Source organism: Sphaerodactylus townsendi, linkage group LG02 (assembly GCF_021028975.2).
Source record: "Sphaerodactylus townsendi isolate TG3544 linkage group LG02, MPM_Stown_v2.3, whole genome shotgun sequence".
Taxonomy (NCBI): domain Eukaryota; kingdom Metazoa; phylum Chordata; class Lepidosauria; order Squamata; family Sphaerodactylidae; genus Sphaerodactylus; species Sphaerodactylus townsendi.
This window is the reverse complement of record NC_059426.1, coordinates 161,984,470-162,056,558: the sequence shown is the minus strand read 5'-3', so window position 1 is coordinate 162,056,558 and position 72,089 is coordinate 161,984,470. Positions and strand designations below refer to the sequence as shown.

General features: G+C 45.8%; 1 protein-coding gene across 3 annotated transcripts; it reads left to right on the top strand.

The window, feature by feature from the left end:
• The first annotated feature begins 30,548 nt into the window (after positions 1-30,548).
• On the top strand, positions 30,549-64,273 carry ANKRD9 (ankyrin repeat domain 9). Of its 3 annotated transcripts, none has more exons than XM_048487133.1 (2): positions 30,549-30,568; positions 63,059-64,273. In XM_048487133.1, the coding sequence occupies exon 2, from the start codon at positions 63,132-63,134 to the stop codon at positions 64,017-64,019; it is 888 nt and encodes a 295-aa protein (XP_048343090.1). In that variant the 5' UTR covers positions 30,549-30,568; positions 63,059-63,131; the 3' UTR covers positions 64,020-64,273. The 3 variants fall into 3 exon arrangements, with proteins under 3 accessions (XP_048343090.1, XP_048343089.1, XP_048343088.1); XM_048487132.1 differs by lacking the exon at positions 30,549-30,568 and adding an exon at positions 54,656-54,983; XM_048487131.1 differs by lacking the exon at positions 30,549-30,568 and adding an exon at positions 54,657-54,983 and having other exon boundaries at positions 63,056-64,273.
• Positions 64,274-72,089: the final 7,816 nt, after the last annotated feature.

The window sequence follows — 72,089 nt, the reverse complement described above, 5'->3', positions numbered from 1 at the left end:
AAAGACTCCATGTTCAGAGGCAGTGTACCTGTGCACAGTTATCAGGAGGGAGACCTTTGCTTCTGTGCTCTATTTGTAGGCCTTCTGCAGTAGTTTGGTTGACCAATGTAAGAAACAAGATATTAAAACAGATAGACAATTGGTCTGATCCCCTGAATTACTGTTATACTGTTGTGTCTTCTTTTTCTGTCCTGTTTCTTCGGTCTATCGATCTCTGCTCCTTTTCTTCCCTTTTGTCATTTCGCTTGATACATAAAATTTGCTTGCATAATAGTAAGCAAGAGAGGGAAGTGATGTTAGCTCGGCTGCGTCAGTTCTAGGCATTTATTCAATGATGATCGATAGGAGGGTGTGATGTTCACCATGGTTTTATTGATCAATGCAAATTTAATTGAAAATTGAAAAAGATCTGAGGGCCACAATGGTCTGCGTGCTTCTTGGGAATAAGCCACTTTGCACTCGGTAGATCCCGCTCTCATGCCACTCCCACTAATTCCGATAAGCTCAATGGACAATTCCCCACTGGCAGAGTCGACCTAGGTTCGACCTAGGTTCGTCCCAGCAACTCCCCACTGCCGCTGAGTTTGACCTGGGTTCGTTTCAGTTCTGCCCCCCTCTGATTTCTGATTTCAGTTCTGAGGTACAGCTTTTCCCCCGAACCTAGGTCGAACTCAGTTGGAAGCTAGACAGTAGGGAATCGTCCAATGTGGAATATCTTGGTCTCCCCTCTTCCATTTTATTCTTAACAACAACTCTGTGACTGCATCTGACATTGTAACTCGTGGATCCCCAACACGGTGCTCAGAAGAAGAAGAAGAGTTGGATTTATATCCCCCCTTTCTCTCCTGTAAGGAGAAAGGGGCTTACAAACTCCTTTCCCTTCCTCATTCACAACAATCACCCTGTGAGGTAGGTGGGTCTGAGAGAGCTCTGAAGAATACACATTTGGAGGTGATTTAATCTATACATGTATATCCCACTTTTCTCCACAACGGGGGCCCAGTGGCTTACAGCACTGTTCCCCCTCCATTTTATCCTTAAAAAAACCAACCCTGTGAAGTAGGTTAGGTTGGAAGAGAGAGAGAGTGTGTGTGTAGTTCAAGGACATCCAGCAGTTTTCCATGGCAGAGTAGACATTCAACGGTGGACACCCCACATTTAAATCTAGCACTCTAACCACTATGCCACGTTGTCTCCTGCTAAACCTGGGAATGATGGACATCAAGCACTTAAACACACACCTGCAGTAATTATTGGAAAGTAAGGAGCCCAGGGCCACAAAAGCAGTCAGTAGACAGACATTCCTGTTATTTGAGTGGATGTCTGACTGATTTTCATGAACCTTTGAAATGGCAGAAATCTATCAAAAGTGGAGAAAACAAGACTGTCACATTTCAATCTTATTTAAAGTGCACTCATAGATTAAGACTGTTTCCAAAAGACAGCTGGAAAAGGCACCCACTCAGACACTCTTGAAATCCACAGGCCCCGCCTGCTGATACTCAGTGCTCTCTCTGCCCCCGTAAGTGTAGAAGTGTCAACTCAGTGACAATCCTGCTGTGTGGTTGAGTGCCCAGGAAACAGCCCCACCCCCAGCTTTATGCTCCTTTCCCCCTTCACAGCTGATCCACAGCATAGGGCTACACCACAGCTCAGATGGAAAAGGAAAAAAGACAGTTAAAGGGCTTAAGGGGGGAGAAGAAAAGCCGAACTAGGCTCTGCCTGCTCCCAAGATTGGCTGCAGGCTGAATTTCCACATGGGAACATTAGCCACACCATCCCTTAGTTTTCATGGGGAGTGGGGTTTAAGGAATCTTATTTTAAATCCAGCATCTCTGGGAAAAATTCAGGACCCTTAGAAACAGTGCCCGGGCTGAGAAGGATGTCGTAAGGATACTCCCGAAAAAGTGGGTATGATTTGCATACAATTTGTATGGGGGATACAAAGCAGAAAGAAGAGAAAATAGTTAAAACAAATAGTTCTTTTAGGCCCCTTTAATCGTCCATAGATGAATTTCTTAACCTCCTACACAGCAGTGTCGTAGGAGGTTAAGAGCTCATGTATCTAATCTGGAGGAACCGGGTTTGATTCCCAGCTCTGCCACCTGAGCTGTGGAGGCTTATCTGGGGAATTCAGATTAGCCTGTGCACTCCCACACACGCCAGCTGGGTGACCTTGGGCTAGTCACAGCTTCTCGGAGCTCTCTCAGCCCCACCTACCTCACAGGGTGTTTGTTGTGAGGGGGGAAGGGCAAGGAGATTGTCAGCCCCTTTGAGTCTCCTGCAGGAGAGAAAGGGGGGATATAAATCCAAACTACTCCTCCTCCTCCTCCTCCTCCTCCTCCTCCTCCTCTTCTTCTTCTTCTTCTTCTTCTTCTTCTTCTGATGTTGCTAATTATCACCCCAGCTCCGATCTCCCCTTTGTAAACAACGTGATTGAAAGAATAATAGCAGACCAACTCCAGGGTCTTTTTGGATAATTCACAGGCTCAAGACCTTTTCCAGGCTGGTTTCAGGACAGAGATACACTTGGAGTTGCCATCTCCAGACAACCTGGATCAGTTCCCTGGAGTAAAGGGTTGCTTTATAGGATGAACTCTTTGGCCTTATACCCTTCTGAGGTCCCGCACCTCTTCAAACTCCACCCTCCACAGGCTCCACTCCTCCAATCTCCAGGTGTTTCCTAACCCAGAGATGACAACCCTAGAGCAGAGGCGAAGCTACCAGGGGAACGGGGGGCGCACATTGCACCAGGCGCCCCCTTGTGGGGTGCAAAAATTGCAGATTTGTTTGTTTTTTTTTGGTATTTTTAGAGTTTTTTTCCAGTTTTTGGCCTGCAGGGGGCGCAGTTTTTAGGCTAGCAGCACCAAAATTTCAGAGTTTTTTTTTAGAGACTCTCCTGATGATACCACCCAAGTTAGCTGAGGTTTGGTTCAGAGAGTCCAAAGTTATGGACTCCCGAAGGGGGTGCCCCATCCCCCATTGTTTCCAATGGGAGCTAATAGGAGATGGGGGCTACACCTTTGAGGGTTCATAACTTTGGACCCCCTGAACCACACTTCACCAAACCTGGGTGGTATCACCAGGAGAGTCACCTAAAGATACCCTGAAATTTTAGTGCTGCTAGCTTAACAATTGCTTGCCTGACAGCAGGCACCTCCAAATTTCCTCCAGATTCTCCTTATAAATCCACCCCCTTCAGCATGGATTTAAAGGAAGAATCTGGGGTCCGCAGTTTAAACTTTGAAAGTCATGCTGTTTCAGGGTGGGGGAGAATCTACCTCAAAACTGCATCACTTTCAATGTTCTTTTAATTGGGGACCCCAGATTCTCCCTTTAAGGTGGATTTAAAAGGAGAATCTGGGCTCCCTAGCTTAAACACCATTGAAATTGATGCTGTTTGGGGGTGGATTCCAGCATCACATGGTGTGTGTGTGTGTGTGTGTGTGTGCGCGCGCGCGCGCGCAAAACTCAGATTTTTCAATGGGCTCCATTTTCCCTAGCTACGCCTCTGCCCAAGAGACAGCTCTATTGGCTTTACTTGTTGACCTCCACCTGAATGTAGACAGAGGTTATGCTTGTGTTGCGTCTCCTGGATGGATCTACAGCCTTTGACGCAGTAGACCATATCATCTTACAGAGGTGTTTGGACGCAGAATGAGGTGTCAGGTGATGTGCCTTGGACTAGCTCAAATCATTCCTCATAAATTGGACTCAAAGGGTTGCCATTGGAAACCAGCTATCTTCTGCTTGGGAGTTATCTTACACAGTTCACAGGGCACAATCTTATCCCAAGTGTTATTCAACCTCCCCGTAAAGCCTTTAGGAGAAATTGTTCCTAACTTTGGAACTGGATGTCATCAATAGGTGGAAGACACCTGGCTTTGCATGTCTCTATCAAAATCCCTTGGCGATGCAGTAGAGAGGACCTGAGCTATCACCTGACTGCTGTGATTGAATGGCTGAAAGCAAATAAATTGAAACTAAACCCAGAAAAAGCAGAATTGATGCTGGTTGGGAAGGTGGATGTCTCGAAGGAGCTTGTACTGCCTGCTTTCAGTTGGGTTCAGCTATCAGTTGCAGACTCAGAAATAAGTCTTGGGGTTATAAATGAAGTAAATCAGTTCTAAATACAGTTGAAAGAAGGGCAGGTTGGTGGGTGAGAAGGAGAGAAGGAAGCAGCGAAAGGGAGAATATGGGGGTTAACAGGAGAAAGAAGAAGAAGAAGAGTTTAGATTTATATCCCCCCTTTCTCTCCTGCAGGAGACTCAAAGGGGCTTACAATCTCCTTGCCCTTCCCCTCTCACAACAAACACCCTGTGAGGTAGGTGGGGCTGAGAGAGCTCCGAGAAGTTGTGACTAGCCCAAGGTCACCCAGCTGGCATGTGTTGGGAGTGCCCAGGCTAATCTGAATTCCCCAGATAAGCCTCCACAGCTCAGGCGGCAGAGCTGGGAATCAAACCCGGTTCCTCCAGATTAGATACATGAGCTCATAACCTCCTACGCCAGAAATTGTGTGGGGAAGGGGATACAGGGGAAAATTAAATGCTCCCCACAAGTCTTTGTGAGTTCCCTTTTGCACAACTAGTATATCACAAATGCCACATTATGTTTCCAGGCAGGGGCTCCTAGGGCAAGAGAAGGAGGAAAGGCTGCAGATGAGGGGGTAGATAAAGGTAGATTAGCTGATAAGTGGGAAGGAGAGAAACTCCCCAATTGATAGAAATAACATCACTAGTTTTAAGACATGAATGCCATGTATGGACGTTGCTAGGCAACTACAACAGTATTGTCTAGGGCTGACAATTCCAGTTTGGAAAATTCCTAGAAATTCGGGGCAGAGTCTGGGGAGGGTGACTTGGGGGGGGGGGGAGCACAGCAGGAATTTTGATACAATAGACTCTGCCCTCTAAAGTTGACATTTTCTTCAGAAAAACTGATCTATGGAGATCTGTAGTCATTCCAGATCAACAAATTCCACATGGTGATCGGTGAAGGGCACTGAAGATCCTGTCTACCTCAGTTGGGCTATGTTCATTGCCATTGATTTAGTTTTACTTCATGTTGTAAAGTTGTGTTATTATTAGATGATTGTTACCTTGAGTGTTGTTATTCCTGTCTGAACCAATTTAACATTTGTTTACCAAGCCACAAGGGTGCTGTTGTTTTATTGATTTTAAATCCCCGCCCTCCCCAAGCCTCTAACAGAGATCTATGTAGCCAGGGATCTGCTGGGTTACAAACAGCTTTTATCTCTTATTCCTTATTATTATTTCAAAGAATAGCACTGGGCTAATTTGCAGGGTTCTTACGAAGATTACGAAAACATTGAGTCAATTTGTCCATTTATAAAACTTATCGCTTTTTTTGGTTGTGAGAACAATGCGCAGTAAACGTGTGTGAAGCATTTATCAACGTGTTACCGAAATGCAGACAGAGGAGGTTAGGCAAAATAAAAGGTATATGTCTAGGGAAGTGGGAGGGGGGGTGCGTCTTTCTCTGCAGGGGGTCCGGTTTCATGGCTGCTGGAGATTTCTCCTTTCTTCTTCTGCCAAGCAGTCCGGAACTGCAGGCTTCCGTGTTCAACCAAAACAAATCTCTAAAACAGACTGTGTCAGGAACCTCGGTGGAAGGAAGCCAACTGCTGTCCAGATTGGAATGGGCCTTATTTTCCTTCCGTGGCTTCCCTTTTTAGATCATGCCGGAGTCAGAAGAAAAAAGCTCACTGCTGAAGCATGCAGCCAGTTCATTCACACTGCAGCCAGACTGCAGATCTCCCTAGATCAGGGGTGGGATCCAGCAGTTTCTCACAGGTTCCCGAGAGTAGGTTACTAATTATTTGTGTGTGCCGAGAGGGGGTTACTAATTGGTGATTTTTGCCTTAGTTACACCCCTCCTCTCAGCAGTAGCGCGCAGAACTTGAAGCAGTCTAGCAGGAGGTGCACTGGAGTGCGTGGCAGCCTGCGTCTGCATGCATTCGTTTCCTGCCCAAGGACCAGTGCAGCGGCTGTGTCCATGCCACAGCCCCGCCCAAGAATGCCCTGCCTCCAGAATGCCCGGCCACACCCCCATCATGCCCCGCCCAGCCCCATTGGCACTACGCCACAATTTGAATCCCACCACCATGGGAACCTGTTACTAAAATTTTTGGATCCCACCACTGCCCTAGATTATTGATGGGATTTGGCAAGTGCCAGTCACACAATCCAGTAATGAAGGAGTTAATTGTTGCATGCTAATGTTACCCACTGCCAGAGTAACAATTAATGCTGCTGAACTGAAGCAGTACCAACCGGGGCGGCAGTGAAACCCGGCCCGGCAAGAAGAGAGGGATTCCCAATGGAAATGTGGACAGACACAAGTATCTAGAATGCAGGAGCACTTTACTAAAACGAATGCGCCAAACAAGGGGCTTGCAACACAATTTATAGGAGAAAAATTCAAACACAAAGGAGGAGGGTAAATAATAAAAGGTCCTATTTTCTCATTGGTGGAAGGCAAGTCCAGGGGTGGAGCGGGGTCTTCTCTGCTGTGGGTGATCTCATAGGTCTTATCGGTTTGATCCCATCAGGAGACAAAAGGTGGTAGCCACTGCTAAAGAGAGTCCTCCCTTCTCACCCCGGCGCATGCACGTCGTGCTCAGTGGCCCAGACCAGCCTAGATGTGTGTGTGTGTGTGGGGGGGGTGATTTTCCACCCCCCCCACACATGACGAACTCTGTGTGCACGTGCCCACAGAAAGGGCTCCAAGTGCCATCTCTGGCACCCATGCCATAGGTTCGCCATCACTGCTCTAGGACATAAAACCTGAGGTCAGGACAGTGCAAACATGAGTTCCTTAAAGATGGGACATTTTTTTAAAATAGTGGGAAGTATGGTATATCTTTCTTCAGCTCTCAATTCTGCTTTTAACCACCCCCTGCCTTTCACATTTTCAAAAGCCCAGAACCCCAAATTATGGCCAGCCATAAACAGCAGGGACCCCATTTCAGATGTAGAAGGAAGGAGAGAGATTTCGGTGTAAAGAGAAAGCTGGATTTTTAAAAAGCAGCACAGCTTAAGAAAATTTGCTGTGGTTCTTTTCTTTTTTTTGTTCCTTACAATAATAGGTATACAAATGTTATCAGCACAGGCCAAAGTCTCAACCCTTTATTTCAGCAAAAGAGGCTCTTTAGCTTACATAGGCCCATTTAATCATTTACTATAGTCACTTGGCTGGTGCAATTACAGGCCAGAAACATTGAGCCTCCTACAGTTGTCAGACTCCAGGTGTGGCTGGAGGCCTCTCAGAATTAGTACTGATCTCGAGGTGACCAAGATCAGTTTCCCAGGAGAAAATGGCGGTTTTGGAGGGTGGACTGTATGACGTGGTGTAGTGGTTAAGAGCAGGTGGATTCTAATCTGGAGAACCAGGTTTGATTCCCCACTCCTCCATCTGAGTGGCAGAGGCTTATCTGGTGAACCAGATGTGTTTCCATACTCCTACATTCCTGCTGAGTGACTTTGGGCTAGTCACAGTTCTTTGGTACTCTGTCAGCCCCATCTACCTCACAAGGTGTCTGTTTTAGGGAGAGGAAGGGAAAGGACCTTGTAAGCCACCTTGAGTCTCCCTACAGGAGAGAAAGGTGAGGTGTAAATCCAAACAACAACAACTCCTCCTCCTTTTCTTCTTCTTCAGTGAGATCTGCAGTTGCCAGGTACTTCCTGGCCAGTAGGGGGTTGAGGGTCTAGTAGTCCCAAAATCTTCAGGTATTTCTCTTTTTTTAAATAAATTTTTAATTGATACTTTGGATCATTACATGCTTATGCTATACATCATTATATTCCATCCTCCATATCCTTCCCCCCCCTTTTCCCCACCCCCCTCTTCCTCTTCTCTTCTTTAAATGTGCAGCAGCAGGTCCATTCTTTCTAATCTTCTTTTCCAGTTTTCTTCTGTGATTCCAATTTCATTTAACCAATCTTTGAATTCAGTCCAGGTCCACAACATATCCTTTTGTTTTTCTTGCCATATTTGATTTCTTGACATTATATCGAAAATTACTAATTGTATTTGTTCCCATATATATTCCATCCATTTCTGTATAGTCCAGGTTCCAACCCAATGCTATTAATGCATGAACCACTCTGATCATAAATTTTAAATAACATTCTCTTTCTTTGTTCTATTATTGTATACTCCATTATACCTATGAATAATAGATCTATATTTATCTTTATTTTTACTTTCACATATTTTTCGATATACAATATAACGTTATTCCGCAATTGTTTTACTTCTGGACATTTCAGCCACATATGGATATAAATTGCGTTTTTATCCCCACAATAAATTGCGTTTTTATCCCCACAATTCAGTTCACTTCGGACTGAATCCTTTTATCATATATGCCAATTGTTTCGGTGTTCTGTACCATTTTAGCATTAGTTTCTTCTCTAATTCAGCATATTTTTTCCATTTTTATCTTATTCATATTTTATACTATTTGTTTTATAGAATCTATGTCTTTTACTCCATCTTGTTGCCATTTTTCCATCACCACTCTTACCATAAACTCTAGATCATATGTTTATATAAAACCCCTAATATTTTCCCTTTCTTTCATCATATATTTTTATACAATTCTTCATTATACATTCACCTTTAATCCTGGATGTTTTTATCTTCTCCGAAATGCCTCTTAATACCAACCAGTTCTTGGTACCTCCTTTTTCCATAAAATTTGGGAACGTAATCAAATCCCTTCTTTCATAATCTTCAGGTATTTCTCAACACAGAGTTGGCAAACATAGATCATCCCAAGGAACTTTTAAAAAATCATAACATTAAAATTCATTATGACGATATATATGATACAAGAAGCTTACTTACTTCTATTATCTTACAGCATCTTAAATTCCAGTTAAGATTTTCAAATCTAAGTGAGATCTAAAAGCTAACTTCAACATTTGTTCTCATACCTGCGGGACCGCATCACCCCTTATGTCCCGCATAGACCGCTACGTTCAGCAGTGGCGGAACTGCTGGAAACCCCTAGCCCTGCGACGATGCGGCTGGCCTCGACCCGGGCCAGGGCCTTTACAGGTCTGCAGGACCTTGGTGAGTTCCGCAGGGCCTGTAAGACTGAGCTGTCCCACTGGGCCCTTGGTGAGGCTGGCCGCGGAACTACCGCCCCCCACTGAGGCTGCCAGTTTTCCATCTTGGCAGGGCCTTGATTCCCCCTTGGGCCCTGCCTCTTTCCTCCCAGCCTTTTTGATCGGGCGCCTGTCTTTAAATTTTGCTTGCTCTTAACTTCGTTATTTAAATTTTAAGTAACTGCTGCTGTGGAAATTTGTTTTAATGGAGTTAAGTTTTAGTTAGGTATTTTATGTGCTGTTATTGGAACAGCTGTACTGTGAGCCGCCTCGAGCCCTTTGGGGGTGAGGCGTCCTATAAATCTAATAAATAATAATAATACATACTGCATGTCCCTTATTGTCTCCAGTTATCTGAGTTTTTGATATAAATAGTCCACCCAAAATTCCACCTTCCACCTTGATTTATATAGTCCACCCAAAATTCCACACTGTGGACAGCCTGTTATGCCATTGTTGAAAATTCTATTATTATTCATCCATTCCATAAGATCTCGATGATTATCTGTTTTCTATCTTGTTGCAAACACAATTTTGGCTGCTGTCACCATGTATTTAAACAGTTCATTATATATGTTTGGTACATTAATTGGCAAAATATTGAATAACATACTTTTCAGGTCTAATACAAACTAAACTTTCAATATGTTTTGCATTTCTGTGTGATAAAATGAATCATAATCCAATATTTCCTTTCTTTTGAACATGTCCACCACAGATGATAAAAAGAAGCAACTGTACCTAACATTTTCCATTATAACCATTGTTTACTTTAGCTATAGTTTACCTGTATTGTACCTTCTGAAAACATTTTATACCAGTTTTCTATTAACATCTGTAAATTTAATTTCTTTAGTCCAAATAGTCTCAACTTCCATTTCTGCTACTGAGAACAAACAATCCAAAATGGAAGCCAAAACAACTGCTGGAGTAAGCACCATTACCTGAAGGAACAGAAATAGTAGCCCATCCCCCCACATTAGAAAACTAAAATTTGATTTGCAGTGACACACAATTGTTACTGCAGCAGTCCCCAGTTACATGCAGCAGTTGCTCCAAGTACTTTTTTCAATTTACCCAGGGTTTCAGCGTTCTATCACTTATACAGTTGCCCCCTTCAAAATGGGTCTCTGCCCTAAAGTTCCATCTCTGGTTTGATATGAAATTGACAAAGCTGATCCAATGGACCCTGCTTCTTTGTATCTCTGCCTGAACATTAACATTACAAGTTCTATGTCAAATTGATGAAGTCAATTCTTCTTCTTCTTGACTGATCCCATCAATTCTGCTTCTTCGTATCTCTGCCTCAATGTTACATTGCTAGTTTGATGACAAAGCAGAAAAAAATCCTTTTGAAATAGAGGAGAAAATGGTTAAAGGTGAGGTTGGGCAACTGCACAGGGTGTGGATATGGGCCAGGTGTTTGGTGGGGCGGAGAAATAAAGACTGTTCCAACATGATTACACGCTCAAAGGAAGCTGGCTCAGGAACAGACTGGAAAAACATTGCCATTAAAGTGCTCAGGAAAACAACAAAGGAAAAATGAAGGGGAAATGTTTCCAGAACCAAATGGAAGACAAAACGTGTGGGATTCAAAGAAAAACATAGCATTTTGCAGCAAGATATTTCTAAAATGACTTGAACAGATAAGGCCCTTCTTCCGCAGTCCTTTCACGACTTTTTACTATTTTTCATTATTTACTATCTTTCCTATTTTCTGCCAGTCAGAGGCGCACCATGGGTAAATGGCGCCCGGAGACAAATTGTCTCCAGGATGCTCCCCAGGCTCTGCCCCACCGCCACCCCGGCTCCGCCCCCTGATGCCCCCAGGTTCCAACCCCCCACTGACCTTGACCCTGCCCATGTCACCATGGACATGGGCAAGGTCTAGGGTGCCCACCTCCACTTCCCCTGCTGGCTGGGCTCCCAGCCGGCAGCCGGCAGCCTGCAGTCTCTTCTGACTGGGGAGGGGAGGAAGGGAGGGAGGGAGGGGGGAGTCCAGGGAGGGTTGAGGGTGCTTGGAGGCAGCAGGAAGTCCTGCTGTCTCATCATTTTTGCATGCCTCGACTGACACATGTGGTATCTTTCACTTGCGTGCCTCGACTGACAGGTTGAGGCACGCAAAAACGACAAGGCAGCAGGACTTCCTGGTCATGTGGGGGGCCAATTTTGCACCCCCCATGTGACCAGAAGAGTGGCGCCCGGGGACAAGGGGTACCCCTTGTCCCTAAGTATATATGCCACTGCTGCCAGTAATGTGGTATCTTTCACTTGTCTCAAATTATTAATGTTCCTTCCACCTATTTTCACTCCACCTTCATCTAAATCCAATCCAGCTTTCCTTATGATGCGTATTACACATAGATTGAAGAGATGGGGAGCTATAATAATCTTTTTGCAACACCTTTGCCAATTCAGTTTCTTCATATTCTACCATAACAGTAGCCTCTTGTCCAGAGTGTAGGTAGTGCATGAAAACGATCAGGGGTTATAGCATACCCTTTTCTTTTAAAACCAACCATCACTTTTAATGATCCACACAGTAAAAAGCTTTGCTGCAATGTATGAAACACAAGCTGGTTTCCCACTGAAATTCTCTCATATGCTCCAGTAAGCAACATAAATCTGCAATATGATCTCTAGTGCCGCTTCCTTTTCTGAATCCAGCTTGAACATCTGGCATTTCCCTTGCACCTTCACGACTGTGTGTGTGTTAAATGCCTCAAGTCGTTTCTGACTCATGGTGACCCTATGAATCAATGTCCTTCAGAGCATAGGCAAAGCTATAAGGGGGCGGGGATGCGCTGCGCACCGGGTACATGCCTAGGGGGCAGAAAATCACCCCACCCCTTCCCCCCACATCCCTCCCCCTTCCCCTGTCCCCCCACTTACCTTAGTTCAGCCTGAAAAACTTCAGCCTGAAAAGCGGCCTGTTCAGTTCAGGCTGAAAAGTGGCCTGGTGGGAACTACACTACCAAGGAGACCTTCCCGGCTCATGGGGGAGAACAGAAAACACAGAGACTGCATCAGGCACAGTTTGGCCCAGCTATGCCTCTGGGGGAGTGTTCTAGCTATGAGGCTTGAGTCCTCTGAACACTCGGTTGGAGCTTCAGTCCCATTGCAATTGATGGGACTCAATTTGGGATCAGCATGTATGAAATTTGGGGCAGGGGGACCAATCACCTTCTTCTTTTATCTCCACCCTCTCCCAGGTTTCTCTGGTCCCATTTTTGACCATATATGGTCATCAACAGGCAGGAAAACTGCCTGTGCAAATGAGGTCAGAGGGCTGCCCCCCTCTTTGCCCAGTCACAATGAATCCCAGCCCCCTTCCCTGATCTCACAATGGTCAGTTTGTCTTTCTAGGCCTATAAAGCCAACTGCTCTGAAAAGGCCAGCATATTTGCTCTGATCACACAAGCACCGGAGTAGGGAGGCATCCTATCAGTGGCGTAGTGCCAAGGGGACAGGGGCGGGTGCAATGCACCAGGCGCACGGAGTGATGGGGGTTTGACGGGGGTGCTTCGAGGCGTTCTGGGGGTTGGGCGGGGGCGCAGAAGACGTGTGCACACCAGGCGGTTTTCCCTCGCTCCGCTCTGCATCCTATTATGGCCCCTCGGTTTTCCCTCGCTCCGCCTCTGCATCCTATTATGGCCCCTCGGAGGGGCTGGTGCAAAGATTCTCCCTTAGGAGGCGCAACACTGTCCCTCTTCCCCAAATCTCTCCCCTAATTTCCTCTCCTCCCCCTGCCATTGCTATCTTTCCCCCTTCCCCATCCAAGAGAAGACATAGGTCCACTGGTCAGAGCAGACTTCGAGGACCCAGGAGTGGGGAATCCAATCTGGTTCACCAGATAAGAATCCATCACTCAGGTAAAGAGCGGGAAATCAAACCCGGTCCTCCAGATGAGAGTCCACCTGCTCTTAACCACACCACCACGCTGGCTCTCCTTGTGTCCCCAGATTGGCCCTGGTGGACGCAGGTTTGTTGCCTTCTCTGCACTGACTTTATTGGAAGTAAGAGGAAGAGAAGGTAAGTGCAGACTTCAAGGATAAGTGCCCCACCCACCATGCTTACTGGGCAGAGCAGGCTTATAGCTGGTTGCCTGAACTGGAGCTGAGAAGGAATTTTTCCCTGTGTGCCCAAATTGGCCCCGGTGGACACAGGTTTTTCGCCTTCTCTGCACTGCCTTTATTGGAAGCAATTCAGGACTTGCCTACACAGGACAACCTTTCCAGGTTTGCCCCAGCTCCTCGGGCTCCACAGGACCTAGAGCAGACCTGAAAACCACTTCCTGTGTAGTTAAGCCCAAATGAGAACATGTGGGTGTTTTAGGGCTGCCTCTGTTAGCATCATTCAATAAAGCTAAATAGTTTACCTGTATCCATTTGTCTGAGTCTTTCTTTCATGTCTTGGAAGTCAAGTTATTTGGTAGCAGCATGAGGACTGAGCTTCAATCCTAAAGAGGAATGAGTAGGTTCCTGCAGCTCCATTTCATTCAAGCTTCGATCCTCCTGCATTTTTGAGCACCGCATCCCAAGACAAGATCTCCAGTGAAGATCGCCAACTGGACCAGAAGAGAAACCAAGTCCTGTTCTCCCCAGTGCCCATGGGACTTCAGATCAAGACTTGGCAATAAGCAGTTTCAAGAGCTAGACTAGACAACTGGAATTCTCTTGGAACAGCAGTTCAAGGGATCAGTGACTCTCTTGTGCATAATTATAGTGACTCTCTTGTGCATAATTATAGGCTGGGGGAGAGTATAGCCACATTTTTTATTTACCCAAAAAGCTATTACAACACAAAACAAAAAATAAATATGCTCACAATCGAGAATAATGTATGACGGGGATATCCCCGACCAATGTAGAACCCTTTTTATGTACATGATAATCAGATCAGATTTTATTATGGTCAAAGACCAATCAAAGTTACTTCAATAGAAGCACATTTTATGCATCAGCAATACAACATGACAAGATCGTCAACAAAGCCTTTATCAGACATTTGTGGCAGACATCGACTATCTAAAATACTACATAGCCAGTCAGCGCAACAGCTCAGCAAAGCCCGAGAGGTAGCGGGAAATGGCCGCTCTGGCGAGGGAGGGAAGGCAGCCGCGCTGAACTTGGAAATGACTCCTGCCAGCCAGAGAGAGAGGGAGAGGCAGGTGGCCAAGAGGCCGAGCTTCTAGCAGCGGACTTGGTCCTTTCAAGCCCAGGCAGCTTGACAATACAAAGATTAAAATTGTACAGTGAGGTGCATTTTTGATAGTCTTATTGTTAAGTGTGTGGTTGGTTCAGATTTGTGAGTTGGGGCATGTTCTATAATGTGAGGGTGATTTTTGCAATGACCTGGTGCAAAAAATCGTTCTTTGGTGCGGGGGGGGGGGGGGAGGGCAGCCACCCATATTGCCCCCCCCCCCGCAAAACTCAGGTTTTGCCCTGGCCTCCATTTCCCCTAGCTACGCCTCTGCTTCAGAGCATCCTATTTTAAAAACTAGCAGCATTTTTTCCAGCATGAGCTGTTGGAGCTCACTTCGTGAGATGCAGAACATCTATTCCAAGCCTTTGCCTTTCCGCTGGAGTGCGCGCGCCTTGTCTCCATCCCACTGTGAAGGTCTTTGGAGGCTCTGGTGCATAGGAGACCACAAGTGCATGCTGGGATGGCCCAGCCACACATCTCCCAGCAGTTCCTCTAGCCAATTGGCCATGCTGGCAGGGGCTGATGGGATTTGTAGTCCATGAACATCTGGAGAGCCACAGGTTGCAGACCCTTCTCACAATACTAGAACCAGAGGGCATTCATTGAAAATGCTGGGGGGAAGAATTAGGACTAATAAAAGGAAACACTTCTTCACGCAACGTGTGATTGGTGTTTAGAATATGCTGCCGCAGGAGGTGGTGATGGCCACTAACCTGGATAGCTTTAAAAAGGGCTTGGTCAGATTTATGGAGGAGAAGCCGACCTATGGCTACCAATCTTGATCCTCCTTGATCTCGGATTGCAAATGTGCTCAGGAGCAGCAGCAGCAGCAGCAGCAGAAGGCCATTGCTTTCACATCCTGCATGTGAGCTCCCAAAGGCACCTGGTGGGCCCTGCGAGTAGCAGAGTGCTGGACTAGATGGACTCTGGTCTGATCCAGCAGGCTAGTTCTTATGTTCTTATGTTCTAGTTAGACCCTCAATGGGCTTTCTCCAAAGTAAATGTACATACAACTTTGGGATGAAACGTACCATCAAATCACAGTTGACATGTGGTGATTCCGTAGGGTTTTCAAGGCCAGAGACAAACAGAGGTGTTTTTTCTTTGACTCCCTCTACGTATCAACCCTGGATTTTCCTGATGGTCTCCCATCAAAGAACCAACCAGGGCTGACTCTGCTTACCTTCTGAGATATGATGAAATCAGGCGAGCCGGGGCCAACCAAGTCAGGGCACCTAGGATTTTAACCATGACAAGTTTAACCCTGCCCTCTTTTTCTGCAAAAAGGTAAAATTTCCCCTTCAGTCGTGTTCGACCCTGGGGTACCACTGTGAGCAGTGATTTCATAGGCAAGCCTCTTTGTGGGGTAGTTTGCCATTGCTTTCCCCGGGTATTCTTTATCCCCTAGCTATGAGCTAGGTACTCATTTACCAACCAAGAAATGGATGGATGGCTGAGTTGACCATGAGCCAGCTGCCAGGATATCTGACCCACAGGGGGCTCAAACTCCTGACTATGTGAGTGGCAGTGCAAGCACTTAACCACTATGCCACTTGGCTCCTCTTTTTCTGTGGTTAGTCTCAAATGAGGAGTGGCATTAGTAAATAGGGTGGGAAGAAGAAGAAGAGTAGAAGAGTTTGGATTTATAGCCCCCGTTTCTCTCCTGCAGGAGACTCAAAGGGGCTGACAATCTCCTTGCCCTTCCCCCCTCACAACAAACACCCTGTGAGGTAGGTGGGGCTGAGAGTGCTCCGAGAAGCTGTGACTAGCCCAAGGTCACCCAGCTGGCGTGTGTGGGAGTGCACAGGCTAATCTGAATTCCCCAGATAAGCCTCCACAACTCAGGTGGCAGAGCGGATAATCAAACCCGGTTCCTCCAGATTAGATACACGAGCTCTTAACCTTCTACGCCACTGCTGCTCCTGGAAGGCAGATCGTCTGTTTGGTATCTTTGTTCACCTTGTTCAGGCCTGCTCTAAAAACCAAACACTGGAGCCATTTGGCCACTGAAAGGGGAAAAAAAATCCTGTCCCAAAAACTCACTTCCTCTTTCTGAGAACGGCGTATGGGATACGGCACGAATGGGCATTCGAAGGAGATCCAATCCGTTAGTGCTCTTGGCTCTGCCATCTGCTCTGTCATCAGTGTTCCCCGAAGTCCTTCTTACGGATTACCTGCTGTTAACTTAATAGTCTTTGACACTGGGAAGAGGAAATGTGCTCTGATGTGCTGACTCACACCTTTTAAAAAAAATTAGAGCACAACAGTGGAGGAGTGCATTTTCCCTGCCTCTGTACTACATCCGTTTCCCCCACAGAGCAGGAGAAAAACAGCCCAGCGGATGCTCGAGATGGATAATCCTCCTGTGCTACCATAGCTCCCATTCTTGTAAATAGGACAGCATTACGACAACAGTGGAATAAGAAGGCTGCAGTGGCAATTTATTTAACGCATTGACGAAGGTTTTCACACGGTGGAATCCTCTGGTTGTTTTTGCTCCTAACTTTTGTGGCAGGCATCTTCAAAGGCATGTCCTGGTAACGAGACATATCTTACTGTGGCAGGTCTCTAAAGATGCCAGCCACAGGTGAAACATTAGGAGCAAAATGTACTCCAGACCACAGCCACACAGCCAGTGTGGGATCCAAAAATTTTAGTAACAGGTTCCCATGGTGGTGGGATTCAAACTGTGGCGTAGTGCCAATGGGGCTGGGTGGGGCACAATGGGGTGTGGCCAGGCATTCTGGGGCGGGGCATTCCTGGGCGGGGCTGTGGCAAGGACGCAGCCGCTGCGCCGATCCTTGGGCAGGAAACGAATGCACACAGGCGCAGGCTGCCACCTCCTGATAGACTGCTTCAAGTTCTGTGCACTACTGCTGAGAGGAGGGGCGTAACTAAGGCAAAAATCACGTGGCAAAATCACCAATTAGTAACCCCCTCTCGGCACACACAAATAATTAGTAACCTACTCTCGGGAACCTGTGAGAACCTGCTGGATCCCACCTCTGCACACAGCCTGGAAAACCCACAATAGCCAGTGATTTATTTATTTCACTTATGACCCGCTTCTCTCCTAATCGGGATCCAAAGCAGCTTACAACATTTCCTCCTCATGCATTTTATCTTCACAACAATAACTGTGTGAGGAAGATGAGGCTAAGGTTGTGTGACCGGGCCAAGGCTACCCAGGAAGCTTCCGTTGCAGGGTGGGCATTCAAACCCGGGGTCTCCACTCCAACACTCTAACCAACCAACACACAAACCACTGTGCCCTTTTGTGATGAAGTTATGATTCGGTGGAGAATTCTTTACTCCCAGTCTCTTAAAGGTCCCATTCTATGATTTCACAAAGGAAGAAATGTTTTTGAATAACAGAACTGAGTCTGGTATGTTTTACGACCCCCGGATGGACTTCCTTCTCCCACTGAAGGAAACCTCCAGGGCATTAAAACAGGCACTTTCCAAGATTTCACTCAAGATGTTTAGTTTTCACACTTCTTTCTTTTTAAAAAAAATTGCAAAGAACCTGTAGCTTCATTTAACATCTCTAGGGTGCTGTTGGCCATCTGGCATTCTGTGCTAGTTTCAACATCTTATTTGATTAACAGCAAAGCCAGTCCTGGCTAGATCCGCTGCGAAGACTTGTCCTTGTTTGCCTTGGTGAGGGAATATGGCAAGTTTAAAATCATGTCTTCTAAATCTGGTGCCAACAGACCTGATGGGGGAAAAGTTCTGGGTTGTTGGGGTTTTTTTTACCATAGGCTTGATGGGTGGAAATTGGCAGTGGAAACTTTTCATGGCGTGGAGATTAACCTAGCATGTAACATCCTTTATGCATCTGTTAAAAGGACACAGCATCAACCACCCCCCCCCCCAGCAGTTGGCAACCGCACATACCCTGTTTCCCCAAATATAAGACATCCCCTGAAAATAAGACGTAGTAGAGGTTTTGCTGAAGTGCGAAATATAAGGCATCCCCCGAAAGTAAGACGTAGCAAAGTTTTTGTTTGGAAGCATGCCCGACGAACAGAACACAGTAAAATAAGACATCCCCTGAAAATAAGACATAGCGCATCTTTGGGAGCAAAAATTAATATAAGACACTGTCTTATTTTTGGGGAAACACGGTAGTGCTTGACACTGAAGTTATAAAGAGATCTGCAATTACTTTTGCAATTAAATTCTCACCACATGGAAGTTAATTTCATGCATCAGTCTTCAAATTGTGAAGCATCAGAGTTTGGTTTACCTGTATAAAATTTTTCATGTTATATATATTTTTTCTCTCTGTTTAAACTGGAACCGTTTTAAAATATATGGTTTTACACTGAGGTCAGATTTGAGCTCTTGGGTTTTTACTGCTTTCTTTTGCTCATTTAGTTTATAGTGCCCTAGACAGGAGGCAAAACAATTTCAAAATTAAAAATCTCATAGTGTTTCAACAAAAAGATGGCTTATAGGTCACAGTAAGAAAATTTAAAGTATTGTAAAATGAAAGGCACACTTGTTGATACAAGATTTGTTATTCCATATTCATAATATCGTTTTGTGTTTAACACTTTTCTGAGTGGGAGAAGTCCCTAGGACAGTTTACATGGTCAAAACAAAGAGTGTGCTCCAGACAGAGTTGTTAACTTTTGATCTGAATAGTCTGGCCCAAGATCAGAGTTGGCAACCCTACAATGGAGGTAAATGTTGCTTTATATATCGCATTCCATTAGGCCTCTATTAAATGGAAATACTTTTCCCCCTCCAGGTCTGTTGACAACCCAACTGTTATGGACATGGAAACCCCTGTCAGCAAGAAAAAAAAAAGGGGGGGGGGGTTAAGAACAGAAAGTCTTAAGATTATATTTCCAGCTCCCAGTCAGCGAGGAAGATGCTAACCTGCCATGATGTCAAAGAAGGCCTGAAGAAGTTGGGGGAGAATCCTCCTTTCCTGGTGGCCACTGATTTAGCTGCTATGATGTCACCATGAAGAGTTGGCGACTACAGGCCAGGCAGGTGTATGCTAAACCGGATTTTGCAATCATTCGAACTGGAATTTCATGTTAAACTTGTTCAATAGAGAATGCAAGACTGCACACCAAAACTTTTTCCAATTAGTTGAACATTTTCAGAGATTTTTGACAGAACAAGTCAGAGAAGCCACTAGTGGCTGTTCAGGGTACATTAATATTTCTCTAACTACTTCTTTTATTTTTCTTTAATCCAAACTGTCTGACTCTCTGTCATGGTAAAGGTCAACATGGTAGAAAGCTTCTGCTCTCTTCATTAAAATGATCTGCAGGTACAAAAACACTGTGGAATCTGATGTTCAACAGCCAACATTTTTGCATGTCTTACAACATAAAAGGACTTGGAACTGAGAAGAGCCATTTTATCAGTAGAAAAAGTAATACAATCACAGCAGGATAAGGCATACAGCAAACTGAAAATACCAGCACCATTCACAATCCTTTCCCCTTTACAAAGCACCTTTTCTGAACTATTCTTTTGTAGTACAACCCTACTGCCTTTGTAGAAACGCCCTTCTACAGTTCTGTTCAGGATACCTTGTGGAACAGTGGAAACCTGGGAGTCCTTCTGATCTCTAATAGAAATAATTTAAAAGTCTGTATCAAAAAAACCAAAATACCAACAATAAAGAAAAATACAAAACGTGGATAACACATTACAAACGGAAAGGGGGATCCCAAAATACACACTCTCAGAACTCCAAGACTCTGTATAAATGATATCCCTTCAGTGAAAACCCAAAAAGTAGCACAGGTTGGAAGGACTGAGCCGGACAGAGGTTTTCTTTTTGCAGTATCTATACTGTTTGTGGTTCATCTTGTATACTGAGCCCTTCTGATTTCCTCAGGCAGGCCCTTCCACAAGGTGGAGGACACTAAAGAAAATGTACACTTGTGGGCAGTAGTTAGTTACCAGCTTCCGGCAGCCACTTGCACCCTATTCTCCTCTCCCACTCAGTTGACAATCAGTTACCATGGAGAAAACGACTGCTTTGGAAGGTGGACTCTGCAGCCTTATACCCTGCTGAGATCCCTCCCCTCCCCAAACTTTGTGTTCCCTGGATGTTCCACCAATCAGATCTTCAGGAATTGCCCAATGGGGCAACGACAGCCCTAACTGCAGTCGTAACTATGCCAATGAGGTACTAATTAGCTGATCAAAATGATTCACTGATTTAATACTTTCTCCCTACAGTGTGTGTGTGATGTGCCATTAAGTCACTGATGACTTATGGCGACCCTATGAACTACTGAACTCCAAAATGTCCTTTCATTAACAGCCTTTTTCAGGTCTTGCAAGTTGAGGGTCGTGGCTTCCTTGGCTGAGTTCATCTCTTGTTAGGTCTTCCTCGTTTCCTAGCGTTATTGTCTTTTCCGGTCAGTCTTGCCTTCCCATGATGTGACCAAAGTATGATAGCCTCATTAGATTTGAACTAGAACCCTCTGATTTATCTTTAAGGTGGTCCATATTTATTGTTGAAGGCTTTCACGGTGGGAATCACTAGGGTGCTGTGTGGTTTCCAGGCTGTATGGCCGTGTTCTAGCAGCATTCTCTCCTGATGTTTCACCTACATCTGTGGCTGGCATAAGATGCCACAGATGCAGGTGAAATGTCAGGAGAGAATGCTGCTAGAACACGGCCATACAGCCCGGAAACCACACAGCACCCCAGTGGTCCATATTGTCTGTAAACTCTAAAGTGACACCACATGAATGAATTAATCTTCCTGTGTGTAACTTTCACATTCATACATAGTAGTGGGGGATACTGTAGTGTGCACTGCTTTTGACTTCCTGATGTTCAGCTGTAACCCCCCTTTAATCTTCATTAGTAGGTTTCAAGTTCTCACTATTTGCTGCCAGTTAATAGGGTTGTTAAATCATGAGGGTTGGGTTTTTTTGGTGGGTGGTGGGTGGGTAAGTTTAGCATCGAGGACATGTTAAATTGGCACATATTTAAATGAGTTATCATCTGAAAATGATCTGGCAGAGAATGTGATGAATCTAGCCCATATGACTGGGGGAAGAATCCTATAATTGGGGAACAAACAGTACGAATTTTACATTTTATCTTATCGGTAGTAACTTCAAATGGACAGGAGGGGGCAGACTTTTGCTACCGAAGTATTGAGCCAGGTAAAGGAAACATCCGTTCTGGTTTGCTCCATAAAATAAAAAATAGCAGCTCACTCTTCCCTGATAATTCTTTGCTATGTGGTTTGACCTAATGGCATATCTCCCTATAGTATTTGGGACTAGCTTTTCATAGGCTGACTTTTCACGGTCAAAATTCCCTGCAGTAGATCACTGTCAAAATGCCCTGCACGAAACCGATTTGGTTCCTGAACAACTCAAATAATTCAAGTGGAGCAGCTATTTAAATGACCATCTGATTTTCAAAAGCTATTTTTATGTGCATTTTAATGCAAACCCTGTAGTTTTCTGGCCGAGGCTATTAATAGTAGCTCCAGTCAGAATGGTTCATTGTTCATTCTGTTCCAATCAGCAAAAAGCAAGACCATTTCTCAAAGTTAGCAGAACTGGGAACAATGCTTAGATCAGGAATTCCGAGCCTTTTGGAGGCTGGTCGGTACCTTTGGAATTCTACAAGGTTGTGCTCACAACCACAATGCAGTTGCCAAAGGAGGCAGGGCCACAGAATGTCAGCGAATGTGGTTATACGCAACTCTAATAGTAAATCTTCAACTTTTCAGGCAAATGTTCTGCTTAACAAGACCCCTTTTTAAATTAGCATGTTTAAAAATATCTCCTTGCTTACACACTGCTTATCTGCAGTCACACAGTGAAGACCTTGCACTGTGGTGGCAGCAAAGGCCTCCAAGCAAGTTTTTTTAAAAAAAAATCTGCACAGCAAATCAGATCTCCAACAGCCAATTAGAAACCCTGCTGGCTCACTTTCTAAAAATACCTGGTGGGCACCAGGAAAGGTATTGTCAGGCAACTTGGCACCTGTGGGCACTCTGCTTGAAACCCCTGGCTCAGGTTATCAAATTGGGTTCATACCTGCATACCCATTGTAAATGCCACACATTTGGTCTATAGCAGGGGTAGGGAACCTTTAACACTCAAAGAGCCATTTGGACCAGTTTTCCACAGGAAAAGAAAACACTTGGAGCCGCAAATAATTTTTGACATTTAAAATAAAGATAACACTATATATATAGGGGTTTTTTTTTACCTTTTACTCCGCTCATTCTGAGAAGCACATGGATGTACCCGCCCTGCTGCCTGCAGGGCGGGCAAGGATGAAGCCGGCGGCTTGGCTCGTGGAGCCACAGTGAAAGGGCAGAAGAGCCGCATGCGGCTCTCGAGCCGCAGGTTCCCTACCCCTGGTCTATAGGATGATTTAAGAGGGGGTAATTAATTATTTGACTTTCAACTCATTATTTAACTTTGTGCTATTTACATATTGCAAAACCTGAGTGGATGCAGAGCTTCTGTAAGGAAGGGACAGGGTATGAAAGAAGCAAGGGTCTTATAGCACCTTGCTTAAAGATAAACATGTTTTTATTTCTACAATAAGTGCAACCCCATATCAACAGATGCCCATGGCGGGTCATTACAGAGTCTATGGGTCTTCTCAGACACCTGGTAAGAAGCATACCGCTTCTTTTCCGCAAGCTGCACATGTCTTTTAATTCTCCTTTCTTTCTTTCTTTCTTTCTTTCTTTCTTTCTTTCTTTCTTTCTTTCTTTCTTTCTTTCTTTCTTTCTTTCTTTCTTTCTTTCTTTCTTTCTTTCTTTCTTTCTTTCTTTCTGCATATTAGCAGAGTAAAACAGAAGAGACAGATTCTCAGTTGCTTTTTATATATGAGTTTACGAACTGGAAATGGACGGTTACATGGAGATAAAATACAAAATCCTTTCTTTCCTGTTACACATCCACATTACTGTACATTTGATTACATCTTGGTACCTATCTGCTGTCTTGTACTCATGGTCATGCTGGTGGTGTCGTGTCTACTCAAACAAAGGAACAGAGGCTCCTTCCGCACATGCAGAATAGTGCACTTTCAAACTGCTTTCGGTGCTCTTTGAAGCTGTGCGGAATGGCAAAATCCACTTGCAAACAGTTGTGAAAGTGGTTTGAAAACGCATTATTTTGTGTGTGCGGAAGGGGCCAGAGTTAACTTTATAACTTCAGACGTACGTGCTCACAAACCTGTAAGCAATGGCTGTCTGACTGACCGATAGCGAATCAACAGATCAGGTCACAAACAGTGACTTCCGCAACTTGTTTACATACAAACAGTTAACCCTTTCATGACTGAGTGGTGACCGACACTTGCAAAATCCCTACACAACTCCAGGCTGTTTCCGTTGTCTTGTGGGGGCCGGAAGCCAGGTGGCTCTCTATCACTATCAGTCGCCGGCCTTGGGGCGCCTCTGCTCCGCAGACTCTTTCTTTGGCCGAATTCCCACTGAACATTTAATCTAGATACAACCTAAGTTTCTTCAAAAAAAGAATCGGCACCTTTTTCATCCAGGTTCCAAGCGCCCTCACTGCAGCATGTTTCTAGTGAAGACATTTAGGCCTGCCCCTTGCAGGGAGGGGGGCGGTGCCAGCTGTCAGGGGTGTAATTGTTAAGCTAGCAGCACCAAAATTTCAGAGTATCTTTAGGAGAACCTCCTGATGATACCTCCCAGGTTTGGTGAAGTTTGGTTCATGGGGGGCAAAGTTATGGACCCTCAAATGTGTAGCCCCCATCTCCTATTAGCTCCCATTGGAAACAATGGGGGATGGGGCACCCCCTTTGGGAGTCCATAGCTTTGGATCCCCTGGACCAAACTTCACAAAACCTGGGTGGCATCAGTAGGTGAATCCGCTGATGATACCACCCAGGTTTGCTGACATTTGGTTCATGGGGGCCAAAGTTATGGACCCTCAAATGTGTAGTCCCCATCTCCTATTAGCTCCCATTTGAATGTTTTTTTTCAAAAAGGTGCACATATACAAGCAGGTCCAGGAAAACCCCGTGATGGGGGGGGGGGGAGTGACAGAAACAGAACTGATCTGTGTTCCGTGGTTCAGCAGTGAGGAGATCGCGAGGAAACCTGGATATTTCGGGTGACTATCCCAGGATTAATCGCCAGTGGGAAATAGCCCTTTCAGTACTTCTTGGAAAAACAGGAGGGGGACTGACAGCGGGGATAAAGGGGGTGGTAAGTCCAGATTTGCCAGAACTGGCTTTGCCAAACTTTGGTGTTCTGAGCTTATCAATAAACACTGACAATCAACAACACAGAGGCCCGTTCCGCACATGCAGAATAATGCACTTTCAACCCACTTCCAATGCACTTTGCAGCTGTGCGGAATAGCAAAACACACTTGCAAACAATTGTGAAAGTGGTTTGAAAGTGCATTACTCTGCATGTACGGAAGGGGCCAGAGTCCGTTTATTGGCTTAAGGTTCGAGACCTAACACCACCACATGCCATTACACAGACTGCATGATCTAAAAGGTGTTGGCATTTAACACCTAGAGTAGGGGTGGTTAACCTATGGTGCTCCAGATGTTCATGGACTACAATTCCCAATTGGCCATGCTGGCAGGGGCTGATGGGAATTGTAGTCCATGAACATCTGGAGCACCATAGGTTGGCCACCCCTAACCTAGAGGATTTATATGTATATATTAACAAATCAGAATGGATTCAAAAGAAGGTAGACTCTGGCAGACTGTGGCAGGGAGCAGCAGAGTGCCCACAGATGACATGTAAAGTCTTCTGATGTTGAAATCATATATGCACAGTATCTCAACCAGAGAGTATACTAGTTCAAAGGTAGGGTAAATTAAAGCCCAGAGGCCACATCTGGTCCTCAGGGGCGTAATTATCTGTCAGGAATAGCAATCTTCTGGCAGCAATATTGGCTTGTCATGGGGTCCCTCAACTTTGCCAAATTTGTGAGCACGTTTGGAATTTTGAGAAATTCGATGCCACTCCAAAATGGCTGCCATGCGAGCAATTACAAAATGTTCAGAGGTTCTAAGCCAAGCATTCTCCTATGCTGAAGGCAGCTATTTCCAAATGGGTGCTCCCTGCAGACTCAAAGACTATGCCTACGAGGTCAGGGAAAGCCAAGATGGGCTGTGCTTTGAGAAACAATTTTTTTTGCAAGGGGGAGATGCGAAACATATCAGTGGGCAGCAAAGTACTTATGGGCACCATAGTAGAGATCATTGGGCATGCAGGACAATGTCCTCTCCTCCCAATTGTTCAACAGTTCAAAGGTATAATGCCATTAACTAAGAGCAAAGTGAGGAAGAAAGCCAGTGGTGGGATCCAAAATTTTTAGTAACAGATTCCCATGGTGGTGGGATACAAACAGTGGCGTAGCGCCAATGGGGCTGAGTGGGGCACTATGGGGGAGTGGCCGGGCATTCCGGGGGCGGGGCATTGCTGGGCAGGGCTGTGGCAAGGACGCAGCCACTGTGCCGGTCCTTGGGCAGGAAACGAATGCACGCAGGTGCAGGCTGCCACGCACGCCGGTGCACCTCCTGCTAGACTGCTTCAAGTTCTGCACGCTACTGCTGAGGAGCGGAGGAGGGGCGTAACTAAGGCAAAAATCACGTGGCAAAATCACCAATTAGTAACCCCCTCTCGGCACACATAAATAATTAGTAACCTACTCTCGGGAACCTGTGAGAACATGCTGGATTCCACCTCTGAAAAAAGCTATGTCTGGGACTCTTTCAAGAGGCCTTGAAAATGGTGTCTATCTCTCAGAGTTGTCAAGAGCAAGTGAGGATTCCGTTGCAACCCTCAGGCTGTAGTATTTGCCCACCCATTTATTTTATTTATTTATTTTATTTATATCCTGCCCCATCCCCGAAGAGCTCTTTTGTCACACTTGTGGAGGTTTCCCTGCAAATGGGAAAGCCAACTAACAATGTACAGTCACTCTCGCAAAATCGTGGGTGCATGTCCCTGATATCTAGACTATCTAACCTCTTCCGACTGTGACATTCTTTTCTTCTAGGTTCTAAGAAGCCTTTCCAGAGAAGAGATTATAGTGGAAGAGTTCTAAATACAGAATGAAAAACTGCAGCCCTGTGGGGAAAATAATGTTCCTGCGGGCCGCAGGCAATTAAGGTCCAGGAAGTATTGCAGCAGACATCAGGCTACGGCATTAAAGATCTCTCTGAATTCACAGGGTTCATATTGTACGTACAATCTTCTGGGACCATATTATCTTCAATGGAGGGGGTTTCCTGTAGCGTTGCTCTCTGAACAATAAGGGGATAATTATTTATACTGTATTTTCATTGTGCAAAGCATTATGCAAAATAAGAGTCTAGTCCCTGTGGGGATTAAAATCTAAAGATCAGTAAAAGGGCTTAGACTTTCCAGTTAATTAACTGTTATTTTAATTTGCGCAGTGATAGCGCAGTCTAAGCAATAAATAATAATCTGAGCAAACCTGCCATCACATAGTAGTGGCTGCTGTGAGAACTGCGCGAATCCATGGGCGTCAACACATGGAGCCAGTGCACGAATGGACTGCAAAAATCGAAATTCGATTCTTTGCCCAGCCAACAGGGAGTTTCCACTTTATTAGGCCATGTTCAAAATCCTTCCTTTGGAGGCATGTTCTCTGCTAAAATGGAAACGATATTTATTTATTTAGAACACCTGCTCCATACGTTGCTGCTTTCCTACCCAACTTACAGGGCAATCCAAGGGGGGGGGGGGTTGAAATCATTGAGGAGGTGGTATGACCAGAGGGGGGATCCAGCAGGTTCTCACAGGTTCCCGAGAGTAGGTTACTAATTATTTGTGTGTGCCGAGAGGGGGTTACTAATTGGTGATTTTGCCACGTGATTTTTGCCTTAGTTACGCCCCTCCTCTCAGCAGTAGCCGCAGGCAGAACTCTGAAGCAGTCTAGCAGGAGGTGCACCTATGCGATGCGTGGCAGCCTGCGCCTGCGTGCATTCGTTCTCGCCAAGGACGTGGCGGCGCGAGCGGCTGTGCCACTTGCCACAGCCTCCCGCCCCAGTGCAAATGCCCCGCACCCTGAAATTGCTCGGCCACATCCCCGTCGTGCCCTGCCCAGCCCCATTGGCACTACGCCACAGTTTGAGTCCCACCACCATGGGAACCTGTTACTAAAATTTTTGGATCCCACCACTGTTTATAGCCCACCTTTCTCTCCTGTAAGGAGACTCAAGGTGGCTTACAAGCTCCTTTCCCTTCCCACAACAGCCCAGTAACGCCCTCGTTTGCAGGTGCAGATTTATGCAGCTAAAAGGCCCCTTCTGCTACATAGGGGGATTTCACAGAAGTCAGGGGAGCATCTCTTGCCCAGCAAACCTTAGAAGGTGGTACAGTTGTGCCATCTCTGGCCACACCACAACTACTCCCCCCTTCCCCCAGGATTGCACTGCCCTGGTACCCCAATAAAGAATCCCAACTATTGAAACTGCTTTTAACTATGCATATTACAAAACCAGTTAAAAACAACAATTAAATAAAATATGTAAACAATTAAAATGCATAAATGGAAAGGAGGGAATGCCAGCGATACAGATAAGTCTTCACCTGCTAGCAGAAGACAATGATAGAAGGGAACAGACGAAACTCCCTCGGGAAAGAGTTCTGAGGATGCGCAATCACCCATAATTTGGTGCCACGACTGGGAAGACTGTTTTTGGATTGCTACCCATCTAGCCTCAGATGGCATGGACACCCAAAGAAGGACTCCTGAAGGAGGAGGAGGAGGAGGAGGAGGAGGAGGAGGAGGAGGAGGAGGAGAAGGAGAAGGAGAAGGAGAAGGAGAAGGAGAAGGAGAAGGAGAAGGAGAAGGAGAAGAAAGAGGAGGAGGAGGTGGTGGTGGGGAGGAGGAGGAGGAGGTGGTGGTGGTGGTGGTCAGGTAGGTTCATAACACACAATAAGCACAATTAATCAGGAATTTATCGCTGGAGTCCCGTTGAATTTAATGGGAAACCTGCATAAGCGGGCCACATATTTGCAAAAATGTCTTCTGTTGTCATCTTTGCAAAACAACAAATGCAATGGGGTGCTGTGTGGTTTCCGGGCTGTATGGCCGTGCTCTAGCAGCATTCTCTCCTGACGTTTCGCCTGCATCTGTGGCTGGCATCTTCAGAGGATCTGATGGTAGGAATGGAAAGCAAGTGGAGTATATATACTGTGAGGTGAAAAGGTGAGGCCATCTGAATAGAGTAGCCTGGCATGTGAGTCACAGAGAAGTCTGTAGCATGGGAGTAACAATGAAGCTAGCAAGGTCAATAGTTGAATGGATCTGAATAGAAGTATCCTGGTCTTTGTTCCCTTTGAGTGCTAAGTAGTCCTATAGTTGTCCACTGTAGTTTGTGTGTGAGCTGACCTCAGTCACTCTCGGTCTCTTGGAAACACTGTGGCAGCCAAATTCTGGTCTTTCCATTTTCATAGTTTCTTTCCCCTCTTCCTGTTGAAATTGTCCATGTGCTTGTGGAATTTCAATGGCTTCCTCTGTGTAGTCTCTGACATAGTGGTTGTCAAGAGTGGTCCAGAATTTCTGTGTTTTTCAAACAATATTACCCTGTGTCCAGGCTGGTTTATCAAGTGTTCTGCTATTGCTGATTTTTTCTGAAAACTGAAATAAGTCTGCAGTGCCTTTCGTGGTTCTTTTAATTGCGTGTCCTGAGCGCTGCGTTTGGTGGTTCCTATGCTAGACTTGTCCCACAGCTTACATGGTATGCGTAGACTCTCTGCAGAAGCTAGAAGTAGTACTTCCCATGCTAGCATGACTCTCTCCTCTGTGACTCCACATGCCAAGCTTTTACTCTCATTCAGATATGGCCTCACCTTTTTCACCTCACAGTATATATACTCCACTTTGCTTTCCCATTTCTACCATCAGATTCCTCTGAAGATGCCAGCCACAGATGCAGGCGAAACATCAGGAGAGAATGCTGCTAGAGCACGGCCATACAGCCCGGAAACCACACAGCACCCCAGTGATTCCGGCCATGAAAGCCTTTGACAATACAACAAATGCAATATTTAGTGTGAAAGGTAGTAAAGGACCCCCCCCCCCAAAAAAAAAAAACCCCAGAAGTTTTGGAATTTTTGTAAGAGAGTTGAACCTTTCGGCCAAGTGGGCTCAAACAGAGAAGACAAACTCTCTCGTTATGGTTAAAACCATAAAATGCAGCCTCAATTTGCCTCGAGGGCCATGCAGGGAAGAGACACTTCCCATGCAGGGAAGAGACACTGTTTAACCTGTCAACCGTTACTCAATATTGCTGTTCAAAACCGAATTATGTACTTTATAATTGAAATTTTAAAGAAGACGGCTCCTTTAGGAAAAAACATTTTTTAAAAATGCTAATAACAAAGTGAAACTGGGTAGAAGTTGAAGAATTAAACTCTGGAAGAATGGGCCAGTGGTGCACAACAGTGGCACTCCTGAGAGCCACAGTGGTGATATTCCACATTCTAACCATCTAGGAACGGACATACAGTCAGAGAAAAGGACATGCAGGTAGATGAGGATGTGAGTGGGCTGGAAGGAAGGCATGAGCGTGGTGTAGTGGTTAAGAGCAGGTGCACTCTAATCTGGAGAATTGGGTTTGATTCCCTGCTCTGCCACTTGAGCTGTGGATGCTTATCTGGGGAACCAGATTAGCTTGTGCACTCCCACACATGCCAGCTGGGTGACCTTGGGCTAGTCACAGTTCTTCGGAGCTCTCTCAGTCCCACCCACCTCACAGGGTGTTTGTTGTGGGGGGAGGGAAAGGAAATTGTGAGCCCCTTTGAGTCTCCTGCAGGAGAGAAAGGGGAATATAAATCCAAACTCTTCTTCTTCTTTATGAGTGGCTGTCCTGGTTATAGAGAGGAGGCCCCTGGGACTCCCCCTTCCCAAACCTGGAACCGGCTCTGACAAGAGCATTAGCTGACAAGAGCAGTGTGAGGATAGGAGGATATGGGCTGATTCTCTGGTCGCTCCAGACTTTGCTCACTCATGCCAAGGCCGGGTCACTGTCCTGGCTCAATAAACTTTAGTACTTGTTTAACCCCATTGAGCAAACAGCAACAGCAAACATTATTTCGCCTCTGCAGTTCTGCGACAGACTACACTGTCGTTTTAAAAACTGCTTAATCATGGAAAACAGGATTAAGGAAAAGAGGTCTAAAGAAGCAGCCGGGATGCTTGAAGTCTGTCCACAGAAAGAACATTAACCTCAAGGTAAATATACTTAACATTTGCCTTACTCCGGCATAATTCGTTGGGAATTTTCCCACAATGCCATAGAAGTGCTGGGCCCATCATGATAGCAGAGTCAGAAATGAATTATTCCATTTCTGATCTTGCTGTTCAGTAAAGGTGAAATTATGTTTTATTTCTTTATAAGTTAGATAGGAACAAGCTGTATTAGATAGAATGTAGAAATTACTGTTGTGTCTTGTATTTGTGTTTGCATGGAACCTCCTTCGCTCAAGGCAGGAATCCACCCCTGCTCCACCTGGGCTCGACCCTTTCATTTGCTAAAACCATGAATGGACGTTTGACAAAAGAAGCGCCTCCACCTGCCTTAATCCCACCAGCAGGCAGATAAGGGTGCCGTCGTCATTAGGTTTTGTTTCCTGACCCCAAGCACCCAAAGGACTCTTTTGTGTTTTTCCCGCCTGTGCCTACGTCATCGCCGTGCCCGCTTCTGCCGCGAAATTCAAGAAGGGCCTCTGGACTCTAATTGGTTCCCATGTATTTGTGAATGAATGGTTGTAGGCTGTCCTGTATTCCCCCGGACTCCGGGGCAGGAGAAAGTGTATTTAAGTTGTTGTACAGCTGCTAGGCAGCGCAGTTGCCATGGTGTGGAGGTGCTGACATGTAGGTCAGCATTTCAATAAACTCAATTTTTATTTTCACTATTCTTGCTGTGTTGGGTCCTGTTTCTGTTCCTCTGCGCTGCTGAGAGCTGGCGGATCTGGGAGAATAAAAGTTACCCAGGCAGCGCGGTAACAATCACAGCCTAGGTAGAGTGGTGGAAACTTCTGTCATGTTGCAGCTGACTTATGACGACCCCGTAGGGCAGCGGTGGCGAACCTTTGGCACTCCAGAAGTTGTGGACTACAATTCCCATCAGCCCCTGCCATCATGGCCAATTGGCCATCCTGGCAGGGGCTGATGGGAATTGTAGTCCATAACATCTGGAGTGCCAAAGGTTCACCACCACGGCCGTAGGGTTTCAAGGTAAGCGATTAATGGAGGTGGTTTGCCATTGCCTCTCTCCATATACCGTAGTGACCCTGGATTTCCTTGATGGTCTCCCATCCAAGTACTAAAAAGGGATGTTCCTGCTTTACTTCCAGGATCTGAGTAGATCAGGCAAGCCCAGACCATTCAGGTGAAGGCATAGAAATACATTTTGTGAAATTACCTTAGTAGTTTTCCCAGAGGTAGGTATGGGGGGGCACCCCCCCACACACACACTTAAAGCAGCCAGCTGAAAAACCAGCCTGGCTGGTCCCACCAAGCTGCTCTGGGCTTGTGCCGTTTCAGGGGGGGGGGAAGAGGAATATGGGACGGGTGTAGGGCGATTTTCTGCCCCCCCCCCATGTTATGAAAATGGCATGCACCCGGGGCGGGGCACACACACACGCACCCCAATGAAAATAATCCCACTTTCCCCATCCTTGAAGGACTGTGGCGTATTTCACTAACACAAGGAGAGAGGCGAACCCCACATTAGCTTGGTTTTTGAAATACAAAAAAACCAGTGAGTTGTGATGAACACTTCCTTCTGGAGAAACTCTATGGTAGTACACACAACAGAACACTAACATTGGTAGCTGCTGGACAATTTACAGCCCCATCCAAAGGGGGGAGGGGAAGAATCTGCTGATGCACTCAGTCCCATCACTGGATTTGCCCTCCCTAGGGCACTTGCCCTGGCGGCGGGGCAAATCCATTTGTGCACAGTCATTGAGGCCCTCCCCAGTGGTGGGATCCCAAAATTTTAGTAACAGATTCCCATGGTGGTGGGATTCAAACTGTGGTGTAGCGCCAATGGGGCTGGGCGGGGCACGACGGGGGCGGGCATGACGGGGGCGGGACTGTGGCAAGGACGCAGCCGCTGCGCCGGTCCTTGGCCAGGAAACGAATGCACGCAGGCGCAGGCTGCCACGCACGCCGGTGCACCTCCTGCTAGACTGCTTCAAGTTCTGCGCGCTACTGCTGAGAGGAGGGGCGTAACTAAGGCAAAAATCACGTGGCAAAATCACCAATTAGTAACCCCCTCTCGGCACACACAAATAATTAGTAACCTACTCTCGGGAACCTGCGAGAACCTGCTGGATCCCACCTCTGCCTGTACTCTCACTGGCATAGCAGGGGCAGCAGAGGCGTAGCTAGGGAAAATGGAGCCTGGGGCAAAAATCTGAGTTTTGCGCACACACACACACACACACACACACACACACACACACACACACACACACACACACACACACACACACACACACCCTTCCGTATGGGCAGCCATCCTCCCCCACCACGACCAAACAACTTTTTTTGTACCAGGTCATCAGGGAAGGAGGAGGGGTGTGCGGGGTGATTCCCCCCCCCCCACATGATTAAATGGCTTTAAAGTGGCACTCAAGTCTCCCACACAAACCTTAACAAATTAGTCATTTGCAAGCCTGCACTAGACAGACTCTCAGACGTTTTCCTTGCAACTGAATGGGCTGAATGTGCTGCTTTCCTGCGTCAGGTTCAGCCCACGTTTGGCCACATGTGGCCGAAGGACATCAGCGGAATGAGTCAGCCAGAGCCAGCAATTACAGGAGCTGCCTTTTGCATGTTGCGTTATGGGCGGCCGATGCCTCTTCACCCCAGCTGTTTCTATCTTTATGCTGAAGCGGCCTTAGGCTCAGAGTGTTCCAGTCAGCTCTGCCTCTTCTCACTAACAATGTGGATCTGACACAGCACTGGTAACAAGCCAGATAAAGATGACAGTAGGAATGGCTGGCCCTGACCTGATCTGGGAAGCTAAGCAGTCCTGGTTAGTGCTTGGATGGGAGACCACCAAGGAAGTCCAAGGTTGTGAGGTGGAGGCAGGCAATGGCAAATCACCTCTGAATGTCACTTGCCTGAAGGTCTGTTGCCTTGAAAGCCCTTAAAGGGTCACCAGGTCCAGAGGTGGGGCTTAACAGGGGTTTACAGAGGTTCCTCTTTGTCCTGGGCTGCTCAGAGGTGGGGCTCCTGAGGTGAGTCAGTCTTTAGTTCAGTCTCTGAAACCAGAGTCCAGAGTTCAGTCTCTGGAACCAGCAGAGAGGAGAAGCAGTGGAGGAGAAGACTGGGCCAGTAAGAGCAGAGTGAGCTCTGGTGTTCATTTTGGAGGGCTTTTCTCATAGCCACATCTTTTAAAACAGTGTATTTTAACAGGGGTTTGCAGGGGTTATCTCTTTTTCTCCTTGTAAGGCTACTGAGAGCTGAGACTGCTGGGAGGTGGGGCTTAACAGGGGTTTACAGAGGTTCCTCTTTGTCCTGGGCTGCTCAGAGGTGGGGCTCCTGAGGTGAGTCAGTCTTTAGTTCAGTCTCTGAAACCAGAGTCCAGAGTTCAGTCTCTGGAACCAGCAGAGAGGAGAAGCAGGGAGGAGAAGACTCACAGTAAGAGCAGAGTGAGCTCTGTGTTCATTTTGGAGGTGGCTTTTCCTTGTACTACATCTTTTAAAACAGTGTATTTTAACAGGGGTTTGCAGGGGTTATCTCTTTTTCTCCTTGTAAGGCTACTGAGAGCTGAGACTGCTGGGAGGTGGGGCTTAACAGGGGTTTACAGAGGTTCCTCTTTGTCCTGGGCTGCTCAGAGGTGGGGCTCCTGAGGTGAGTCAGTCTTTAGTTCAGTCTCTGAAACCAGAGGCATAGCAAGGGGGGAAAGCCCCCGTGCACTGGTGTGTCCTCCTTCCTGCCCCGCTCTGTCCCCTGCCCTGCCCCGGAACGCCCTCACCACACCCCCACAGGGGCGTGCGTCCGGGGTGCAGTATAAAGCCTCCCCGGGTCCCAGCTAGAGCTTTTCACCAATGCTGACCATGTAATCGGCTCCTATGATTTGACAGCACTTTCCACCACCAGGAATGCCCGACAACTATTCTCATAAAAGGCTTCCCCTTATCAAATATATAATATGCATAAATACACACACACATAAACCACACTATAAAATAACATAGGCCCAACACAACACTGTTTAAAATAGAGTGTCCATGAACCTGGGTTGTTGTCTAATGATCTTAAACAGAGTTATGTACTCCTGAACCCATTGGCTACAATAGGCTTAGCGTAGTGTAACCGCTAATGTGGTGTAGTGGTTACGAGTTTTCTGCCTCCTGGCCCATGGGTCCCCCCGCCCGCCCCCTCCCGCACTGCCGCCCCACACTCCACTTACCTGGCGTTTTGCATGGAGGGCTGGGAGGAGAGGAGAAGAGATTTGCTCTTTTTTTTATACTTCTGTCCCCTAACCCTGCCCCCCCCAGAAGCTTTACACTGGAGCAGGGCTGGTGCAGGGATACCCACGCATTAAAGCTTTTAGCTCTACAGGGCTTGGCCAGGAGAGTGGGAAAGGGGAGGGGTCTGAGCAGTGGTGGGATTCAGCTGGTTCACACCACTTTGGCAGAACCGGTTGTTAAAACAATCCTTGCAAACAACCAGTTGTTACATTATTTGAATCCCACCCCCAGAACTGGTTGTTAAATGATTTGAATCTCACCACTGGGTTTGGGGGTGATTTTCTCTAATTTCTACGTGGACTCCTAACACCGGCGCTTGCCACCTGTGTGTGACTGATCCCCTCCACTTCCACCCCCTTATAGCTACGCATCTGAATACAATAAAATCACACCATACTGTTTGAAAAAATCACTAAAATATACCTATGAACCCTAAAACGCTACTTGCTAAAAATTAAAAGCTGTTGGAAATAAAATCATCTTCACCTGACGATGGAAGGAGATCAAGGCTTCTGTAGGGAGAGTGTTCCAAAGTCTGGGTGCCACCACCATCTCTACAGCACAGGCAGAATAATGCACTTCCAATGCGCTTTGCAGCTGGATTTTACTGTGCAGAGTAGCAAAATCCACTTGCAAACTATTGTGAAAGTGGATTAAAAGTGCATTATTCTACATGTGCGGAAGGGACCTACAGGAAGGGATGAAGAGATAGCCTTCCCCAGGTGATCTTAGTAAATGAGCAGGTGTAAACGGAAACGGGCAGTCCTTCAGGTAACCTGGAAGCTCAAACCCTACAGGCTTGGTTGGGGTCAGTTACAACTGGTACAGTCCCTGCTGAAATTTAGATTATAAATCCCTTGAGTTTATGTTTTTTTTAATTGCTTTTGATGCATTTTATTAATATTGCAAGCCGCCGTGAATTCTGTAGGAAGAAAAGTAACAGACACAGTTTTTTAAATAAATTGATTGCGCCCCAGTTTGTATTGTTTGTACAAAAATGCCACCGTCTATAAAAAAAAACTTTCAATTAAATAAAACATCAGTTTAGGGAGAAAACTCCTCTTTTTCCTGCATCCCAGCTATCTGAATCATCTGCAGAGTTCAGACAGATTTAAGCGCAGAAGGTGAATGATGCTACCTGTCTCTTTTTAAATATATATATAATCACATAATGTAGTGCCATTTCCAGGTGTCTGGAGTCAAATTAATCTCTGCTGTAAATCCAACACTCTCTGATCAGTATGCCTGCAGCTTACTCATTGGATGATGAGTCAGAACCCCGAACATCAAAAAGGCCAAACTGCCTATCTGGCCAAAGTAACTCCTCAGACCACGGCCAGACAACGGGGTGCCAAATGTAATTCCTTTTCAACTGAGGAGGCTTTGAAGAAGCACTTTCAGTGGTTACTTTCTTCTTGTGCTGTTTCTTCATTCCTGCAACTTATCTTTCCATAAGGCACAGTACAAAGAAACAGATACTGTTTATAGTGGAAACGACACTTTTTGGTCTGTCAGGTTTTCAGTTTCGAGTGTAAAAAAAAAAAAGATCATTCATAGAATCATAGAGTTGGAAGAGACCACAAGGGCCATCCCTGCCATGCAGAAACACACAATCAAAGCACTCCCGACATATGCTGATCCAGCCTTTGTTTAAAAACCTCCAAAGAAGGAGACTCCACCACTCTCCGAGGCAGTGAATTCCACTGTCGAACAGCCCTGATGGTCAGGAAGTTCTACCAAAGGTTTTCTAATCTAGAGAAAATTATCCTCCCCTTGAAGGAGCAAATGCCCCACTTGTGTTTTGATCCTGTTCTGCCACTAGATGGCACTATAGCACTCTTTACTAGTTTTGGCTGGTGAGCTGGTTACATTCTAGGGTCAAAGTCTCACTGCTGTGTCACCAGTAGAATTCTTAGTCTACTGTCTTGAATGTTCTGTTTCGCTGCCTTTGAAGGCAGTTTGCAACTGTCTTGCATGTTCTGTTTCGCACAGGGCTGCCTTTGAAGGCAGTTTGCAACTGTCTTGCATGTTCTGTTTCCCACTGGGCTGGTTTTGAAGGCAATTCGCAAGCATTAACTAATAAGATTGTGACTGCCCCTATCTTGGTAGGCCTGAGCAACCCAGGCAAATTCCAAATGATGCCAGTAAGGCGGTGTTACAATGACATGGTGTGCAATGAGATTACAGCCGCATAATTTCATGTGTTTATTTAAAACATCTGCCTTTCTCCTGAACGTCTCAGGAGACAACCTGAAGTTTAAATTGTATATTGCCACATCTATCCCAGTATAAGAGGTTGCAGGAATGGTCAGAACTGGGAGGATCAAAAAAGGGTGGCGGGGGGTGGGGGTGGAGGACCGAAACAATAGCCAATTCAGAGTAGATTTATTTATTTAGCTAGTTTACAAAAATTATACCCCAGCCTTCTGCTTTCAACAGAGCCACCAAGCATGATCTTATCTTTCTTAAAAGTTTTGCCAGGAAAAACCCTCTAATAACTTAAAAACAGCCACTGTAAAAACAATGGAGAATTCCAGATGACGGTCGCTTAAGAAAATAAGAAAGGTCCTGCTGGATCAAACCTCTGGTTTTTCTAGTCCAGCATTCTGTAGCCAACTAGTTATTCCGGAGATGCAGGGGATCGAACCCTCTTCTGCGTGCAAACCAAGTGCTGGGCAACTGAGCCACTTCCCACCCCCAGCCCGATCTCTGAACTTGTTACAGTGCACCAACAGGGCAGCGAGTTCTCCACCACTATATCTTTCCTGCAACCTCACCAGCAAAGCAGACAGAGCACGCACCAAGACACACTCTCGATTACTAAAATAAGAGTATCTGTTAGGCATGCAGGAGGTTCAAGGTTTAATCCTTAGCATCTCCGGTTAAGAATCAGGTAACGTGGAAGACTTCCAGCCCAAACTCTGAGAACTGCTGCCAGTGTGATTAGATAATGGTCCCTTCTGCACAGGCAACACAAATGGGTTAAATGAACTCGCATTACCTGTCTCGCCATTCACACAACAGGTGCAGGGGCCATCCGGGATCGCCGGGAGCCCAGCAACAGGATGTTTAGCCCAGGAAATGCTTTGTTTTCCTGCGAAATGTGCATTCGAGAATTTCCCCACCCAAGAATCCCCTCACCCCAAAATCCCCTATACAGACATACGGGCACAAAATGGCGGCCGCCTAGAGAATCCACTGTAATGGCGGCCGCCTACAGAATCCACAACAATGGTGGATGGAAGGAGGGAATCCGCCATAATGGTGGACAGAACCCTTCCTGCTTGCTGTAGTTTGCACTGGCAAGCAGGAAGAGAGTGAAACCTGGGTTAAAGTGCGAAAGTAGCTAATTTAGGCCCCTTCCACACACGCAAAATAATGCGTTTTCAAACCACTTTCACAACTGTTTGCAAATGGATTTTGCTAATCCGCACAGCTTCAAAGAGCACTGAAAGCAGTTTGAAAGTGCATTATTCTGCATGTGCGGAATGACCCTTAGTGACTTTATTTAACCTGGGTTCAGCAAAGTAAAACAGGCTAGAAGCATTTGGGGGCCGAGTTCTATGGAAACTTCTCCCCCATAACGCTATTTTCACACCCCTTAATCCGTTATATTTTGCCTATGCGTAGTTACCTAATATGAACCTTGACAGACCAAGGGTCTGATACAGTATAAGGCAATTTCATGCACGTGCTGGAGGCTATTCCACGTTGTCTGCTTGTATCTTGTGTTTGGGAGAGGACAGAGTTCCAGGATGTCGTTCCTGTCAAGTTGCACGGTGATTGATTCCTTCCATGCATGTGTGTATATCATTAGTGAGCATCGTCGTGACTGGCGGAGGGCGATGTAGTTCCCAAGATTTTTCCAGGGGAGGCTGTCATTATTGCTATACTAGCAATAAAGCCCATTGTGTGACAAAATACAGCAGGTTCTAGAAAACTGTGAGTCATCGCCAATACACCTTGCAGACGCTTGCATTGGTGCAGCCTACCCCACCTATTTTGAGACACCTGGAATAGCTACTGACTCTACCCCACCTACGCAGCTTTTTAAAAAGCAAGTTGTTGCCAATATGCCTTACCTTTTATTTATATCAAAGATGTCCAACTCTGGCACTTCAGATGTTCGTGGACTACAATTCCCATCAGCCCATGCCAGCAGGGGCTGATGTGAATTGTAGTCCACAAACAACTGAAGTGCCAGAGTTGTTTATTTATTTATTTATTTATTTATTTTATTTGATTTTTATACTGCCCCATCCCCAAAGGGCTCTGGGCGGTGTACAACAGTTAAAACACAATATAAGTAAATAAGCATTTAAAAGCAGCGATAAAATTCTCAATGCATTTACAAAATATAAAACTCCAGATTGAAATTTAAAACTAAAATCATATAGGTATACCATAGCTCCTAATAATATAAAATCCCTCCCACGGTAGAGGGAGAGGTGGCTACAGTCTCATTAGATGTTTGGTGGCCCAGATGTTAAGGGCCAAGGAAGGCGCACCACATGGCTGATTCTTCCAAAGGCCTCATGGAATAGCTCTACAGGCCCCAAGTGAACTCTCCATCCCGCAGGTCTGGATAGCTTGGAGGAAGATGCCTTCCATCAGGCCGGGGCTGGCTGTGAAAGGTCCTGGCCTGCGTGGAGGCTGCTAGCTGCATGACTACAATGTGGGGCCAGGGACCACCAGTAAATTGGCCTCTGCCGATCGGAGAGGCCGCGTAGGGACGTATGGGGTGATGTTGGACACCCCTGATATAGATAGAAGATGAGCTGGGTTTTTACCCCCCACCTCCTCCCATATCCCAAATTACTATGGCCCCTTCCGCACACACAAAATAATGTGTTTTCAAACCGCTCTCACAACTGTTTGCAAGTGGATTTTGCCATTCCGCACAGCTTCAAAGAGCGCTGAAAGCAGTTTGAAAGTGCATTATTCTGCATGTGCGGAATGAGCCTATGCTTCTGGAGTTGCTGCTGTTGAAGACTAGGTCCCAACCAAGCCGACCCTTTTCACTGGGTCGTAGGGCTAGCCCAGTGATGGCGAACCTTTTCGAGACCGAGTGCCCAAATTGCAACTCAAAACCCACTTATTTGTCGCAAAGGGCCAACATGGCAATATAACCCAAATACCAATATAACCCAAATACTGAGCTTTTAGTTTAGAAAAAACAGTTGGCTCCGAGGCATGCGTTACTCGGGAGTAAGCTTGGTGGTAGTCGGTGACATTGCTTTGAAGCAACCGTGCAACTCTTCCAATGGGTGAATCACGACCCTAGGAGGGCTTACTCTGAAGCAAGCCCCATTGCCAGCAACCGAGCTTATGTAACCTCAGCTTGTGGGTTCTGTGGGGCAGTACTTGGAAGGAGTTGCAAAGAACCAAATTTAAACAAAACAGTTTACTTTACTTAACAAATAACACTTTTAAAACATTTAACATTTACACTTTGCAGTCCTGTTAAGTTTGCATTTTCAAGTCCTTATTTACAGTCTACTGATATTGCCAAGTCCAATTCTTCTTTGCTGGTGGTTGGTTTTGAAGACTTCTGAGGCTTGGTGAATGGGCTTCAAGATGATGAAGGTTCCCAGAAAACTCTCACCATTTACATACACAAAAACCCTGAAACAATAAATTCTAACATTTACAATATAGCAAAAAAAATAAACTCCCTTCCCACTAGTTCCCCACAACATTGCAGTTACCTTAAACAAGGTGTTAAGGGCTTAATAAAATCAATCAAGGTCCCAGCCTGGTAGTCTCGCTTCCTCCAACCTCATGAGTTCTGCAGCATTCTACTTCATTTCAGACTCCACCCCTTTCTGGGTCATCCCATTCTGACACAGGGGTTACATTCTCCCCCACTAAAATTCTGTCGTCTCAACAGTATTTACAATTTAACTCTTGAAATGATTGAACAATGACATATTACAGTAGGAGTGTTGACTCCAATTAACCTCATTGAAAAATTCAGAACATAATCAGCTAACTTAGTAGGCTGGGTTCTAACTCTTTGTGGTCTAAGGCGTAGGTTACTGATTTCCCCACCGAGCCCTGTACTGGTTGGGTCCACATTTGGTGAATCTGACCGCACAACCTTTTCTCATCCTTGGCTTTTCTTTAACGGACTTCCGACTGCAGTAACCTCATTGGAAGGGGAGCTTGGTGTGAATTCCCTTGCCATGGGATTGAGGTCTGAAAGAGAGTTAGATGTGGATGCACAATCTTCTCCTACTGAGTTCACATCAGCTAACTTTTGTCTCATCCTACCACTAATAGGACTCTCTGGACTGTCCAAATCACTCATATCCTCAGAGGAGGAAATAAAACCACATGGTCTCAGCATATCCCGGTGCAGAGTTCCTGAACAACACCTTTGCCATCTTCTGATTGGACTCTGTAAACAGGAAGGGTTTCATCAGGTTGCTCCAGAACTATATGCACAACAGGTTCCCATCGGTCAGCTAATTTCTGCATTCCACGGGGGCTTAAGTTACGAACTAGCACTCTGTCTCCTGTTGAAATGGTTGATTTGATGACTTTCCTATCCCATCTTCGCTTGTTGGCTTGCTGATGCTTTTCACTTTCCTGAGTGGCCAGATCATATGCATAACGAAGCCTCGCGTTTTAAGTCTCTTACATATTCTTGATGAGTTACTTCTGTTTGCTCCTTCGACTTTTATCCAAAACACAAATCAATAGGTTTAATGGTTGTCATCCAACCATTAAAAGTTAAGATGATTCTCCAGTAGTATCATTTTTGGTACAATTATAAGCATGAACTAATGGTTTTATGTACTTTCTCCAATTAGATTTCTTATTTACCTCTAATGTGCCCAACATGTCTAAAAGGGTACGATTGAACCTCTCAACAGGGTTTCCTCTTGGGTGATATGGTGTTGTATGGGACTTAGTTCCTGCAATTTTACTCAGTTCTGTAACCAGTTCCGACTCAAAGGCTGCTCCTTGATCACTGTGGAATCTTCTAGGAAATCCATAATGGCATATAAAATTTTCCCAGAGAGTTGTAGCTACTGTTCTTGCAGTCTGATCTCGAGTGGGGTATGCTTGTGCATATTTGGTAAAATGATCAGTAACTACTAAAATATTTTGGTGCCATTTACATCAGGTTCAAGAGTTAAAAATCTATACAGACTAACTCTAAAGGAGCATATGTTTTATGTTAACTAATTCAGCTGCTCTTTCTACTCTCGCTTTCCTCTTTACACAGCGTTCACAATTCGGCACTTCTGTTCTATAGCTTAGTGCCATTTTAGGCCAGAAGAATCTATCCCTAGCCAATTCCAAAGTTCTTTCAATTCCAAAATGACCCATTTCATCATGAATGCCTTCCAGAGCTCTCTTCCGATGAGTGTAAGGGATCACAAGTTGCTCTACATCTTCTCCTTTTCGTTGAACCTTCCGATATAGAACTCCATTTGACAGAAACGGTGGGGACGGCTCTCTTAAGTACATTCTAGTTTCATACTCCTCTTTTCTTTCTTCATCCCAGGTGGGTTTATGCCTTCTCTCCAAAAAGTGTATTATTCTAGCTATATATTTGTCCCTTCTTTGCAACTTCTTCCAGTCAGGAAACTCATCATTTTGATCAGAAGGGGATTTAATATGACATCCTTCATTTGCAAATTCTTCTGGAATACTGTCCTCAGAGGCAGGTAAGGTCTCAATATAACTGTGGTCCACTTCATTACATCTTGGCACTACTGGATGTTTGGGGTACGTACACTATGAACTTGGATAACTGCCTTACAGACTTCAGCATCCCATGACTTTAGTGCATTAGGGATCATGTTGAATCTTTAGGAGCATTTTAGAAATTCTTTCTAGTTGTTTATCTCCTTCCTCATCCTCAGTGAGCTCTTCATGTCTCCTAGAAAGTGAGTCAGCATCTATATTAGCTTTTCCAGATCTGTAGACTATTTCAAAATTATATAAAGATAATGGTGACACCCACCTCTGCGCTGCAGCATCTCATTTGGCAGACACTAGCACAAAAGTCAGTGGGTTGTTATCAGTCATTACCTTGAACTCTGATCCATACAAAAAATCATGGAACTTGTCACAAACTGCCCATTTTAATGCCAAAACTCCAATTTGTGCACTGGATAATTGCGTTCACTACGGCTTAAACCTCTACTGGCATATCGCGATGACACGGAGACAGTTATTTTGCACTTGGTATAGGGCTGCACCTAATCCTGTGAGACTAGCATCCGTATGCAATATATATGGCAACTTCCAGTCTGCAAATCCCAATACTGGTGCTGTGGTCAACTTTAACTTTAAAGTCTCAAAGGCCTCTTGACAGCCTACATCCCATTTGTCTTTGAGAGACTGGTTTCCTTTATTTTCACTTCCTCTAGAACTACCTGCTAGCAATGAATTTAATGGCTTAGCAATGACTGAATATCCTGACACAAACCTCCTATAATATCCAGCAAACCCAAGAAATCTCCGAAGTTCACTGAGGTTTGTAGGCACCGGCCAGGTGGTAATGGCATCTGTCTTTTCCTTGTCTGGCTCTATTCCAGAGGCTGATATGATGTGACCTAAATATTTCACTGATGATTGAAATAGTTTACATTTAGAAGGGCCAACTTTAATCCATATGTCTGAAGTCTTTGCAAAACCTTGAGGAGACGCTCTTCATGCTCTTCTTTAGTTGCAGAGAATATGATCAAATCATCCAAAAAGGCAATAGTTTCAGTAAGGTTTAAGCCTTGCATCACATTTTCCATCATTCGTTGAAAGGTTGAAGGGGCATTTGTTAACCCTTGGGGCATCATCTTGAACTGCCAATTACCAAATGGGGTGGTAAATGCTGTCTTTTGGAAATCTGCTGGGTCCATTGGCACCTGATAATATCCACTTTTTAAATCTAAGACAGAGAACCACTGTGATCCCGCAAGTAATGCAAAAAAATTTCTTCTATTCTTGGCAGAGGGTAAGCATCCTTTTCTGTTAAATTATTTAATTTCCTATAGTCCACTACCATCCTAAGAGCCCCATTTTTTCTTCCTCACCAATAGTATTGGTGATGCATATGGACTGTTGGTTTCTTCAATTACACCTAGTGTAGCCAACTCCCTCAAATGTTGCCGTGAGATCTTCAAAATCTGAAGGCTAAACTTCGCCTAGTTCTCTCTCTAAAGGGCACATCACTTTTAAATAAATTTTGTAGGCAACACCTGAAACTCTCCCAAGGTCTAAATCATGCATTGCAAAGACCCTTGGTGTTTCTGTTGCTATACGTTGTGAAATTCTTTCCTGTTCTGACTGACTTAATGCTGAAGCTTCAAAATTTAAAACTGGGAATTCATTTCCATTTATATTTGTGAGGTCCAAACCTGACAGGGCTAGAGCTCTTGTCCATTCTACTTCAGAAGCTTTAGCAACTACTGTATGAGGCTTCAATACACATCCTTTTGTGCCAAATTCTTGACACAGACCCCTATTCTCATATTTGATACCATAGGTTTTACTATTTGTGGAAAGATGGATAACCCTCCTGGTCCAGCTGCCACTTCTGGGTCTTCTAAAAGGACTGTTGTTCCTATTTTCTGTGGTGAAGTTTGCAACACACCTGTCACTGTGCATGCACTTCCTGCTGGGACATGTACAGGCCTTCCACCCTGCAGCCATACTTCACTTCCCTCTTCCACTTCACCCTTCTTCCTTTGTGTCTCTAAATAATAGCTGCAAGCTTCTTTCCAACGATATGCCAAGTCTTCGCTAGTTGCAAAACTGATCCCATCTGAATCAATATTGGCATAAGTCACACATCTTAATACATTAGTACCAATAATGGCATTGGAAACTTGTTGATTCATGCGTTGGTCTCAGTACGAACTAGAGCTAAAATTTCATATTTCTCTTCTATACCTTCCAGTATTAATTGGAATGTGCAATTCTAGAAATATAAATCCCAAATAGGGCACTGTCTGACCTCCTGCTCCTTCTATATCCAATAAAATCCTAATAGGCTGCAGTTCACGATGAGATAAGTGGGCTTTATATCTTTTCTATAAAGGTCTCACAAATGCATGTCACAATTTGTGAACCTGTATCTATTAAACAGCAGCATTTCACTCCATCCAAATATACGCAGTCATAGCATACATGGTCCTACTCAAACCTATGCAATAGTTTCTTTCCACCCATGCACCTATAGTCTGCTTTCCAGATGCCCACTGATCTTGCATATATGCTGTTTTTTAGATTATCCCATCTAAACAAGTTTTTTTCCTTGGTTACCAACTGTATTTAGTCTAATATTTGATAGAACCAATTCTGGATTTGGCTGAGTTGACACATTCACGTTTAACATGACCCCTTTAATCCATACAGTTAAAGCACCATATCTTACTGGGGTCTTCTAGAGGCCTACCATTCTCCTTTCTCTCAGACCCTGGGAGGAGACTTTGAGGCTTCCTAAATTGCTACAATCCCTTGCTAGTTTGATGAAGGGTAGTCTTCAGATTTAGCCACCTCCCTCTCAGATTGCCTAAGTATTTAGATTTCCAGTCTATCTCTTTGTTAGTACCACTCTTTTCCAGGGTCTCTTTCTTGTATTTCCTCTTTTACTCAAATAGTCCCAAGGAACAATTTTATTTGAGGGCTTTCTCCTTTTCCCTCATCTCTTGCTTCGAAGTTTTCTTTTCCTGTTTACTAGAGATTTCCTTTTCTCCTAAGGATCTCTCACTGCATGAAGGAGAGCAACATATTGACCTGCTTTTAGTTCACTGTCTACTGCACCTCTTCTATGTTCCTTATTTTTTTGAGGGCTGTTAACACATGCTTCATGCCAGCATCCCTAAAGAATTCATTGTTCCTGGAACATAGGAACTTAGAGCTCTTCATCAGCAATCCCCCCTTCTTCTAATATTTCCATAGCCAGAGCATGCAACCGATTTAAATAATATGCTGATGGGGGTTCATTAATGTTCTGAGGTGTCTCATAAAACTCAGCTTTCAACTCAGAAACTGAGACAATATTGCCATTTGCAATTTCCAAAATAGCAAAACATTGTTTTGCAGACGCGTGCTTTCCGGCTCCCAAAGCTATGGGCAAGGCAGGAGGCAGCAAGCTGTCTATAATTTTCCTTCTTTTTTAATATTTTCAGGAACACTGTCATCTGCAATTAATTCTCTTGCATGAACTTCAGCCAAACCTGAATATTCTATTTCCCCACCTGCTGAAGTTTAGGGTAAAATACCAGAATTATGTTTTTTTAATTGCAACCCCTTCAAGGTCTACTGCTGGAAACTTAGATGTACTGGCCTTTTTTGCAAAACTCTTTCCAGCAGCTGTTGCAATCCAGAGATGATGAGTTTGCAAAAGGGGTAGGAGGTTGCAACTGGAATCCCTTTCATTCATGTAACTGCCAAACAGTTGTTCCTTTTTCTCTCCTGTTGCATTGGTGGTTTTGCTTCTTCCCAACCTAACTGTTGCAAACTCTGCTAAAATGCAATAGGGATTACATCCCATTTCCCTTGCAATTTACAGTTTATAAGCATTGGTTGACTATCTTGCAAACAGAATTATGTGTTTCAAATTCACACAGCAACATGTCTTTCCCTCTGCCCTTTATCCTGTGCATTTTAGTAATTGCACCATATAAGTTTCTACAGTATGTTGGAATATCCTCATTAACATCCATTGAACTTATGTCACATAACAAGACAGTTTTATGGGGATCAAACCCCAACTTTTTGCACACTTCCATTGCAAGCAATTTATATTTACAATCTCACTTCCAAGCCCCACGCTGGTTGGGTGCCAATTTGTAACCTCAGCTTGTGGGTTCTGTGGGGCAGTACTTGGAAGGAGTTGCAAAGAACCAAATTTAAACAAAACAGTTTACTTTACTTAACAAATAACACTTTTAAAACATTTAACATTTACACTTTGCAGTCCTGTTAAGTTTGCATTTTCAAGTCCTTATTTACAGTCTACTGATATTGCCAAGTCCAATTCTTCTTTGCTGGTGGTTGGTTTTGAAGACTTCTGAGGCTTGGTGAATGGGCTTCAAGATGATGAAGGTTCCCAGAAAACTCTCACCATTACATACACAAAAACCCTGAAACAATAAATTCTAACATTTACAATATAGCAAAAAAATAAACTCCCTTCCCACTAGTTCCCCACAACATTGCAGTTACCTTAAACAAGGTGTTAAGGGCTTAATAAAATCAATCAAGGTCCCAGCCTGGTAGTCTCGCTTCCTCCAACCTCATGAGTTCTGCAGCATTCTACTTCATTTCAGACTCCACCCCTTTCTGGGTCATCCCATTCTGACACAGGGGTTACACTTACTCCCAGGTAAAGGATTGCACTTTAGTTCTTCGCATGAAAATCAGTGGGGTTTAACAGCGCTTAACAGGGTTACCTACACTGCTTCCCCAAAACTAGGTCTTAGGTTTAATGCTAATATTCAAGCCCAGAGACCCAGGCCAGCCTAGATGTGTTTGTGTGTTGGGGGGGTGGGGAAGGACTCTATTTGCACGTGCCCACAGAGGGGGCTCTGAGTGCCACCTCTGGCACCCGTGCCATAGGTTCGCCACCACTGGGCTAGCCTGTCTCATGCTATCATGTGTGCACTTACATGGGAGTCAATCCTATTGAATCTCCTTGTATTTACTTCTGTCCAGGTTTAGGCTGTAAGGCGAATCTTAACACAGATTCACTAGGCAGCAGGTCATGTAGAAATCCACTTGAATTACTCGTGAATTTAGGTATGGATTATGGCAATTTTACAGCCCTTTGGCTTCCATGGGTTTTAGTAGCCTTGACCTTTTGCTCAGCAGTGTCCTGTGCTTCTGCTTCCCTGGATACCTTTCATTTGACCTTGGAAACAATACTGATTTGCTTCAGTCTCTTTGGTTGTCTACCCACAGTCCTTCCCGCCATTGTGTTTTGCATAACAATATTGCAAGAAGGCTTCCTTCATTTGGTACTTTATTACTGTTTATTATGTGAATGAAGCCAGCAGGAGAAACATTTCCTTTTCAGGATTTCTCAAGTTTGCATGTACACAAATGCCGTCTGGAAGTTTTGATTCCCCAGCCCGTTGCTTAAAAAAAACAAAACAAAAACCAGCCTAGATGCCTTTGATTCCCCAGATGTCATTTAGGGTTTCAAGTACTTTGCCAGCTCCAGAGAGACTCCAGGAAGGCCCAAATCGGGCCGGGCCAGGATCAGCTCTTTGTATGGGCCATTGTTTCCAATTCAATCCTCTTCACAGTCTGAGTCACTGAGGAGTTTCCAAATGAATACAGTAGAAACAGGGAAACAAAGCAGATTCCTGTGCTGGTGCCAGTGATCTTGGCATTGCACAGTGCAAAATGATAGGTAACATTAACCAGGCTTTATCCTAATAAGCTGCCCTCAGTGCAGAAGAGCTGACAGGGACTGCTTAAGACAAACCGCAAAGATTAGAGCAAGTAGGTAAATATTGCTATCCTTACAGCTGCCTGCATTGCAGTGGCCGGAAGTCCAAAGGTGCCCCACTTGTGGAACAGAAGGAACCTTTGGAATTGGAATTCTGGGAGCTGAGGGGTCTCCTAAAAAGAATTTGCAGCACTTTCACAAGGCTGTTTTTATTTAGATATTTATACTCCGCTTTTCTCCCCAATGAGAAGCCTTACGACAATGTCCTTCCCTCCTCTATTATTCCTCACAATAGTCCTGTGAGGTAGGTTAGGGAGAGAGAGAGAGAGAGAGAGAGAGAGAGAGAGAGAGAGAGAGAGAGGCCAGCCCCTTCCACAGGTGCAGAATAATGCCCTTTCAATCCACTTTCAATGCATTTTGCAGCTGGGTTTTACTGTGCGGAATAGCAAAATCCACTTGCAAACAATTGTAAAAGTGGATTGAAAGTGCATTATTCTACATGTGCGGAAGGGGCCAGAGAGAGAGAGAGAGAGAGAGGTCAAAGACAAGCTTCCATGGCAGAGTTGGGATCTGAACCTCCCAGATCTTTATCTGACACTGTAGCCAGCGTCCCATACTGGCTCACAGTTCCCAGGGGGAGCAGCAGTGGCGTAGGAGGTTAAGAGCTCATGTATCTAATCTGGAGGAACCGGGTTTGATTCCCGTTCTGCCACTTGAGCTGTGGAGGCTTATCTGGGGAATTCAGATTAGCCTGTACACTCCCACACATGCCAGCTGGGTGACCTTGGGCTAGTCACAGCTTTTCGGAGCTCTCTCAGCCTCACCTACCTCACAGGGTGTTTGTTGTGAGGGGGGGAAGGGCAAGGAGATTTTAAGCCCGTTTGAGTCTCCTGCAGGAGAGAACGGGGGGATATACATCCAAATTCTTCTTCTGCTTCTCCTATATTGTCATAAACCTGATGTAATTTTGAGGGCAGACATATCTGTGTGATCCAGGCAATACATTATGTACAAATATTAGGATGAGAAGATTCCAAAGAAAAACATATTTTGAGACACCTGGAATAACTACTGACTCTTGCAAATAAAATGTATCTGAAAATGTGATGAACAGTGAGTGTCATCAGGTTGCAGCCGACTTACGACGACCCCACAGGATTTTTAGGCAGGAGACTAACAGGGATGGTTTGCTCACTGCCTCCCTCTGGTGGTCACCCATTCAAGTACGCAATGGGGTCAGCTCAGCTTAGCTTCCAAGATCTGATAAGATCAGGCTAGCTGTCTAGGCAAGGGCATCTTCCAATAGAAGTATTTTATTCTTTTTAATTCTAATTCTAATTCTCCCTCCAATTTGGAAGCTCAGAAGAACTTATACAAGAACACGCATACAGAATTGCATAATGCAAAACGTTCAGCTCTTCCATTTAGACTGTCTATAATTTAAACATCTTAGAGGTTTTGTTGGCATATTCTTCCATAGAAAAACAGTTACAATTCAAAGGGGGGAAATAAATAAATAAATAAATAAATAAATAAATAAATAAATAAATAAATAAATAAATAAATAAATAAATAAATACGTGTTATTTGCGCTGGAAAAAACCACAGTAGTGATTAATCTACATAGGCAAATTAAAATATAACTGAATCAATTAGTGATTCAATGGCATCCTTACTTGCCACTGATAGGAGGGGGGGTGTTTTGCTTTCATTTTTAATACGTAACAGGAAGTTTAAATAATGGAACTTGAACTCCACCTGACAGACTGAAGCCATTTAGCATCAGGATATGATACTTAGACATTTACTTATGATATCCTTGCATGATAAGATGTGCAGGAGGGAGGCTGAGAGTGTAGTTGGCCTACGGCCGTTTTGTGAGAGGCTGCGTAGGAGCTGTATTTGCCGAGCTTGAGAACACTCAAAATTTCAGCTCAGAGGTCACTGATGTAACCACAATGCTCATTATTTCACTTTCCCTTCATTGTGAAGACAGCACCTTCGGCTAGGACAATAATAGTAATGGAGGATCATCAGCAGTAATATTGGCTCCTGTCAGTAACAGCTGTGTGCAGAAACCTGAGGAAAAAAGTTCACCCTTTAATCTTCAAATTCAGCTGCCACCCAAAAGACACTCTCTGAGGCCTTGGTTGTCAGTCTCCATTCAGGTGGCAATTTATCACCTGGCAGCTTGGAGAGCTGGTTGTTAGGAGAAGAGGAGTTATTGTCACTAGTTGTTCTGATTAGGGGATCACAGAGTTGCAGTTGTGGAAAAGACTTAATCATAACTTAAACTTCGAGGGTTCGATGGGGCCTCTTCACACAACACTTTTACTAGGAGAGGACAGGAAGCCAGGATCCTCTTCAAAATGTCCACCATGAATGCAACAAAACGTGCTTGCAAAAAAAAAGAAAGAAAACATTCTACAAGAACTGGGGTGCTGTGTGGTTTCCAGGCTGTATGGCCGTGTTCTAGCAGCATTCTCTCCTGACGTTTCGCCTGCATCTGGGGCTGGCATCTTCAGAGGATCTCTGAAGATGCCAGCCACAGATGCAGGTGAAACGTCAGGAGAGAATGCTGCTAGAACATGGCCATACAGCCCGGAAACCACACAGCACCCCAGTGATTCTGGCCGTGAAAGCCTTCAACAACACATTCTACAAGAACACTCAGCAGGGTACAGGGACTGGGCAGAATTGGGCCATAGCCACTCATTGAGGAAAGTAGCCTTATTGTTGCATTAAAGCCGTCATTCAGCACTGGAATTTCCTGAATGGGAATGCCGGTCCTGTTGCCAACGACTTCTATGCCAGAACCATCGTGCCAAATCCAATGTGGATGCAGCCTAGGTAAATTGCACTCCTATCCAAGAAGGTGCCTTTTCTTGAAGGTACTTAAGGGAGGGACTGAGGTTCTGAGGTGGAGGATCTCTGCCCAGCATGTTGAAAGACCTCGGTTCAATCCCTGGCATCTCCAGTTAAATGGACTTGGTTAGTGGGTGATGTGGAAGATCTCTCCCTGAGAGTCTGGAGAGCCACTACCAGTCTCAGTAGACAATACTGACCTTCACTGGACTGATGGCCTGAGTACTTGCATGATTGCTTTACTACAATTTTAATGCTGCACTGAGCCTTGACATTTTGTCTAAACCAGGGGTCTGCAACCTGTGACTCTCCAGATGTTCATGGACTACAATTCCCATCAGCCCCTGCCAGCATGGCAGGTATTTCTGCATGTGCAATGATTTTTGCCTAGGGAGCATGAATTTCTCACATCTCCACACCCGCAGCAGCCCCAAATGTAGGAGCAGTTTGAATCTGCAAGCAAAATGCAGGGTGAAAAACATAAACACCATAAAATCCACAAACAACAAACAAGTATGCAGCACAGACTCTCTGGCATTTCACAGAAGAAAATAGGGGTGCTTTTCTGGGTTTCTTGGTTATTATCAGCTTTCCTGCTCACTGCTGAAGAAGAAGAAGAAGAGAAGAAGAGTTTTGGATTTATATCCCCCCTTTCTCTCCTGCAGGAGACTCAAAGGGGCTTACAATCTCCTTGCTCTTCCCCCCTCACAACAAACATCCTGTGAGGTGGGTGGGGCTGAGAGAGCTCCGAGAAGCCGTGACTAGCCCAAGGTCACCCAGCTGGCATGTGTGGGAGTGCACAGGCTAATCTGAATTCCCCAGATAAGCCTCCACAGCTCAGGCGGCAGAGCTGGGAATCAAACCCAGTTCCTCCAGATTAGATACACGAGCTCTTAACCTCCTATGCCACTGCTGCTCACTGAGGCCTCTCTAGTCCCCTGCTTGTGTTCTACTTCTGGATTTATAAAGAAAGCAAATAATGTAAAAATTCCATAGACCTTCAAAGCTCTTCCCCGAAAAGGAAATCAACCTGACGCTGCCCCCAAACTTAGCAGTGTTCAAAGAAGTACAGTGCACATTGCAGAACACTGCATTCATATGCTCTGTGACAGCCAGAATCAGATACATTGATAAAATCACCAAAAAGTTTGTTTTCAGCCTTCCTGGATGTTAAATCTCATGATGGCTCTGATAGTCCTAAGACCTAAGTTGCTTGCTGGGTGACCTTGGGCCAGACACACATGCTCAGTTCAATAGTCATAACAGAGCTGGATCGGAGAGAGAAGGGGGAAATGTTGTATGCCACTTTAGGTCCCCATTAGGGAGAAAGTGGGGTATAAATGAACTCAATAAATCTCACAGTGGATCTGGTTGTTATAGATTACTTCTCCCTCAGTCACAGTCAGGCACATTTATTATCTGGACAGGCAATTAGGCTAATTGTTCCCAAAGGAAACACAGAAACAAAGTTGAAAGCATGATTTATCAGGGCAGGTACCAGGAAACTGGAACTGTTCCTGGGGCTGCCTCCACACAGTGCCGGCTGTTGCGCTACTGTGCTGTAGCATTCATGCGCAACCAGACTGTTTTTCTTTACAACAGGAAAACCCGCTTGCAAAAGATTGCTATAGCACAATATCCAACCATGCATAGAAGCAGGAAGAACCAGTTGTGGATGTTTGCTATATAGCACAAGGATTATGCAATTTCCAAGCGTTAACAAACAAAATTCCAGTAACAATTTAGACTCTAGATGAAATTTATTTCAACAAATTTTTTGTGAGTCAGCAGTCATTTCATCAGATGCATTATGTATACATCCTCAGCCATTATGGACATTCACATACCTACATCTGAGCTTTAATTAGTGCTGTTTGCATTTGTTTATGCTGGAATAAATCCTGTTATTGTTTGAGGTGCATTTGTGGACATCGATACTCCAAGCACCTGAAGAAGTGAGCTGAACTGCCATGAAATCTTATACTGGAATAAATTTTGTACGTTTTTAAGAGGTCAGCGGAGTTCCATTTTATTCTCCTGCTACAATTATGGTTACCTCTTTGAAATTATGAAAGCCTGAGTAGATGCAGACCCAAAGCAAGAACAAAACCCATGTAATACTTTTTATTTCCTGATCTGGGTGGCTCATGAAAGGTTGATCTCATCAGATGTCAGAATCTAAACAGGGTTAGTACCTGAATGGGAGACCACCAAGGAAGCCCAGGGCTGCTACGCAGAGACAGGCAAAACCAACTCTGGACATCTCTTGCCTAGAAAGTCCTATTGGGTTGCCATGAGTCAGGTGTGACTTGACAGCACTTTACACACTTGCACAATACTGTCATTGGACCAAACGACTTAGCACCAAAATAAGCTTGCCTCTGACAGCTGAAGTGTGATCCTACACATAGTTACTCCAGTCTAAGACAATGTAAATGAATTGGCTTAATCTGGAGTAACTCTGTACTGTCGAAAGCTTTCACAGCCAGAATCAACTGGCTGTCATGGGTTTTCCGGGCTGTGCGACTGTGGTTTGTCTGGTAGTTTTGGCTTCTCATGTTTCACCCGTGTCTATGGCAGGCATTGTCAGAGGCATGCCTAGTGGGATGGCATGGAGAGAAACACATACATGACATGCATCTGAAGAAGCTGGCCACAGATGTGAGCAAAACGTTTTGAGCAAAAACTACTAGACCACGGCCACACTGCCCAGAAAGCACACAACAGACTGGAGTAGCTTTCTTTAGGATTGTACTATTAGAACATTTGCCTTCAGACTCAGAACTCACTTGCCATCTGGGTTAAAAAAATGTGGATGTTTGCTTATGGGGGTGGCTGGGGATCACGCAAGCTGCCCAGCAGTGTAGTGCAGTGATCAAGAACAGCTGGACTCTAATCTGGAGAACAAGGTTTGATTCCCCACCTCCACATGAGTGGCGGAGTCTTAGCTGGTGAACCAGATTTGTTTCCCCGCTTCTCCACATGAAGCCTGCTCGGTGACCTTGGGCTAGCCACAGTTCTCTCCGAACTCTCTCAGTCCCACCTACCCCACAAAGTCTCTGTTGTGGGGAGAGGATGGGAAAGGAGCTTGTGAGCCCTTTTGAGTCTTCTTACAGGAGAGAAGGAGGGGATATTAATCCAAACTCTTCTTCTTCTGGGGTGCTGTGATTCCAGCCGTGAAAGCCTTCGACAATACATCATCATCATCATCTTCTTCTTCTTCTTCTTCTTCTTCTTCTTCTTCTTCTTCTTCTAAGAGACGGAAGGGAGTGGTGGAGAGCAAGCAAGAGACAAGAAGGAGGGAAAGAGAAAGAAAATGGGTTGCCCGGCAGAGAAACGAAACCTTTCGAGTCGTTTCTCCTCCTCCTCCTCGCTTCTTGAGTCTCCGCTCTGCTGCTGCTGCTGCTGCACCCAAAAAGCAGCCCAGGCAACTTTCTTGGAACTTTGCCTCCCGCTGACGCAAACAATCGTCGCAGGGCCCCGTCCTCTCCCTCAGCCAATGAGGAGCGGGGGGAGCCGCGGCCGCCGCCAATCACCGGGCGCTGGACAGTTCCCCGGTCCTGACCGACCTTCACCGGCCCGGCGCGGGGAGGAGGAGGAGATAAAACGGGCCGGCGGAGGCGGGCGCGGTTTGGTTGCTGAGCCCGGGCCCGGCGCGCGCCCCGTTGCTACCGCTGCTGCCGCTGCTGCTGCGCTCTGCCGGGAGGAGCCGTGCGCGCCCGGGCGAGGGGCGGCTGCAACGCTAGACAGGCGGCGGCGGCGCTTCCATTCATTGCAGCCACCAGCCGGCTGCGGGAGGAGCCGAGGAGGCCACGCTCCGGAGAAGAGCCCCGGCGGCGCCAGGAGCCCCAGAGCCGGGAGGCTGCGCGGCGGAGAGGTAAGTGGGAGCCCAGAGGGGGAGCGCCGCCCCCAGCCACGCACGCCGGCCCTGCAGGATCGGGGTTATTGGAGCCGGAGGCGCGGGGAGGAGGAGACCTACCAGGAGGAGGGTCGAGGCAGGGCTAAGATGGAGATCCGGGAAGAGAAGGAGAAAGGGGCGATCCGGGAGGCTCTGGCACGGCGCCTTTGACCAAAGCGAAATAAAAACGAGAGGCTCTGGACAAAAGCTGTTGCTGGGCATTCAAGCGAAGCGGCGGGGAGTCGAGCGGTGGGAAATCTCAGCCTTCCGTTCGCCCCCCCCCCCCATGGCTAAAGACCCGGAATCGCCTTCCCCCCTCCCCCAAATTTGGCTCTCTCCTATTTGAATCAAGGCAGCCGGTCTCACCCACTAAGATCGGGCAGGTTTTCCAGGGGCACTGAGCCCCACTGGTGGTGGGGATGGAGGCTTTGGCGAGGAGGTCAGACATGTGGGTCCTCCCGGGGGTGTGATGCGAAGGCTGGAGCTGAGCACATCCAGGCTAGCGTGGAGAAGGAGGCGGCCGGGAAGCTCGGAGGAGAGGAGGTCTCGGGCCTGGAAGAAGAGAGAAGGGGGGGGGGGGGGTGGGAAATGTCGGCAGATTTGGGGGATCAGATATCCGTTTGCAAACTGCTGGAATCGCCTTCGGTCAGGTCACGATACCAAATGGATCTACTGAGGGTTGCAGACTGGGGAATCCCTGCAAAAAAAAAGTTCTGTTTTTGTTTTTTATAAATATCAGAGATAAACAATACTGGGATTTCTGCTGCATCCCCAGTCTGCATTTTGAATCATGTTCACTGCACCACCAGACGGAAAATGTGACTTACAGTGTGGACTGGGTGGCTGCATTTTGTGCTGAGCCACCCAAGTCAGCCTTCTCAGTGTGCAAAAAGTTAGTGATCTGAACTTTTTTTCCCTCCGCTTGTTAGAGGAGCTTCTGCTGGTATATGGAAGGTCCCATGTTCAGTTCCCGACATCTCCTGTTAAAAGGCTCAGGTAATAGAAGATAGCAGAGACCTCGGCCTGAGAGCTCGGGAGAGTCGCTTCTAGTCTGGTTAGATAACACCGAGGATCTGACTTGGTGGAAGGCATCTGCGTGTGCATATGTGCTAATACTGGCTCAGTTAGGACAAGATTTCAGAACCCTTGGCCTTCAAGGGAATAGGAACAACCAGCCAGCTTGTTTCAGGGCGGGTGCAAGACTGTTTTCACAGCATGCCTCCCAGAGCTGAGAAATTCACATTTCTCTATCTCAGTGGTTCTCAACCTGTGGGTCGCAACCCCTTGGGGGGTCGAACGACCCTTTCACAGGGGTCGCCTAAGACCCTCTGCATCAGTGTTCTCCATCTGTAAAATGGATAAATGTTAGGATTGGGGGTCACCACAACGTGAGGAACTGTATTAAAGGGTCGCGGCATTAGGAAGGTTGAGAACCACTGCTCTATCTCTTACCCTATCTGTGCCCTGTGGCGCGGAGTGGTCGCCTGCAGTACTGCAGTCCAAGCTCTGCTCATGACCTGAGTATGATCCTGACAGAAGTCGGTTTCAAGCAGCCGGCTCAAACTTGACTTGGCCTTCCATCTTCCGAGGTTGGTTGCTGGGGGTAAGGTGTAAGTGACTGGGGAAGGTGATGGCAAACCACCTGGTTAACATGGCTGCCTAGTCAATGTCATAATGGCCCGGTGCTTGCACAGGGGTTAACCTTTACCTAGCTCTTATCCAGTAAGTCAAAACAGAGAGAAGAGGATAGCAGGATTTGGTCATCTCGGGCGGGTAGGGTGGCATCGTGGACCATGGTGTGCTTTGAGATGCCTGAGAAGGGCTCAGTCTAAAAAAACATATGACCCATTAGTTGAGGGGGCAGATCCTTCAGCTCCACTGGGATGCTGAAAGGTGAAGTTGTAATAAAAGCGAAAGTAGTTATGCTGGGCAGGGGGGGGGATATTGGAAGAGGGAAATAGATTTAACTGAGTTAAAATCTGCACAAAAATATCCATTTTTTGGATACAAGGTGCTGGAGGGAGGGTGGAACTTCCCTAGGAATGGCTTGTGGCTCCAAGGGCTGACTTTCCTCCTACTTGGAGACTGCTAGCCGTCAGGAAAGCTCATATTATGACCTTGTTAAATGTTTAATCTGTTGCTCTGGGAGCCTGACTATCCTCACCCACCTTTGCCTGCAGAAAGGTCTCAGATTCCCCCCCCCCCCCGCACAAATTTGTGTCAAGCTTCTCTTCAGTTGTGTTCAGCCCAGTCTGAGTGGGGAGGGGACCCCCTTGGAGTTTTCCTTCCACAGGGGAGGCCTATGGTTAAGGTGACATTGACAGTGCTCCTCATAAAAAGCAACAGGCATTTCATGCAGCATTTTTAAAAGTCCTTCGTCCCTTATCACATCCAAGGAGACCTGAAGGGCATTGACCTCACTGCACAGAGGCTGTGAGACTCCCAAGTGTCTGGTAAACATTAGACTGTGAAGTTTTTTTTACTTCACCTGCCTTGTGGGGAGGAGAGGAAGAGCGCTGGGTTTGAGCCGGTCAGCCGGATCAATCTCCTCATTCCCCTCTTTGAACAATATATCATGTAGGAAAGAAAAGAAAGGTGAACTGCTAACGTGGGCTGCAAAGTGGGATTTTACAGATACAAATGAAGAAGGGAACAGACACATGTGGACTGAAGGGCACAGGATAATAATTATCCTGCTGGACTGCTTAAGGGATCGGTGAAACGTTCTGAATTCCACCATAGTGTAATTCTGGACTAGTAGTCAGGAGTCATGGGTTCAAATCAGCATAGTAGTCCAGAAGTCACGGGTTCAAATCTCCACCCAAGCGTAAAGTGCATGGGGTGACCTTTGACCATTTATTTTTTCTTAAGTTAACCTACCACCAGTGGCGTAGCGCCAATGGGGCAAGGGGGGCATGGCACTTGTGCAGGGGGGTGGGGCGCATGCGTGCCCCGGGCACAGTTCCCCCTCGCTCCTCCCTGCCTACCACGTTGGGTGGTCGTAAAGGCAAAATGGAGAAGGGAGAACCACCTGAAGTTCCTTGGAAGGAGGGAGGGATTAAAATGTGATTACTAAATAGGTAAGGTGTACATGCTGGATGGGGGAGTATTGTGACTCAGTAGCTAGGCATCAGCTAGGCATTCAGAAGGTCCCAGGTTCAATTCCTGACATCTCCAGTTAAAAGGACCAGGATGTAGGTCAGTGGTGGTGAACCTTTGGCACTCCAGATGTTATGGACTACCATGCTGGCAGGGGCTGATGGGAATTGTAGTCTATTACATCTGGAGTGCCAAAGGTTCACCACCACGGATGCAGGTGATGTGAAAGACCTCTGTCTGAGACGCTGCCAGACAACACTGACTTTGATAAACGGAGGGTCTGACTCAGTAGAAAGCAGCTTCATGTGTTTAGGGTGGGGAGAATGAGATAACAGTAGACTACTGTGGAAGGCAGAGGGAGCTGGCTTACAGATTCCCTGGTATTATGTGGAAGGTTGAAGTAGAGGGGAACAGACTGGCGTGCATTTTTTTTTTTGCACTGAACTTTTTTATTGTCAAAACTTTAAGGACATACAAAAACCAAATCCACAAAAAAGAGAAAAACATGCACTTCTTCACGCAACGTGTGATTGGTGTTTGGAATATGCTGCCACAGGAGGTGGTGATGGCCACTAACCTGGATAGCTTTAAAAAGGGATTGGACAGATTTATGGAGGAGAAATCGATTTATGGCTACCAATCTTGATCCTCTTTGATCTGAGGTTGCAAATGCCTTAACAGTCCAGGTGCTCAGGAGCAGCAGCAGCAGAAGGCCATTGCTTTCACCTCCTGCATGTGAGCTCCCAAAGGCACCTGGTGGGCCACTGCGAGGAGCAGAGTGCTGGACTAGATGGACTCTGGTCTGATCCAGCTGGCTTGTTCTTATGTTCTTATGGTTGTTTGCAAAAGGGAATGAGAACGACTCAGTGGGCTTGGAGGGGGTTTGCATTCAGGAGGCCTCCTAAAAATTAGGCATCTCACAGCTCTGGCACACAATTGCCTGTGAGGATAAATGACCCCTTTCTCCTCTTCACATTGTATGAACCACTCTTTTGGGAATGTTACATCTGCACTGCAGAGCAAGTTACATGATGAACATGAAATCTGGGATACTGCAGGAAAAGTTAGCTGTTGAGGATACCTCACTGAAACCACTGGGGATTTTTGTTAGTCATGATGTACATAATGCAGGAGATTCCCCAGTCGGATTTCTACTTAGTATTGCAAGCATATCTTTGAATTTTTCTTAGAGCAGCAACCTTGGGCAGGGGCATTTAACTCCTTTATGCTATGATGTAAATGCATGTCACTCTGAGGTTTTCGGGGAGCAGTTTTTCTTCTGCTCACCATAAGCTCAAATGAACCGGGGGGGGGGCAGGATTTGGTGGGCGAGGAATGCACAATTGATACAGAATGTATGGCAAGCATTCACTGGAGATGTTGCATTGCCAAGATTCCCAGAGCTTGGTCAGATAAGCTCAGGGACTGCACAGATTCTTTTCCTTCCTGAAGTTCCATAGCTTTCTTGAACTTTCCCATAGTAGTCCCCCAATCTCTTAAAAACTCCTCTTTGGGGGGCTTTGCACAGCTCTTCTCCACCTCTTTCTCCAGCGATAGCAAACCTTTTTGAGACAGAGTGTCCAAATTGCAACCCAAAACCCACTTATTTATTGCAAAGTGCCAACACGGTAATTTAACCTGAATACTGAGGTTTTTGTTTAGAAAAAACGGTTGGCTCCGAGGTGTGCGTTACTCAGGAGTAAGCTTGGTGGTAGTCGGTGGCTTTGCTTTGAAGCAACTGTGCAACTCTTCCAACGGGTGAATCACGACCCTAGGAGGGTTTACTCAGAAGCAAGCCCCATTGCCAGCAACTGAGCTTACTCCCAGGTAAAGGATCACACTTTAGTTTAACAGCGCTTAACAGGGTTACCTACACTACTTCCCCAAAACTAGGTTTTAGGTTTAATGCTAATAATCGAGCCCAGCGACCCAGGCCAGCCTAGATGTGGAGGGTGGGGGCGACTCTGTTTGCGCGTGCCCACAGAGAGGGCTCTGAATGCCACCTCTGGCACCCGTGCCATAGGTTCGCCATCACTGTCTTACTCTATGCCCCTTAGGATGCACAATGCCCTGACCTGGGTGGCTGAGGCTAGCCCAGTCTCATTGCACCTTGGAAGCTAAGCAGGGTCAGCACTAATTAGCATTTGCCATTTTAACAGGGTAGGTATATAGAAGAAACTGTAACAGATACTACACTTTAGCATATCTAAACTCAATACTTGAGTCATAAACAAATGATTTACAATTGAGACAATTGATTGTGACAGTCCCAATCTTCACTTCTTCTAATGATCAGACCAGGGATATTTAAATCCAACAGGTGAAGTAACAAGAGGCTTATATAGGGGTTTTTTAGAGGCTGTAAAACCTCCGGATATGGCAGTGGCGTAGGAGGTTAAGAGCAGGTGTACTCTAATCTGGAGGAATCGGGTTTGATTCCCAGCTCTGCCACCTGAGCTGTGGAGGCTTATCTGGGGAATTCAGATTAGCCTGTGCACTCCCACACACGCCAGCTGGGTGACCTTGGGCTAGTCACAGCTTCTCGGAGCTCTCTCAGCCCCACCTACCTCACAGGGTGTTTGTTGTTGGGGGGGGGGGGAAGGGCAAGGAGATTGTAAGCCCCTTTGAGTCTCCTGCAGGAGAGAAAGGGGGGATATAAATCCAAACTCTTCCACTCTTCTTTATTTGTATTCTTTGGCAAGCCAATTAGATTCTGTCAATAGCCTGAAATAATTTGATATTTCAAATGCAGGCTCTTCTTAAAGACCTAAAGTTGTTCTCTTGTGTCAGCAGGTTCTATTCTCTGAATATATATATATAAGCCTCTTATTACTTCACCTGTTGGATTTAAATATCCCTGGATTGCTCATTAGAAGAAGTGAAGATGGGGACTAATTAGCATTTGGACAGGAGACCACCGAGCATCGCTATGCAGAAGCAAGCAATGGCAAACCATCACTGTTTGTCTTTCCATAAGTCACCTGCAACTTGGTGGCACTGTCCATCAAGATGCAGAATAGATTTAAACTGACAACATGTGCAGAATCTCATATTATGCATCAATTTAGAAGAAGAAGAGTTTGGATTTATACTCCGCCTTTCTCTCCTGTAAGGAGACTCAAAGTGGCTTACAAGCTCCTTGCCCCTCCTCTCTCCACAACAGACACCTTGTGAGGTAGGTGGGGCTGAGAGAGTTCACAGATAACTGTGACTAACCCAAGGTCACCTAGCAGGAATGTAGGATTGTGGAAACACATCTGGTTCACCAGATAAGCCTCTGCCACTCAGGTGGAGGAGTGGGGAATCAAACCTGGAATCCATCTGCTCTTAACCACTACACCACACTGGCTCTCAACTTCTTAAGAACAAGATGAGCGAGATTGGAGTCCTGTAGCACCTTAAAGACCAACAAGATTTCCAGGGTATGTAGTTATCCCTTCCACATCACAGGGGTTAGGGGTGCGGTGCCGCCCATGATCCTGAAACCTTGTAAACATTTTGGGCCCTCCCTTCATACCAGAGAAGGGCTGGACTTTTTATTTTCTTTTAACTTTTAAAAAAGAAATCATATATATTTACGGTATTAAAATATAAAATATGTTTATATTATACAATACAGTACATATATGCATTTCTGAGTTTCTAAACTTTTCCCATGTTGTCTGCTGGCCATTGCAACTGTGGGTTCCACAAAACTCCCTCCAAATTCCCATTTAATTTCTTATGCTGGCCCAAGATATATCAAAACCACAATGGGGAAAGTCCCAATTTGGAAGTAATAACCAATTTTTTTCACATCAAAGTTCATGCTCCGAAAACCTTGTTGATCTCCAAAGTGCTACAGGACTGGAAACTTGTCCGTCTATTGCAGATTAACTAGGGCCAAATTCCCACTGAATATTTAATCTAGATGCAACCAAGTTTCAAAAGAATCGGCACCTTTTCATCCAGGTTCCAACGTCCTCACTGCAGCATGTTTCTAGTGAAGACATTTAGGCCTGCCCCTTGCAGGGAGGGGGGCGGTGCCAGCTGTCAGGGGTGTAATTGTTAAGCTAGCAGCACCAAAATTTCTGAGTATCTTTAGGAGACCCTCCTGATGATACCACCCAGGTTTGGTGAAGCTTGGTTCATGGGGGCCAAAGTTTTGGACCCTCAAACCTGTAGTCTCCGTCTCCTATTAGCTCCCATTGGAGTGTTTTTTCAAAAAGGTGCATCTACAAGCAGGTCCAGGAAAATCCCGTGCTGGGGCGGGCGGGGGGGAGCGCAGGAAACGGGACTGATCTGTGTTCCGCGGTTCAGCTGTGAGGAGATCTTGAGGGAACCTGGATATTTCAGGTGACTATCCCAGGATTAATCGCCAGTGAGGATATCACCTAGGCTACCTCCTGAAACTTAAGAAGGGCTGTTCATCTTGGTGTAGGGGTTAAGAGCAGATGAAGAACCGGGTTTGATTCCCCACTCCTCCACCTGTGTGGCAGAGGCTTATCTGGTGAACCAGATGTGTTTCTGCACTCCTACATTCCTGCTGGGTGACCTTGGGCTAGTCCCAGTTCTTTGAAACTCTCTCAGCCCCTCCTGCCTCACAAAGTGTCTGTTGTGGGGAGAGGAAGGGAAAGGAGCTTGTAGGCCACCTTGAGTCTCCTTACAGGAGAGAAAGGTGGGGTATAAATCCAAACTCCTCCTCCTCTTCTTCTTGTCAATCTACGCTGGCACTACATGCCAGGTGAATTCACACTTCAAGTCACATAACTGCAAACGTAGTCTGTGGGTGTGCAACTGGTGATTTGTGTCCCTTTTTCTCATTATGTGTTGGTTTAAGAAGACAGATGGTGCTTTGGGGAGAAGGTGCAGGATAGTAAACAAAAGCTGCATTTTGGGCTGAGCTGCTCGGTCAGGGCTTTGCTACAGGACTGTCCATTAATGCGTATTCTGTTTGTGCTGGTCTTTTTAAGCAGTCTGGTCGACTTCGGCTCTCCATGAAGAAGTACTTTTGCAGCCCAGGAAGAAGCTTGAGGTCCGGCCCCAGCGATGCCCTGGAACGTCAAATGGCTGAACGGCTACCACGGCCATGACTCCGCCTCCCAGAAGCAATGCAAGAAGTCCTCCTTTGCCTTTTACCAAGCTGTGAGGGACCAGCTGCCGGTGTGGCTGTTGGAGGACATGAGGCTCATGGAGGCCTTCCACTGGCAAGAGGGTGGCAAAGTCAGCACCTACTCGCCCTCTGAGGCCCTCCTCTACGCTCTGGTGCACAACCACCAGCCGTACGCCCAACATCTCCTCTGTAAGTTTCCCAAGAGTGCCCTGGCCATACCCAGCTTCCACTTCAGCTGCTGCCATTCCTCGGCACCCCACTTGGCCATGGCCGTCCGCTACAACCGCATCCACATCCTCCTGGAGATCCTCAAGGCCATTAGAGACTTCCCGGCCAGCGACCGGACCGGCTATTTGGACCGCAGGGGGTGCAGCCGAGTGGAAGGCGGCAAGACAGCTCTTCACGTGGCCTGTGAACTGGCCAGGCCCGAGTGCCTGCTTCTGTTGCTAGGCCACGGGGCCTGCCCTTGCCTGACTGACTGTGCTGGCCACACGCCATTGGATCTCCTCTTGCAGCAGATCTGGGAGAGCCCCGCTTCGGATCTGTGTGCCAAGCTGCTGCTCCTGGATTCCCTCTTCCTCTTTGTGCCTCAGGGCTTCCGCTTCTCAATGAAGCAGCAGCTGTTGGATAACCAGCAGCAGTGGCAGGACCTTTTGGGCCAGAACCGGTTCCAGTGGCTGGTGGGCCTCTCCCCTTCCTCTCTCTTTGTCAAATCGATGCAAGTCTTAATTGGGACCATTGCGCCGGATCAGTTCCCAGACGCCCTGGATGCCTTGCCTTTACCTCACTTTCTGAAGCCTTTGGACTTGAAGCTGAAAAGTTAAAAGGACGTCGTCGGAGCCTCCTCTCCTCACTGACGTCCTCACAGTTTTTGCTTGTGTGATGAAAACAAAGGCTTCGGCCTCTTGTGTGGAAAACTTTAATGTAAAAACTGTGCGGGAGAGGGGGAAGCACTTGTTATCATTAGAACCTTTTTATATATAAAAAAGATCCTGGCCTTGTGTTTTATTGTTAGGGTCATGGACAGTGGTGGGATCCAAAAATTTTAGTAACAGGTTCCCATGGTGGTGGGATTCAAACTGTGGCATAGCACCAATGGGGCTGGGCGGGGCATGACGGGGGCATGGCAGGGCATTCCTTGGCGGGGCTGTGGCAAGGACGCTGCCGCTGCGCTGGTCCTTGGGCGGGAAACGAATGCACGCAGGCGCAGGCTGCCACGCACACCGGTGCACCTCCTGCTAGACTGCTTCAAGTTCTGCGCGCTATTGCTGAGAGGGGCGTAATTAAGGCAAAAATCACGTGGCAAAATCACCAATTAGTAACCCCCTCTTGGCACACACAAATAATTAGTAACCTACTCTCGGGAACCTGTGAGAACCTGCTGGATCCCACCTCTGGTCATGGAGGCTGAGAGGAATACCTACTCTGCATTTTAAAGCCACTGGGGGTGGGGGTGGGGGGTTGCGTTCTGTGGCATGCATGTCTTAACAGCTTCCTTTGGGCCAACAGAATTATAAACCGGCTTAAAAAAACAGATGATAAAGTAACCAGAAGTACAAAGTAACCAGGGTAAAGGTTCTCCAAGCTGTGCCTCAACAGCCTTAATAACCTAACAGGATCGTGTCACAGGTCTTGGAAGCTAAATAGTGTTGCTTATAGTTAGGACTTGGATGGGAAACCACCAAGGAAGACTGGATTGCTGTGGAGAAAGGCAATGACCAGTCACCTTTGTTAATCTCTTTGTCTTGAAAACTGCATGGTCCTGGGGTTGCTGTAACTTGGCTGCCACTTGACGGCCCACAATTGTTATTATTATTAGCTGCACTTCGTTCTATTCAGAGTAGGATTTACACAACAGTATGTAAGCTATAGCTTAAGCCCTAGATATAAGGGTCCTCTAAATATTTTAATTACTATATTTCAGTGTCAGAATAGCCTGAGGGGGGCAGGTAATGGTGTGGGTTCTTTTAAAGGTGACAAGGCCTAGGACCTCAAGGTGCCTTTATCCACGGCTGATCCTGTGGCAGTTAAGGGCTATTTCCAGGTGTTTTAAATAAAAAAGTTGATCTCAAAAGTTGAGCCGGGTATGTTTGACAGCAGATCCTATCAGCGTTGCTGTAGCTTTCCTTTTCTGTAATCATCTGGAAGTGGAATTGGAGCTGTGGTTCTATGCAATGTTTAATATAGTGCAATATGCCCCCAGAAATCTGGCTCTACCTATACTCATAGCAAGAGCCTGCTATAGGTTTACTCATAGTTAAGTCCCAATCCACTGAGATCTCTGCTTGTCCCTGCTATTTCATTTTCTACCTGACCCCTCCTTTTAAGAGAAGAGTTTTGGATTTATACCCCATTTTTCTCTCCTGTAAGGAGACACAAGGTGGCTTACAAGCTCCTTTCCCTTCCTCTCCACACAATAGACACCTTGTGAGGTAGGTGGGACTGAGAGAGATCCGAAGAACTGTGACTAGGCCAAGGTCACCCAGCAGGAATGTAGGTGTGCAGAAACACATCAGGTTCACCAGATAAGCCTCTGCCACTCAGGCAGAGGAGTGGGGAATCAAACCCGGTTCTCCAGATTAGAATCTACCTGCTCTTAACCTCTACACCACACTGGCTTAAGGAGGCTTCTGCTTCTTAGATAGTTACTTTCTCCTACCTTGCATGAAAATGAATGAGACAGATAGTACTGGGAAGCTTTTAACTGACTCACTTGGTCTTAATATCCAGGAGCAGCAGTGGCGTAGGAGGTTAAGAGCTCATGTATCTAATCTGGAGGAACCGGGTTTGATTCCCAGCTCTGCTGCCTGAGCTGAGGAGGCTTATCTGGGGAATTCAGATTAGCCTGTGCACTCCCACACACGCCAGCTGGGTGACCTTGGGCTAGTCACAGCTTCTCGGAGCTCTCTCAGCCCCGCCCACCTTACAGAGTGTTTGTTGTGAGGGGGGAAGGGCAAGGAGATTGTCAGCCCCTTTGAGTCTCCTGCAGAAGAGAAAGGGGGGATATAAATCCAAACTCCTCCTCTTCCTCTTCTTCTTCCACAGTTCTCCTTAAGCCCTTTTGGAGGTGGGGGAGTGTTCCCTTTTGAAATTAACCAAGGACCTATATTTCTGCCCCAGGTATATAACATGCTTTACCTTGTCTCTGAGCAGCCACATTTTGCTAATGTCATGATCCACAGGTGGGTGGGTGGGTGGGTAGCCATTTTATCGACGAAGAACAGTTACTTCTGCTTGTTTTAAGATCTGCCAATTGTGTGTAGCAAAACAAGATTTCTCATTCCTGTGAAAAATGCACCGATTCAAATTGAGACGTGAAATTTTAAGTATAAAACAAAACACTATTGAAAAGTTTTCAAAGTCATTCGGTTTGTCTGCCGTGATGCAGCAGAATGAGACGGGCGCTTTGAACACAGGAAATGTGTTGTACAAATACATATTTATCATTAGTTATTCTTAGTACACCATTTTGTTGTATAAGGAAGATAATTGCAAAACCAAGGGTTTAAAAGAGCTGCGCGTATGTTTGTCTTCCTAGCTGGGATTATAAAAAGGAAGGGGTTCTTTCGTACACCTGATAGGCCCAGTAAATACTCACCTGGAAAATGGTGCTTGACTGGGTGGGTCACATGTAGGGTTGCCAACAGACCTGGAGAAAATATCTCTTTTTATTATACTTACTGTGTGGGAATGGGCAGCTGATGCTTTTCATGGCAAGGTAATAAATAACATTCCCTGAAGCTTCTGTCGAAAGGGCAGGAGATTTTCCTCCAGATTACTGGCAGCCCTCTAACAAGTTAGGTCGAAGTCCTTTGCAGCCACTGTATATTTATATCCCAAGTCTCCAAATATCTGAAGAGCCACAGAAAGAGACCAATATCGGGTTTTCTTTCCATTGAATGTCTGAGTTCACTTAGAATATCTGCAATCACGCTTCTTATTGTTAGCAAACTGCCCAAAGAAAATGCATTTATTGAAATTATTTGTTATACAAATATTGAAGGCACATAAAGTTGGTCTGGGATGGAATTAAATTGGCCAGCTTCCTGGAGAAAATAATATACATACACTGTCCCTTTAATGACATATCTACCTGTGAAACCACTTCAATCTGGTTTCAGGCATGGGTTTGGAACTGAGATTGCTTAATTGCACTGGGAGGACAATCTTTGTTTAAAGTTAGATCTTCCCTGTTGATATACCGTTGAACCGCTTAGTGGCATTTGCTACAATTGATTGCTCCATTCTTATCCATTAACTTGGTTATGAAGAAGAAGAAAAGTTTGGATTTATACCCCCTCCCCTTTCTCTCCTGTAGGAGACTCAAAGGGGCTGACGATCTCCTTTCCCTCCCACAACAAACACACTATTAGATGGGTGGGGCTAAGAGAGCTCCAAAGAACTGTGACTAGCCCAAGGTCACCCAGCTGGCATGTGTTGGAGTGCACAAGCTAATCTGGTTCCTCAGATAAGCCTCCACTGCTCAAGTGGCAGATCAGAGAATCAAACCTGGTTCTCCAGATTAGAGTGCATCTGTTCTTAACCACTACGCAACACTGGCTCTCAGTTGATACGCAGAATGTAACCTTCAGAGGTTTTGGTCTTTTCTGACTGACTAGACACAAAGAATTTCCACCAGAAATGCAGAATCTTTTTTTATAAGTATTATAAAGCATAGAAAAGTTATTCATTCAGTATACTTAAAGTCTTTCTTCACTTAATGCAGATCCAATTGAGAGGAGATGAAATTAAAATACAGGTTTTTTTAAAAATAGAAAAGGAAACTAACAAGGAAAAATACAAGAAAAATATAAAGGGGGAAGGGAGGCTATTTCTCATGGCTCACGGCTACCTCAGACTCGCTGATTCTGGATTTTCTCTGAATTAGTGGGTCTGTGTCAAACTCCTAATCCACCTGTTAACTTTAAGTCCCCAATATCTGGAGAGGTAACAGCTGAAAAGAACTTGCTCTACAAGCCAGCAAAAGCACTTCTTTCAGCAAGTATGGTTGGGAGCACCCAAAGGCTCACTTAGTGACATTTCCCCGGAACCAGAAGTGCAAAATCAACTGAGTGGAATTATCTTATAGGGTGCCACAGGGTTCTGTTCTCTCACCCATGCTCTTCAGTATACATATGAGTCCTCTGAATGACTTTGTCCAGAGCTTTGGGTTTGGGTATCACCAATATGCAGGTGATATTTCATCATCCAGGTTTCAAGGTGTGCTCATCTTGGTTCTGAAGAAATGCTTTGAGCTTGTGGTCTGGTGGCAAAGGTAGAACAAACGGAAGGTGGGTCCAGACAACACAGAGGTAGATTGGGGAAGGCTGGTATTCTAGGGGGACTGAATTTATTTGCCTTGGATGGAATAAGGCTGGCTTTTTCAGATCAGGTTCAGATCTCAGCACTAGGTTCCTCTTTAACTGTGAAGATTTCCTCTGGTCCAAGGAAGTGAACTATGAAGAATTTTGAACTTGTGCAAGAAAGGATTACCAAGTCCTCCTCCTTTTATAGCAGGGTTTCAGAACTCTCAACAACTGCATGAGAAACGAAGGAGAAGAGGAAGGAGAAGGAGGAGGAGTAGGAGTTTGGATTTATATTCCACCTTTCTCTTCTGTAAGGAGACTCAAAGGGGCTTACAATCTCCTTTCCCTTCCCCCTGCCCCCTATAACAAACACCCTGTGAGGTGGGTGGGGTTGAGAGAGCGCCGAAAAGCTGTGACTAGCCCAAGGTCACAGCTGGCGTGTGTAGAGTGCACAGGCTAATCTAGTTCCCCAGATAAGCCTCCACAGCTCAAATGGCAGAGCGAGGAATCTGGTTCTCCAGATTAGAGTGCACCTGCTCTTAACCAGTACACCAAGCAGTGTGATAATTCCAGAAAGTTTGCATTATTGGCAAATAAAACAGGAGTCTAGTGATACCTCAATGCCTAGCAGAATGGATCTCTGTTTAAGAAAAGTGGATGTAAAGATTTATCCCATTGTGGCATCTGCCTTCTAGGAAAACCTTTACCTAAGGAATTTCTGCTTCTCAGGTTGTTGCTAAAGTCACAGGAGCTAAATAAGTAAACAAAAATTGGCAACCCTAAGGCTGCATCCTTAGTTTTCTACCTTCCTGGAGATTTGGGAAGGGGGGGCAAAGAGGGGGTTGGTTTCAGGGAGGGGTGGGGCCTCAGTTAGCATGGTGTGGTGGTTAAGAGCAGTGGACTCTAATCCGGAGAAGCAGGTTTGATTCCCCACTCCTTCACGTGAGCGGTGGATTCTAATCTGGTGAACTAGTTTTGTCTTCTCTGCTCCTTCACAATAAGACTGCTCGGGTGACTTTTGCGAGCTACACTTCTCTCAGAACTCTCTCAGCCCCACCTACCTCGCAAGGTGTCTGTTGTGGGGTAGGGGGGCAGGGAAGGTGATTGTAAGCTGCTTTGAGACTTCCCAAAGGTAGAAAAAAGTATGGTATAAAAACCAACACCTCTTCTTCATCAGGAAATAATTCTGCAAAGCCGGCATTCTCTCAGAACCCTGCTAGTATTTTAGTGGTATTTCCTGTTCATGGTGTTTTGTTGAATGAACAGTTATGTACTCAAGTAGTAGTACTAAGCAGCCGTTCCTCCAGGGGAAATGATCTCTGTAGTAATCTCTGAAGATCTGTTGTAATTCTGGAAAACCTCCAAGCCTCACCAGGAGGCTGGAATTCCTCGAAAAACTCCTCAGAAAATTGTTGAAATGACTAGGCAGGCCCGTTGAGCAATAAACAAAATGTCTGGCTGGTACACTCTAGTGCCTCCAATATCAGTTGCTGTGAATACTTCAGCAGGTAAATATTTTCACAGTTTGGCACTCAATATTTATCACCTGCCGCCTTCTGTCTTTCAAACTGCTGTTAAGAGCAGTTCCACTGGGCGACCGAAAGCAATTTGCAAATGTCTGCCCCTGCCCGAATTCACACAATGCACCCAAGTGTGAAAATCTGATATGATCAAGTAAATGTCAGATAGTGACAGATGAGTCGCCATCTTTACAAACACCAGAAACCGAGAGTAAAAAGCCCTTTTCTCTGTAGAAGCAAATTAGCAGAGTTGACAGCTGATGAGGGAAAACATAAAACACTGTAGAAATTCACTCTCAGCCAGAGCGTTCATGTGGAATTTTTGCTTATTAGTGCTCCTTGACCAAAGCCCATCTTGAGGCACTGGAAGCAGGTATTTTCTTAGACCCGGAAATTATTTTAAAACCAGGTTTTTATGTAACAGGCTTGGTTTTTAAAAGAGAAATAAAGCAGCTCTTGAACATGAATAAAAAATGGTTAAAAAACATCCAGCAAGAAGTTTGTACACTTTATATAAGCATGGAAGAAGAGTTTTGCTATATCAGACCAAAAATCTATACATCCTAGTATCCTCCCCCCACCTTCAGCCCCCCACACTTTGGCCAATTGGATGCTTCTGCAAAACCTACAAGCCAGAGAAGAAGACAACCTCCTTTACCCGTTTGATCTTTGCAACTGGTGGTTAGAGAAATACTGTTTCTGGGTGCAGAGGTTCCGTTCAGCTCTTGTATCTTATTACCATTGAAGATATTGTCCTTGAATTTGTATAATCTCTCCCCCCCCCCCCCCAAAAAAAAAACCAATCACTGTAAATGATTGGCCATTTTCCACCCGCTGCCATACATTGTTGTATGTCGCCCTGAGCCCTTCGGGGGAGGGTGGTTCATAAACAAACAAACAAACAAAGTCCTGAGACAGTAAATCCAATAAATTAAGTTTGTACTGTGTGAAAATGAGAATTTTCTTTTGCTAACCTGAAATGAACGTTGATATATTTGAAATTATTTTGGGTTCGCCTACAGGCCTCCTTACAATAGAGCGTGGGAAGGAGAAGGGGAAGGTTTTCATGGCATGGAGGTAAATAACATCACCAAGTAAAGCCAGTAACAGCACACGACGTCTCTATTAAAGACAGAGGACATTTTTTTTTCCAGGCATTTTGGCAACCCTGACACCAGCTCGATCTGTACAAATTAGAAGGTGCAGCTTTGAATGGTATGAAGCGCAGCCTCATTACTTTCTAAGGTTAGCAGGCCAAGGTACTGTTAAAGCATCAGCCTGTAAGACAGTGACGGCGAACCTTTTCGAGACCGAGTGCCCAAACTGCAACCCAAAACCCACTTATTTATCGCAAAGTGCCAACATGGCCATTTAACCTGAATACTGAGGTTTTACTTTAGTGCACCTGCAGCTCTGCCCTGTGCTGCTCCAGTGCCTCCGCCCCATCCCCTCAAGCAGGGGCCAGCCTGGTCTAGCCTCCAGCAAGTCCCGCACACGCCTCTCTAGCATCTCCGCCTCCTCTGCCTCTGCCCCCCTTAGGCAGCAGCCACCTGGAGCACAGGCACCAGGCCTGCCAGCCGAGTCCTCCCTGCTCACCGCAGTGCGCGCATGTAGTGCCCAGTGGCCCAGGCGAGCCTAGATGTGTGTGTGTGGAGGGGGGGTGATTTTCCACCCCCATGCAACGAACTCTGTGTGCGCGTGTGTAACCCCCATGCCCAGAATGGGTTGGCCCAGAATGGGTTGACCCAGTAAGGGGTGGAGACTCGGAGCAGCAGAGAGGCTGAAAGAGCTCTTTTGCAGAAGAACAAGGCTACCAGACTCGGACCTTGATTTCTATAAGCCCTTAACACCTTGTTAAGGGTTTTCTTTTGTGGTTGTAATGGGTGAGAGTTCTCCTGGAGACCTTCATCATGTTGCAACCTGTTCATCAAGCCCTTGGAGTCTTCAGGAGCCAGCCAACTTGCAAAAGGAGAATTTGGACTTAGCAATATCAGTAGATCTGTAAATAGAAGGGACTTGAAATGCAACCTGAACAAGGGCCGACAGCTTGCGAGGAGGTTTGTACGAC

Coding starts and splice junctions, on each gene's coding strand:
- ANKRD9 (XM_048487133.1), top strand. CDS start 63,132: ATGCCCTGGAACGTCAAATGGCTGAACGGCTACCACGGCCATGACTCC.